The sequence below is a fragment of the Sorex fumeus genome, unplaced genomic scaffold (genome assembly GCF_029834395.1).
Source record: "Sorex fumeus unplaced genomic scaffold, SorFum_2.1 ptg000008l, whole genome shotgun sequence".
Taxonomy (NCBI): Eukaryota; Metazoa; Chordata; class Mammalia; order Eulipotyphla; family Soricidae; genus Sorex; species Sorex fumeus.
Window position 1 is genome coordinate 73,526,008 of NW_026606065.1, and position 72,089 is coordinate 73,598,096.

At 40.7% G+C, this 72,089-nt stretch overlaps 1 protein-coding gene across 1 annotated transcript; it reads right to left on the reverse strand.

Moving 5' to 3' along the window:
* Positions 1–1,735: 1,735 nt before the first annotated feature.
* On the reverse strand, positions 1,736–56,519 carry OLFM4 (olfactomedin 4). Its single transcript, XM_056108997.1, has 6 exons — positions 56,452–56,519; positions 23,954–24,059; positions 17,641–17,793; positions 11,036–11,248; positions 9,818–9,980; positions 1,736–3,251 (listed from the first exon to the last, which is right to left on the reverse strand). Exons 1-6 carry the CDS (start codon positions 56,517–56,519, stop codon positions 2,440–2,442), a joined length of 1,515 nt encoding a protein of 504 aa, XP_055964972.1. The 3' UTR covers positions 1,736–2,439.
* Positions 56,520–72,089: the final 15,570 nt, after the last annotated feature.

Sequence of the window (72,089 nt, forward strand, 5' to 3'; positions counted from 1 at the left end):
CTGGACCACAACTTCCGTTATACAACAGCATTGCAGTAAACCCTGAAACCAACCTGGATCTCACAGGTACCCCATGGGATTTTCTGCTGGCAGCTACTGTAGCTGATAACCCCCTCCTAGGGGAGGATGGCTCTCTGAAGGGAATTTTCAGGCAAAGACTTCTTCGTGGTTTAAACAAGATGCTGATTGTTAGGGTTACCTTAACTTCTTGCCTCCTTTTCTGCTTCTACAGAGGTCATTCCGTGTATTTGGTAGAAACATTCAGCTGGAAAATTGCCTACAGCCAGATTAAATATAACATCACTGTTTTTAACTTATATCTCTCATGGCATACCTGTCTTTATCTTTATATATTCTTACATTTTGAAGGCCATATTTTGTCTCTAGGTTCAGCCTCAAAATATAGATAAAAAAAACTTGTAAAATATACCTTGCTAGGCAGAAATTGCCTCAAAAACTGTGTTGTGAATTAAAAACACAGTATTTCTAAAAAACCAGTTATGCCCATCTAGTCTGTCTATCCTTCTAGTTTTCAGTCACCTGTCCTCTTACACATTCTATTTGGGGAGAACTTGCACATTTCTCTCCCCAATGCAGCTAATTTGCTTTGTTTGCTGTCCAAGACTTCCTGTTTAGGGAGAGTTGGAGACTCGTGACCCATGTTAATACCTCAATTGGAAAAGGAACATAAGTCACACAAATATAGTCTAACATTGGTAATAATCAGATCACTAATGCAAATTAATAAGTACATAAGGTCATATCCCAAAAGAAGAGAGTGCAGTCTCATACAGCAAAAGCTGGCAGAAAGGAAGGATTGAAAAGGGAAATGAAAACTAAGGAGCCATCCTTGACATAAAAAGCTGTCAATATTAACCACTATTAAGTTTAGGAAGCCTGTACATTTTTGTTTGGAAGTGAGTCATTCTCTTTACCTCACAGCAAGACGTAGACTACCCTATTAAGAGATTTTTTTTTTAAAGAATTTAAAACACCATTCCCCTTTTCTGGGGAAAAGATCCCAATATTTGTGCTTGGGATGTGTACCAACACTAGCCAATTTGTAGAAGTCCGTGGTCTCTCTTAAACATGAATTTTTGTTTTCCTCTCTCCTTCCCTCCCTTTATTAACCCAATAAATTTGTTTTACTTTTAAAAAAGAAAAGAATTAAAAACACAAATGAAACAAAATACATCAATTTCTTTCAAAACACATTTAACCATTTATTAAAAGGGGAACACAATATTTAATGAATCAATTTTAGAGATTGACTCGTGGACGTAAAGGAAAATAGAATGAGACCAAGGTGATGTCATTCAGAAGCACAGAAGCATCTACACCTGTAAAATTTCCAAACTTCACTAAGATTTACTGGGTATTTCCAATGTATTCTTTCATCAAGGAAAAAATTCACTTTCTTACACATTTCAGGCTTGAGCAAAGACAAAAATTGCATAAAACCACTGATCTGACTAATACAGGTCTCACTATGCTCCAAGGTTTTTATTATATATAATCACAAGTGTGATCATTTTATCACTGTCATCTTATTTTTCTTATGGTCTCAGATTCATATAAGTAAAAGGGAAAATAACTGCTATCCCATATCTGCCCTTATTAACTGGCTAAGATTTATAAAAAAAAAAAAGGAGGCAGCTAGGTAGATGGTTGGTAAGTATTGTTCTATTCTTCTGAGTGGCATTTGGAAAAAAATGTATGCAGTACAAGTGTTCTACTAATTCTTATATAAGTAGACAATGGGGGGAAAATAAAAAGTAAGCGCCTCATCTGTAGCTCCATCCAGAACTGATTTTCAATGTATAAAACGTATAAAAGTCAATGTATAAAAGTACCTTTCCCCGTAAACCCAGAGTTTTATAGCTATTATACAAACTTGCTAAATTTACTTATCTTCTATATACAAGCCATCATTCCAAGTGCTTGTAAAAAAAAAATACCACCAACAACAATTAAAAATGGAGATGTAGGCTCACAGGAGTTTTAGTTGTTAATCTGCCTAACTAAATCCCAAGTTTCTTTCAGGGAAGATGAGAAGAATTAAAGAAGAAATGGTCAGGTTTCATAGAGAACTGTTCTTTGAGCCCTCTCTCCTGTACAAATAATCCACAGAGCACTCTTTAACTTCCTCAATTCCCACATGCCACTTCACCAAGGACTTTTTTAATTCCTTGCATCATAGCTTACATCATAATCGCCCAACATAGAACAAATGTGTTTCAGTAGTGACATGCATTATAAGAGGTAAATGGCTTGCAAGAACACTTATCAAATTAAGGCAAATAGTCACATTTTCCAGTGTAGTAGAACTATGCTTCCAAATACTGCTATTAAATCAATATACTTCAGGATCCCTTTGAATCTATCTAATGTGTAGATCAAATTCTTCAACAAGTGTCTCATTCTTTAATCACTGTATATCTAAAAATTTTCACGAGGTTCCAGGTCAAAGGTAAGATCAAAATTTAGAAGGTAACCATCATTATAAACATAAAGTTTGCGATCAAAAGGATGATAGTTAATGCTCTGCACATTTTCCATTACCTTTTCCAGCTTAATGCTTAGTTGACCCTCTTTCCCTGTGTTTGTGTCATAGTAGTAGAAAAGTTCATCTATTCTGGTGTTCACAACACGGGTGGCATACAGAGTCCCACATACCATAAAGGCATTTGAAACAGCTGGCTTATACTGTGTGGTATGCCAAGTGTTTAGCACTTGAAGAGTAGTGTCATTGAGTTTACTAATCACTATGGAGCCACCATCATCTTCAGTGGAATAAATCACCCACAATCCAGTCTCATCCACAGCAAAGTCGAAATCTTGCCACCCAACATTAGCATATGAAAAGCGGTTATTGTAGGCCGCATTAGGAAGAGGTTGATTAAGAACAACTGTGTTGCTGGTCAGATTGATGCTAGCAATGTTTCGCGAGCTATACCAGTTGACATACATGGTATTATTGTAAACTACTGCTCCCCCACCTTGACCATAGTTAATCTCATAACTACGGTAGGTTTTGTACAGTAGTAAATCAGAGAAAGTTTCATAGAGTCTGAAATACCGTAGCTGTCTCCCATCTTTTTCCAGAGGTGCCACCCAATATCGCCCTTTATCTGGATTCTGGAGAGAATATTCTCGACCCCAGGCACCATACTTATACGAAAACCCTGCGTAGTTGAGCTTGACTATATGTGGATCGCTGATATTCACCACACCACCATGACTGCAGCTCCCTATAAAAAAGAAAATAAAAGGGAATTCTTAGAAAATCAGTGACAAACTACAAATAATTTACTATTTTTATAACCAAAGTATCTTTTAATACTTTTTTGGTCAAGAAAGATTTAAGGACACCAGTAGTGTTGGCGGAGAATAAAAAAAAAAAAAACCTTCTCAGAGGTCCAGTTGCACAGAAAACTTGCTTTCAGCTCTAGAGAAAACTAACCCTATTTCCATGCATGGGCTTTCATTCTGGGAAATAGACATAATGAAAATTACAAGTCATTTTTAAAAGGTTTAACATCCCAAAAATATTAAAAAGACTTGGTAAAAATTTAAATTCATGTTCTTCAATTTGAAGGCATTTTACAGTATGGTTTTAGTTTTTCTTATAGAGGAATCATGAATGCAAGCTCATCCCATTGCAGAATCATACCCTATTTTTATAAAATCAGGCAATTCACAAGGTTCAGGTAGAATTGTGATGCTGAAAACTCTCCTGGGAAAGTCCTTAAGTCCTTTATCCTTTGATCTTCCATATCAAGACCCCAAAGAAACAGCCACAGCTGGTATCAATGAGGCCTCAGACTAATTTCAGAAGAGTAATTTTTAAATATGTATTTTCAAATTACAAATGATGATCCTAAGAAGATGACATTTCAACTTTGATAAATGATGGAAGTTATTTTAGGGCAATATTTCTTGCTCTGTGCCAAAGCATGACTCATCAAACATCACTTGGTGATCATCATATGACAGTTAGAAGGTGAGTGCTATTGTCCATCGTCTCCTGAACCACTGAACAATATCCAGGTGCTTCATCTTACCCATTATTACACTGTCATTGTCACAATGTGCACTAAAAGGTGGGACCAAATTTACTGGTCCACTGAATCAATGCCGCTTGTAACGTTTGGACATTTGGCTGGGAAATCAGTCCTTCACATTGTGCACCCACCTGAAATGCCTGCCAGTCCAAACCATTTGTGAGCTATAAAGAATAAAATAAAATTCCTCCAGCATTTTTATAACTGTCCAAGAGTTGAATACACATTTTCTGAGATCTTAATAATGGCTTAAAAAAAACCTGGTAAGATCGTTTATTGGGTAACAAAGAAAATTCAACTTCAAGTACATTGAGGTCATTTCCCTTCCTCCTGCAGCCTGCGGCAGAGCAGGTAGGTGATGGAGAGAGGGACAGAATATGACTGCTGGATCCAGCTTTTAAAATGCTTGGAGGGAATCAGGGACCCACGCAGAGCACATGAGTTGAGGTGAGCTGAAGCCAAAATAAAGGTCCAAAGAATTGCCTGAGATTAGCAGCAGGACACAGGACATGTGGAAAGAGGGTAAAAAGCATTTGCCTCTAAGTTTCTAACTATGGCCAACATGGAAAAACCCTTCCTTTCCTGGCTAAATTCCTCCTCTCCCTTCCCCTTCATGCAAGGACTGCTCAGAGGTGAAACCATTACTGAAAATCCTGCCTTTATTTTTCCATTCTGCTGTGGCTTTTTGATTCGAGAATTAAATATGTGCTTCTTAAATGCTTTCATAAATCCACAGTTGGTGGGAAAGTCAGCCAACCATACAACAGGTAGAGAAATGAAACCACTCTGTACCCAACCTCAAATAATTTTGCATATCATTAAGAGAACACAGTTGCGGGTTTATTTTAATAATGCATGCACCATTTCATAAATAAGAAAGCAACGTGTGTTCAGTCAAGAGACTGTTCTCCACTAAAGAAATAATAAATAAAATTATAAATTATTATTTCTTCTCCTAAAAGTGATCTCTCAGATGAATGCTTGTTTGCTTTTGTTTATGAAACAATGCATGAATTATTAAAATAAAGTTAGTGGTGTGTTCTGTTTAATGATAACAAAAATGTATGAGTTTCCATATGCTACAACTGGATTTTCTAGTTAAAATATCTTTCTGTGAATCTATTTATTCAACTACATTTCACTCTCAGGATATAAATGTAAGTCAGGTTTTTTTCTTGCAAGTTAGAAGATGTAAGAACCATTTGCTTAATTGACTGTTGGCCTCCTGGAAGAAAATATTCCAAATCCGAAGAAATAAAACATTTAAGGAAAATTTATGATGAATATAACTAATTAAAGCATAAAATGGGGTTAAAGATAGTAAACTTTTCTCTCTCTTCAATATAAAAATCTTTAGATATGAAGTGAAGTTATCTCTTAAAAATTACTACAACCACTACTACTAAATAATAATGGTTCATCTTTTCATAAGTTGACCAGGAAATTAAGAATTGTATGTTATAGATATTAAAATTTCATGAAATTGTAAGTTGCTTCACCTCCCCAAAACTCCTAAACACTTTCCTGTCCTATTGGTTATCCACTCTTTATCCTCTATCTCTTTGGGATCACTTTTAGGTCCTGGCAATGTTAAAGGAAGTGGAAATAAGGAAAAGAACTAAAAGTCATAAATACTATAGATATGGCTACAGCAGTGACAATCCAATAAAAATGATTATGATGGGATTCTGTGACTCCTGCTGCAAAGCAACAAACATTGACCTCCAGCCTGGTGCCTGCTGCTCATCTAGACCAGCTTAAGTCTCCATCACCCACAACCCATCTACAGTGAGCTTCTCCTCTCCTTCCCTAATCTCTTCTTTGCAGCCTTCAGTTCAAGGTTTCAGAGATACTTCATTTCCTTCCTTACCCATCCCATCCAAACTTTGCTTGACCACGGGGACATCAACTCATTGCCCAGACATGTACCAAAAATTATAAAAAACCAACGAACCCTTTTCCATTTTCTGATTTTAAAAAATGCATATCACAGAACTGAGAGCGAAGGTAAGCTTTTAGCCACTCCACCAACAAGAAAGAATAGATAATTTGGTGTTAATCAGGTTGTGAGTTGTTGGCACTGCCTTGTCATGCCAGGAATCACAGGTGCACCTCTCTATTAGAGCATCAACAGAACACAGCTGCTCTATAAAATAGCGCCAGATTCCAATTCAAATCCTGACTGCAATTCTATGTAAGTTTGTAAGTTACCTAGCATGTTACTGAGTCATTGAATAAATTCTTTAGCCTTCTATGCCTCAGTTTCTTCATGTAAAAGTACTATCTACTTTTCAGGATTATTGGAATAGAAATCAAGTGAATGTAACTCAAAATAGGGTAAATCTGAACATTACAATTACACATTTTATGACATTAGGTGACTTATGTGATTGGCTTATTTCCATACAATGATTTTGGTGCCTCCTGGTAACCCCAGTCATCATGTAGGGCCAGCCACATATTACTACCAAATTATGCTTGTGGAATATAGGAATGAAAGACTAATACTTATTTATAAAACATTAGCCCACTACCTTGCTACATATCTGAATTTTTCAGAGCCACAGAACATAAAGAACCATCCCTGAAAATGTACCACTGATTGGCAGTCTCTTCAACATGCATTTCATTAGATATTGCCATGGTTTTTTGAAAACATCCTGGGAAGTCATGTGGTGAGACTTTAAGAATAATCTAATTTGACTTTTCAAGAATGTCATGGTTATTTTTTAAAGCCAAACATCCTGTGCCTGCAGAGATAAAGTTCTGGGATGAAAATGCACTCTAACCTGGGCAACTACTTTGAGCTTAGAGGAGGATACAATGGACTAGTGAGAATTCAACAATTAAAATGGTTATAATCCCAAAATGAGACTAAATGGAGTCTGAATGAGACACCTCCAACACTGCATTTCTCTAGATGTCAGATCTGTCAGCTCATCCCTTTAGCGTTCCTGTCCTAGCCATTTGCCGAGCACATATTATATGTGAATATAGAGTTGAGCACCTCCAAGTACTATGGTGACTGACCCCTGAGCACTGACTTTTGCCATCAACTTTTGCCTAAATCTAAGTGACTACATAGAAGTACTGGAAATCACTTCTCTCAGGGGAAATTGGGGAGAGGGTTAAGTCACTATTTTTCTAAAGGGAAAACAGCCAGTGATCTCAAGGCCAATTATTTTAGATTAGCAAGCTCTATGAAATGGAGCAGAAAAGGAAGCTATTTGCAGCATAAACCAAATATAAAGCATATTTTATTGAATCCTATCTACACACATTGGTTCTAAGAGCAAGCTGACCACAAGGCTAGCAAGCTGCAGCTGCAAGAGAGGGGCCAAAGAGTTCAGAATTACTTTAGAGCTGAGATTTACACATGGTCATTTTTGTTCTGCAGCGGAAAAAAAAAGCAGACAGGCCAAATTTTAAAGTCCCATAATAGTGAGTAACTTTAATTAAGGCCTCCACAGGCTCACAACTTTGTGGTGCCTGGGGATTTTTCCAATTCTGCATTACCAACCAATCCAAACAGAAAGAGAGCAAGTGAAAGAAATTGATTTAAAAACATGACAAAAAGTCAGTTTAATATAAACATCATAAATATAATATGAACAAAGCTGGAGGAGAGCCAAGTGGTTTGGCAGAGAGCCATATGCAGCCAAGGTTGTGAGAAAGTGAGAGGAAATCTGGGTCCAATTTGCTTAAACAACACAGCTGAGCTAGAAGAGTTCACAAAAGTCTAAGTGTAAAGACCTATGGGAAGGTTCTAGAAAAAAAAATGTCGAACAAAAATAATCCCACAGTCTCTCCTGTTTTCCACCTAAACATTAAGCAGTGAACTTTCTCCCCTTGCTACCCTCCTTGGGTTACTATCACCTGACACATTAAGTCCTGAGAGGACTAGGGAGGAAGGGGCCTGTCACTCGCTTCTTGGGTGACCTCAAAGCAAGCTGCAAGCTCACTGATCAAATCCCCTTTTCTGAAACATGATGGCCCTCAGTGCAGTGACCTGGAATGTTCTTTCCTGTTCTAAACTGTCCTCATTCTTAGGGATGCACAGAAAATGGTGCCAGAAAAATATGTTCCATGAGGCAGATTTACTAAGGGTAAGAAAGAGAAGAAAGTGCTCCAATATTATCCAAGGTTGGCATTGCATCAACTTCCTGCTCTCAAGGGGCCCTCTGCGGCCCAACAGCAAGAATGCTTTGTTCCCAGGAATGTTCACATCTTTAATCCCTGACTGGGTTTAACCTTCACTGGCGACAGAGGACAGAGCATAGCCTTTGCCCTAAGCTGCCTCTGTATGTCACACTACGACAGATCCTCAAGTGCAGAAGCAGGTTAGAGAGTACCCTATACCCCACCAAGAACTATGGTAAGGACTAATTAAAGTCTTAAGATACCAGCCTCCTTGACAAAGATTCAGAAATGCATACATAAAAGAAAATGTTGTGAACAAGAGGAATGAATGGAAATCGTGAGAAGAATGATTTGATGAAAAGGTATAGTCCCACTCAGCCTGAGATGCTCTGGCCCTGCACAGCGCACTTCTTCCTTCAGCCAAGCTGCCTCTGAAACCCCGGGCTGAGCCCTGGGAGAAAACGCTTTCATTCTCCATGAGGGAAAAGTTGCAGGCACTGGTTCTGTTTGCAGCCCAGATTTCACTTTCATAAACATCACTAATACTCCTAACAACTGCTGGTGTGTAGATGAAGATCATAGAGCTCTGCCCTTCCCTGGTCTTGTTTTATTATTCCCCACAGCAACTCCAAGGTGTGGAGAGTTTTGCAGTAAGATGATGGATCTCTCTGCTGTGGTTCCATCACTGGGAAGCTCAGGTCTGCAGTGTCAAAGTCAGGCTTCACATCCCTCCTCTCCAGCGCCCCCATGCATGAGAGTCTCAAAGGGTCACATCTTTGTTATACTTAACCCTGAGTTGCGCACGGTTAGTTGAGAGCACAAAGCTGCCCCTGCCCTCCAAGAACTCCAAGTCCAGAAGGGATGACAAGGCAGACCCATAAGGAAGTTCCCATAGGGTAATCCCTTAATCCTCACTGAATCCTAGCCACTCTAGATAGCAGCTACTCAAGCCTACACTTAAGGAACACATAAGGCAAAAGAAAGTTGGGGTAGGGTGTAGATTAGGGGAGATTCCAGGCATGACCCCAACTCATCGCCAACTGGCCCTTATAATCCATAGGACATGGAAAAATCCACATGGATTCCAGAGGGCTTTTACTCAGCAGCCCCAACCCCAGAGCAACCCTACCACTATAGAGATGTTATTTGCTGGTGAATAAAGACAAAGGGAATGTGGATACTTATGTGAATTTTGTTTTAAACAAACTCATTGTTCATGCTTTTCCTCTATGATTCCCAAAATGTGATGATAGGTAGAGCTTGTGGGAGGAGGGGGAGATATTAAAAAAGCATTGACAAGTAATTCAAAACAGCAAAACTCTCATGCTTCACTTCAACACTGCAGTCACCAAATAACTTCAACACTGCAATTCCCTCAGACCATCCCACTCTGCTCCTCATAGGTCACAGTTCAAGGTATACAAGTAAGGCATGCTGGGACAGATATGGGGCTCAAGTGGTCCCGCACATGCCTTACAAGGGGAGGTCCTGGGTTTGATTTGCATCACACATGCCCTCGTGCTCTGCTGGGGAGAGCCCTGGTGATCTCTGAGTACTGACAGGATATGAGCACTTCCAGGAGCTGTCCCCAAATATATGTATGACATTCTCACCTGGAGGAGGAGGAGGGCGGGGCTGATTAGAAGCAGTTTCATTTCGAGAGGCCTCACATTCCTTTAACTTGTTCTTGAGAGCCAAGATTTCTCGACGAATGGCAAGAACATTGTTTTTGTCTAGCGTCTCAAGCTTCTCTACCAGGAGAGTCATATTCCTTATCTAAGGAAATAAAAATTCAGAGTGACTTTACATTATTGTGCAATTTCTTTCATAAACATTCCGGGGCTGAATTTGTCACTTAGTGAAACATTGCTCAAGAATACACCCGAGATTCTTTTGAATGGTTTCATTTGGAAGAATACATTTTATGGTTTAGCGTGAATGCCTGTCAGATCTCAGGCAGATGTGTGTGACAAGAAGGAAATGGCAAAGATTTTAACTGCCTTAATAATATAGCACAGGCTCGTTCTGAGCATCCACAAATGTCCATTAAAGTTCATTTCTCATAACCTTCCCCTATAAACTTGTGTTTACTCCTGTTGCATTATAATTAAGTTTCTAATGAATAGTGAGGGCTGGAGAAAATTTCAAATTTTAAAACACATAACAAGAATTCTCCATTAAAACCCATGTCATGACTGCTAGTAAAGTTTTTGTCAATATAAATTACCCAACCATGACATTAATGTGATGGTCTTTATCTATAGAGCTTAAAAGGCTTTGCTAAAACATACTCACAAGAAATGCCCTTAAAGAAGATGGCAGGAAAAGTGTTTCAAGAAGAAGCAAGAATTATATGATCATTGAAAAGCAAGTCCAGCCAGGAAAACTGTGACTTTCTAGCTCCATGAAGATAAATCCAGGAAATATCTGATCTAGCTTGGTCAGGGAGCTACTATGAATTTTTTTTTCTTTTCAAGAAAGACTGAAAGATGATTTGTTTATGAGCAAGACTGAACTTTAGAGTCATGAGAGATTACATAATTAGAAGTCAGAAGAGAAAAATTCTTGGGGCCAAAGAAAAAGTATACTGAGTATGATGCTTCTCTTATACATGGCTGACCTAGGTTTGATCCCTAGGATAGTGTATGATCCCCAGAACACCACTAGGAGTGATTCCTGGGTGCAGAGCCAGGAGTAACCCTTGAGTATTGCTAGGTCTGGTTCCCCAAAATTAATATTTTTAAAAAAGAGAGAGGAATTCATATTCTGGTTTGAGTCCTTGCTTATGGAAGATTATTATTAATATAATGAGTAGCACATTTATTCATTACCTCCACTTCGAGTTGGGCAATGATCGTTGAGCTTCCAACAAAAGTGTCCTTCAGCTGTAGGATAAGTTTCTCCATCTCCTTCACTTCTAGCTTAATTAGCTCAAAGTCCAGTTCAGTATAAGAAATCGTATTCTCTTCCATAGCCTCTACTCGTATAGTTAGATTTGAGAGTTTTTTTTCATACACGCTGATTAATTCAACATACTCCTTTACCTGAGGGTTAAAACAGTTCAGGTTAATATTCACAATAATATTTTATAGTCTTCCTCCTCTAACAAACCTTGTGGGCAGTTTGATTGTTATCAGCCTCTTTGATTTCTTTCAGGTGGGAGGTCCAAAGAACTAGATCACAGTCATATTTAACTAGATTTCAATGAATTTATCTACAAACTAAAAAGAACTTACTACTATAATGGTAGGGTAGGGATTTTTTATATCTTAACTAAAAATCATTTTGCTTCAAAAGCATCATTTGCAAATGCAGTTTAATCCCCATTTCCATTTTGAAGATAATATCTCTTTAGAATGAACTGAATTTGACTCAGAAACGTGTGCCTTCATACTGCCCACAAAGTACATGTTCTAAATTAGGTTTTCTAACTTCAGCACTACTGATGTAGTGGGCTAGATAATTCTCTCTTGTTGAGAGGTTAACTTGTGATTGTAGTAGGTTCAGCAGCATCCCTGGTCTACAGATGCCAATAGCACTGACCCACCCACTTGTCACAACCAAAAGTGTCTCCCCAAATTGTATATATTTCCCAGCACAAAATATTTACCACTACCACCATCATTCTTCTATTTAGACTACTGATACCTCTAGAAGGAAAATGGACTTAGTAGATAATCCTCTTTTGCCAGCCATATGCAATAAATTTTGAGTCCCTCTGCCTTTTGCAAAGTGGCATAAAGACCCAACTTGCCACAGCGTGTGAGTGCATGTGCAACTGAAAAGTGTACATTTCATTAAGTGCATCCACATTTATTCCAGGAACTGATTATTGCAATCAGACCTTTAAATTACACATTTATTGCATATATTTGAATGTCTGATCATTAAGTTAAAATACTTCCAAAAATTCCCTCGGTGGTTTAGTGTATAATTGGAATCTCCAAATGGATATTTCAATAAACACAGTTGGTGGTTCTTACTGTATCTGATCTCTAAAAGAAGTGCCATGGCTTTTTAAAAGACCAGCTCATTAAAAGTTGCTGGTTTTATGCTGTTTAAAAAAATTTCTTTGGACAGAAGTGATATTTTTTTCCCAAACTGTGCTAATGTCATGAGCTGATCCATAGTGCCTGATGAATTCAGAGCCAGATGTTGGCCTCTAATCCTTCTAATACCAAAGGCAGCCCTAACTTCTGTCATTTTAGCCCTTCCACTTAACCCCACTGTGAAAATCAGAGAAGACTCTTAGGCTGTAGACCTAAAGGGTTCGGGCTTCAGGCAAAGATGATTTTAATGAAAGTTGAAAATGCAGCCTTTGGCACTGTTAGTGTATCTCCTCAGGCAATTGGTACTCACTGCCATCAGATGTGCCATCACTTGGAAGCTGATAAGGATGGTGATATTTTGATGGATAAAGAAGTTAAATGTTAAATGCACACACATATGTAATTTAAAAATATGTGAAGTACATATAAGTCTTCCTCAAAAGTACAAATACAGATGTAAGGAAGCCAAGTTTCAATTTCTACCAAACCCAGGCATGAAAACTTTGCCTGTGATTAAAAACAACAATAATAAAGTTCCAATCTGCTACAGAAGTGGAAATTTGAAAAATAAAAATTCTTGCTTGTATTTGGCATTGCCAATTCTTGAACAAATAAAGCATTCTGAGTTTTCCTGGAACATTTTGGTGGCACATTGCTGAAGTTGATCTATAAAAATGAGTAATTCAACCTTCATCTCTGCTAAATGTGACTTCCCAAGATAAATGCTGAAAAACCAAGGCATGCAGTATTTGTTACCCTTGGAATAGGTGACGTGCCTGTCCTATTTTAGCCACAACAGGTAAACTCTCTAAAGATATATTTGTGGAAGAATCTGAGATTCTTTTAACTGACATTTAAAGGAAATCACAAAGATGTTCAGAACAACTGGAACAACCCATGGAAATAAGACCAGGCTGAGAGAGCACAAAAAAAGGGTGATGCTTATTCATTCAAGTGGATTGTTAGGTTTAATCTTTCACACATACAGTACTGTAGTACCAGGAATATGCTGAAGTTTTGAAAACAATCTAGCTCTCTCCCTGGAAGTTGCAATTTCAGCAAAGGCTTCAGAATGTGCCTGGAAATGTGTAGTGAGCTGTGGGACTAGAACCAGAGGGTCATACTTTGTGTCGTTGTGGTCTTCATTTCCGCATGTTGAGCTTCAAAACACTCATACATGTTTTGCTTAAAAAACATCTTAATACTCAGAGCTTGTACTCTTTTTGTTTGTTGTGTGTTTATTATGTTACTTATGGAATCGAAGAAACAAAGGGGTGTTTTTTGGGGGGATGGATTTCTGGGGTATGTGTTGTCATGTATAATAAATGTGTTCTTGATATAAATCAGAACACAGTGCAACTTACTATTGAGCTAAATAATTACTCTAGCTCATGTTTCTGCCAGTTCCTCCAAGCTGATATATATTGCCAGATAACTTAAAATAAGCAAGTGTATTTTATAACATATTTAACAACTATGACATTATTTAAACCTATCATTTAAAAATAAATGCAACCATTAATTAATTAATTAAGCTTGAATTGACCATCAAGACAAAACAAAGCTTGAGAGTAGCACCACCTAAGCTCCAATGAGGCATCAGGATTCAGGAAGGCAAATCATTTAATTTCTCTAATTCCTGTGTCCCTTCTCTAAACTTGATGCAATGGTATCAAGCTTATAAGATCATTGTAAACTGGGAATCATGTGTATTAAGGGCCTATGATAATGAATGTCTTCTAAATGACACAGTTATTAAATAAGCAGTGATTTCTGTTTTTTTCTTTTTCAATCTGACCTTTTAATTCATTATAGTTTGCTGTACAAAACATTTCTCAATCAATGTTGTTTGTTTATGGGTTACCTAAATGCCTCCTAGGCTAGCTCAACCTTCTCATGCATAAGGATCTCTTAGCAAATGTGTCATAATAAATAACTTGCCCCAAAGACCCAAAGTCCTCCAGAGGAAAAAAATCCTGAGTTGCCTTTTGTGCCAACCCCTTCCTAAATATAGTCACAAGAAGATGAACAACAGAGGAGTATAAAATATTTTCAGTATCTTATGCAGAGGCAACTCCTAATCTTCATTGTGCACTGACAAATCATGAAATAATGTAAGGTAGTCAAAACCTTTTTTCTGGTGATCTGCCCAAATGAACATTCCCCCAGGCCTCCAGGAATGGCAATAATAATTCATCTGAAATTCAAAAGCCTGGCAACTTAAGAATGGCAATAATAATACACCTGGAATTCAAAAGCCCTCTGCTGATGAGATCACTTTGGATTTGAAGGCATTATTAACCTACTCCTTCTTTTCTTGGGTCTGTACTAGAGGATGGTAACAGTATGGTGTAGAAGAAAGAGACCTGGATGATTCCCAAGACCCAACTTCCTATCCTATCTTAACTAGCCAAGAAGAGCAGTGACCTTGAAGTATATAACCCTCCATGTTATATCCTTCAGTATTCCCAATGCTAAAGAGGGAGCAAAAACACCTAGCCTGGCCTACTAACACCTGGGTTGCTATAAAAGTCATGAAATTTACCTACAAATGTATTGACATGGAGATTATCATACTGAGTGAAGTGATCAGAAGGAAAGGGACATGTATAGAATGACTGCATTCATTTGCAGTATAATATATGTGGGGGTGAAGCAATAGCACAGTGGTAGGGCGTTTGCCTTGAGTGCTGCGGCCTGACTGAGCCAGGTTGGATTCCTCTGCCCCTTTCAGGAGCCTGGCAAGCTATCGAGAGTATCTTGCCCGCACGGCAAAGCCTGGCAAGCTCCCTGTGACGTATTCGATATGCCAAACACAGTAACAAGTCTCACAATGGAGACATTACTGGGCCCGCTTGAGCAAATTGATGAACAATTGGAGGACAGTGCTACAATGCTACATATATATGTAGTAAAAGAAGAATATCTAAGGCCAGGGAAAACAGGGATTAGGAGGATTGGTCAATAGTTGGAACTAACCACAAGTGTGTGTGGGGCTGAGGGTAGGTTAGATAGAGAAGAGACCAGTAAGACAATAATAGCTGGGAATGACCCCTCTGGACAAGATCCGAGGGTTAAAGGTAGGTAAGGGATATTCTGGATAACCTGTCAGTATCAATATTACAAACCACAATGCCCAAAAGCAGAGAGAGAGAAAGAGAGAGAGAGAGAGAGAGAGAGAGAGAGAGAGAGAAGAGAGAGGAGGGGGAGAGAAGAAAGCACCTGCTAAAGAAGCAGGCAAGAGGTGGGGGGTGGAGGCTGATGGGAGGGAACCTGGGGATACTGGTGCTGGGAAATGTATACTAGTGGAGAGATGAGTGTTGGAATACTGTTTGACCAAAATGCAATCATAAATTGTTGTGTAATGCTCTAAAAAATAATTAAAATTTTTTAAAAAGAGTAGGCTAGAATCCCAAAATACTTAGAAAAGCACCAAAAGATATTGTTAATGTTATTGTTTTAACTCACCTGTTACACTGGACCTATTATGCAAATCTCAGTCCAAGTCAATCCTGTTCTGAGGCTTAAGTCACAAATTTTGGTTGGCCTAATTCCTGGACACTTTCAGAACTAAGGTTTCCCACTTACCCTACACTAGTTTTCTGCCAATTTTTAGCAATACAGATGCCACCTGTCTCCACTTACAAGATTGAAATGAAATATCTAATACTGACTCACAAAGCTGGTGAGCTACATACTCTCCCCTGAGCAGTGTGGACTTTTAAACTGCCCTTACACTCCTGACAACATGCAAATCCTAACTTCCACTGTTTCTGAGCAAATGACTCAAACTGAAAAGATCTTTACCTAGGATTTTCCTCCACTTGTTATGTTTTTATGCATAACTCCTTATCTGTACTTGATTATGCTGGAATAAGGCTATGAATATTAATGGCTGGAATTTATAATTTACTGCTGTGCCTTTTCTACTGATTAATTCAAGGACATTTTATTTCTTAAGAAGCTAAGTTCCCAGAGTAGTCAAACACATCTTCCTGGACACTCATTTAAACTTAGAATATTTATCTATCAATTCAGGTTGAAAGCAGTGTCTTCAGTCTCACAATCATTTTTGTCTTAAAGAACAACTAGGCTGGATGTTGAAGTAGCTACATGCAAATTTCTCTAAAAAAAACTTATTTCAAATTGTGTGGTGAAGCCTGAGCTCCTTGTAAATTAATAGAGCTGTATTAAATAATGCATATCATAATAATGCATATATGATTATAACTTGGACTTTACCTGGACATAAAAGAAGAGCCTTTATAATTGATTTTTAACTTGACTAAAAAGGTAGAAAGGAATCAAAACTGGAAAGTGAAATCACATTGCTCCATCAGAGAAAGCAATCCCTGCAAGAAAACTTCCCCTTGTTAGAGGGAAGTTAGAGGTTCAAGTCAGGGTTTCCACCAATTTTCTATTGCCCATTAGTCTTGATTCTACTTCTATGGGAAGTTTTCAATCTTAGTCTAATGCTAAACACTTCTAATATTCATATTTAGATAATAGAGTGAAAACTACCAAGAGATAGTGAAAGAAAGGAGTTCATTGGAAAAAAAGAGAATAAAAAGAAAAGAAAGAAAGGGGGTAGAAAAGAAGGGAATCAGTTAGAAAGTAAAGATAGAAGAGGAGAGGATGAGAGAAGAGAAAAGGGAAAGAGAGAGCAGAAGAGGGGAGAGGGAAGGGGAAGAGTGGGGAGGTAGTGGGGGGAATAGGCAAAAAAAAGAGCTTTCCAAAAATAAGAGATGAGAAGAGAAGAAAAGATGAAGAGGAGGGGTGGGGAAGGAGAGGGATAGTACAGCGGGTAGGGTGTTTGCCTTGCACGTGGCTGACCCAGGTTCGCTTCCCAGCATCACATATGGTCCCCCAAGTACCGCCAAGAGTAATTCCTGAGTCCAGAGCCAGGAGTAACCCCTGTGCAACCCTGAGTGTGACCCAAAAAGCCAAAAAAAAAAAAGAAGAAGACATAAAGAGAAGGAAAATAGATTATAGAGGTGAAGAGAGGATAAAAAAAACCTGGAAGGCGAAGAACATACAAAATGGAAGAAGAAACAGCAAACCAAAATAAAAATGGCAAGATTGGGGTTCACAAGCAGAGAGCTCACGGTTTCTTTTCAGCCTCATAAATCACAATATTGAAATGAGCTTATCCAAGGCATGCTTAATCTCCTTCCATTTTCTTCTTGGATTTTATTTTTTCTGCTATAAAGAGCTCTCTAGGTATACTGTACAATAAATGCCAAAGCCTCTATAGGATGCAGACATGCTGTTTTTGACACAGTGGAGAACGGCTGCTAACAAAAATCCTGAATAAAGTCTTTTGTTTTGTTCTTATCAAGTATTGCTTGAAAAGGGGGTGGGGTGGGGAAGCAAAATAAAATGCTTACTTTAGAAAGCTCCTTCTCGAACTTCACGGTGAGATTGTGAGCTATGATTTCCAAGTATTCCACTCGCTCCACGGGAAATGTACCATCTGGCAGGATAACAGAGCACTGGCAGGTCCCATGCTCATCCAAAGAGCCAGTAAAATTCGAAGACCACTGCAAAGAAAAATAAGTTCTATGTCAGTATTAAATTGGAAAATAATCTTTTGGGCAACTGGAGTGGCAGAGACTGACTTGTCGAAAGAGTTTTCCAAGATGTTCTATTCATTTAAATATAAATACATATAATCTTATTTTAAAAAAAAAAGAAAAAGAAGCTGGAAGCACTATTTTTCATAGACAGTCATTGCATTGAATGTTTACCCATGCCTTCTCCCACCTGTTAGGTGAATTCTTTTATTCCTAAAGGAAGATTCTCCTTTTCTTGAGGGATCTTAAGGACATTGGCACTGCCTTGACATAAAGAGAAGGAAATCCAGAAGTGATGAGCTCTAAACTTGAATTTCAATTCTACCACCTATTGGACATGAACCCTCTTTAAGTCTTTTTCCTCTTCCAGAGTACTTGCAAGGTTGTCCTCAAGACTGAGTAATGGGGCAGGAGAGATAGTACAGATAAGGGGTAAGGCATTTGTCTTGCACGTGTCCCACCTGGCTTCAATCCTTGGAACTCCATACGGTTCCCCAGACACAACCAGGAGTGATTCCTGAGTGCAGAACCAGGAGTAAACCCTGAGAACATCCAGGTATGCCTTCCCTGTTTGCCCCCCCCCACTCCCAAAAAAGATTAATGAGTGGCCAGAAAGAAAACTCAAAAGGCTTTACATATGGGAGCTCTGGTTTGATCCCAACACCACATGGTTCCTCAAGTCTTCCCCTAAGTATCCCCAACAACCAGTGAGTGTGCCCCCCAGAAAAAGATTACTAGTAATATAAACCAAGTCCCTGACCTATGGTAGGTGATGATAAATTCTATTTTCACTTTTTTTCTACTTATTTTCTTTTCCTCATCTGTGCCCTAACCTCAACCCAATAGGAATGAGGAAAACATTAAGGATAAGGATCACAGTGAAAAAATATATAATGCAAACTCACATCCTCTCTTCAACCAGGAAATTATATAATAAACATCCTTCAACATAGAAACAAAGCTCCATTCATTAAAAGCTGAACAGTGTATGAATTTGAAGGTCTTGTGCAAATTTTTTAAAAAGTTTTCCAGCTTAACACTTGCAGAAGAGTCATGTTAAAATGTTTGATGTTTCCTTAAGATATTCAGGCTCACACTTTGATACCACTGCATATTTTAAAATGACAGGATTGAAAGATCCTGTTTTCCTTTCGTCCTTTTTGAACTTCCCCAAGGGGATCTTGGCAAAATTAGCTTTATTAATACCATCATTGTTAATTATTATTATTATTATTATTGCACTTTTGCCTTACAGAGGAACTCTTGGTAGTCGACCAGCTATACCTTTTGATGACCTCATCTGATAAAAAGCCCAAAGTTCACCCACTGAATATCAAACTGAAGGGACATATTTTTGAAAATTCCTAGGAAGAACAATGGCTTACAGAGTCTGAAGAAACAAATGATACTCCACTTAAAGTTCGGGAGAGAGCTGACCGTGGCTGAGGTTGTGTGCTCTGAGCATTACTCTCTGCTAGCCTCCAGACTCCAAACAAGCTAACTCAACATGCTTAGATGATTCCGATCTATTCTGTCAACCAACTCTGAACAATGCAGGCATTTGCAATTAAGTTGCTGGCTAATTTAATCTACATTTCTTTAAAATGAGCATAGACAAACATGTATTTTCCCAAACTCTCTCTTCCAGGTATGCTCTCTTTTTGTTTGTTTTTTTGAAACCACACCTGACAGTGCTCGGGGCTTATCAGAGTTCTGCACTCAGGGGTCACTGCTGGTGAACTTGGGTTACTATGTAGGGTACTGGGGGTAGAACCTGTGCTAAAAAAACACCTTACCCACTGTACTATCTATCTAGCCCCAGTGGAATACCAGATAAATTCTTGACACTGACCTTGATTTTCTTTCCCAACCGCACCCCATACTTATAGAAACTGGGCAGTAAGGAGAAGAAACAAACAGGTTAATATGTTGAACTTGTAGACAACAAAGTGAAAGGGAAGGGTCTTTGCCAGCCATTAATAAGGACTAGACAAGCTATGATGGGAGCCTACTGGAACGGCTGGCTTCCCTTGGAATCAGCTTTATCACTTTCTCTGAAGATAGAGAGAAGCCACGGCTGTACAGGAAAGACCAAAATGTCATAGACTTTTGAGGAAATAGCTTATTATAATAACTAACCAAAAAATCTTGCACTTCATTTTGACAAGAAGAGGTTCGTTATTTGCACAAGACAGGATTGGACCATTCTTAGGGTTCTTAGAAAGGCTTTGTCAACTCAAAAATCAGTGGTGATCAGCAAATAGTATCTAGACAATCAAGTTAAAACCAGAGCTAACAACTTTTAGTCTTGAAGTTCACCTGAAAGGCAGGCAAATAATTATGAGCCCTGTGACAGTCATTCCACCAAATACTATTGAATAGCTGTCCCAGAACTGTGGACTCCCCAGCTTCCCTCCTGCTTATCATCAGTCCAGTGTGCTTGGCTGACATCAAAATGGCCCATAAGTTTGATCAGTGTTTCCCATTAGAGATATTTCTGCTCCTCGCGTTCAAAGACAATGAAGCTAATGGTGATGGGTCTCTCTCCGCACTGACTGCTTAAACTCAATGTGAGCGTAACGGGGGATGAGAGTCAAAGACAAGCGCTTGTTCCCTTAGCTGCTACAAAGATCTGTGATTCCCCCTGGTGGAGAGCAAATTTTTTTTCCCTCCCGTTGATCATCAATTTGCTCGAGCGGGCCCAGTAACGTCTCCATTGGAGACTTTGTTGTTACTGTGTCTGGCATATCAAATACTCTCGGTAGCTTGCAATAAAGCCCCAGATACATGGTCCTGTACCCTACAAGTTGCCCTTCACAGGAGGATTCTCACTCACTCATCACACGATCAATTAACATTTATTGATGTCCGCAATACAGTGTAAACTAAAGGAATGAAAGGAATGGTTCCCAGATCCTGATCAGTTCATCGGGTCTATTGTAATAATAGAAGGCTTGGTGTCCTACATTTTTTTTAAAAAAAAGTTTTAATCTTTAAAAGTTTTTAAAATTGAATCACTGTGAGATACACAGTTACAAATACAAAGTTGTTCGTGATTGAGTTTTAGTCATGCAATGTTCCAAAACCCTTCCCTTCACCAGTGTGTACATTTCCTACATTTCTCACTACCAATGGCCCCCCCCCCCCCCCGTTTCCCTCCTCTGTGGCAGGCCTCTCTCTCTCTCTCAATCTCTCTCTCTCAATCTTTCTCTCTGTCTCTCTCAATCTCTCTCTCAATCTCTCTCTCTCTCTTTCCTCACTCCCCAATTTCCCTACTCTATGGCAGGATCCTCTCTCTCTCTCTCTCTCTCTCTCTCTCATCCCCCCTCTCATTCCAACCTCCCTACATTAAAAGCACATGATTCATGGCTCGGACTTTGCCAGTATCGGGTGGAGCAAAGCATGACACCTTTTCTGCCTATGCAGTGAGGACAGTGAGGGCAGCCTCATCTTTGGAGGGTGACATCCGAGGCCGCAGAGAGCTCTGAGAGCTACAGCAGAAGGTGCGACTCACATTTGTGATTTAAGTTTGTAATTGGCTCTAATTATCAGCCAAGTCTAAGTGCCTGTAAAGATTCAGAGCATAAAATAATGGTACTCAACATTTTCAAAGCACAGAAAATGATACGTTTGGAACTTGCTCAATGACAGTTATAAAGGGGTTTTCCACCACTTTCCAAAGAGCTCATCAAGCTGACAGGCAGCCTTAGAAAATTAGGTTTATAGTGGAAGTGACACCTAGTCTGCTATAAAAATGAAGTTGGAGTTGTGATATTGGCTCACCAGAGGGAGATAAGAAAACCAGGAAGGAAATTAAAACCCCTAAGTACAATTTAACTACCATTCCTTATCTACTTTTAAATATTTATCTTCTTACAAGACAATAGGCATTTTGAATGTCTCTATGTCTTGACCTAAATTTTCTTTTTATATACATAAGGACCACATCAACAGAGCTCAGGGGCCAGTCCTGATAGATCTGAAAGCCGGCGGCCAATGTCCCCAGTTTCCCTCCTTCTATCCCATCTATCTGTATAGTAGGCACCTCCCTCCCTCTCTCTCTCTCTCTCTCTCTCTCTCTCTCTCTCTCTCTCTCTCTCTCTCTCTCTCCTCTACATTAAATAACCCTCTTAGCCAGATTCGGAAAGCCATACTTAGCAGTGCTGGGAAGGAGAGGCACAGTGCTATACCTGGAGATGCTAAAGTGAGGGGCCCCCAGTGGTACCAGGGAGCAAACTCATGGCATTGCCACATGCTAAGCATGTGCTCTACAATTTGAGTCATGTCCCCAGTCCATATATATAAAATAGTATCTTTCTACTTCTCTATCTCTATATGATTGTGTGTATATGTATATGCATATATATATACACAAGCATATCGATTATATGATCTTGTCTGGTTTCTGATTGGTAATGATACTTCAAAATAAATTATTGCTATAAGCCTCATTTGAAAAAAAAAGAAGCTAACAAGTCCTAATTGTTTCCCAGAAATCACTTATTATCATAGTATAAAATAATGCATCTGGCTTCTGACTACAGAGAATGTTTGTGAAGATTCATACCTTCAAAACCACTCTGTTCTTTAAACAAACTATTTTTACCCAACTTCCTGAAAATAAACAGAATGGCAGAGATGGTTAGTACATTTGATGACTGAATTTGAGCTCTATAACTTTCTAGCTTAATGACTTTAAGTCAATGATTCCACTTCTCTAAGCTTGAAAACTGATAATAATATATTATGTACTTAACCTAAACCTGGCATTTATTAGATACTCAATGAGCATCGTTGCTGCTGTTTCTAGCTGGGTTCTAGCCAAACCATTTGTTAATCAACCAACTTTCATTTGCCTCTACAGTCCTGATGGCAAAAAACACCAAGGACTAACCAAAACCTTTTCCTCCTTCCTTCCAGCTGACCCTGTCACTCAGACACATCAAGGTGGCAGCAACCTGACCTGGTCAGTGAAGGTCACAGAAGAACCATTAAAGCCTTTCAGGAGGTGGGATACCCCACCCCCAAGTTACAACTTAGTAGAGAAAGCTGTAGTTCAGGGCTCCTCCAGAAAGGCCCAGAGTTGATGTATTCAATATGAGAAACTGTGTCTAGCCCCTTTTACATCATATTCTGAAGCACTTCTTACCTATTTCCTCAGAATCCAGGTAGACTTATTCCCACCACCGAGGGCACCAGACTCATCCCTAAGGCTAGTGATGGAGACTTGCTGGTCCAGCCTCTTCCAGCCTAGGGATGCTCATTTGTTTCTGTTGTTGTTGTTGGGGGTAAGGTCAGGGGGCTGACAGGGTGATGAAGATGGGTTCAGGTGACAGGGCTATTCCTGTCTCCATTCAGGGATCAGTCCTAGTGGTGGATGGGGACCATATGCAGGAAATGACCTTAATGTATGTGGGGATATAAGGGGAGATAGATTGGGGAGTTTAACCCATACAAGGCAAGTTTCTTACCTCCTCTAGTCTCTGGTCCCTCTGCTGTCATTAATTTTCATTGAAAATTACTCTAAAGACTTCCTTCAAAGAAGACTGAAAGATTCCGCACTCCTCCAGGGGTTACACATTTATCTGTGTATAAACGCACTTTCCTGAAGTCATAGACTCCTGAACATCTGTGACTCACCTCCCTCACAGACAGTGCTCAGAAATCCAGGATCTCACCGGAGCGCTGGGGTCACATCTGATCTGAATAGGCACAAATCAACTGGACAAACTCCCCAGGATCTGCTGCTGGAGAAGTCCTGTCCCTCAAAGTCTCCATGGAGGACTAGAACCCTGACAGCGCTACTTTGTAAACTCCACACAGACCCCTAGAGTCCAGAGTGCAGACCACTTTCAGAACCTCTTTAAAGCCCACCCCCACCCCAACCCCACATACACACTTCAACCCTCAGAGACTGGATGTTTTCTCTCTTGCTAACTATTTGATTATTTCAACAGGGGTTTTAATTCATTTCCTACAGTTAACAAAGAGAGTCATAAATCTTGTAGAGTGCCCATGCCCAGCCACCCATGAAATTATATTCCAGTATGGAAAAGAGCAAGAGGAAGGGATGGAAACCAGCTCTCAGACTCCTCTTAGGTGGAGGGGGAGGGGGGTCCTTCCTTACCTGGGACTCGGAGATGGAGTCAGCCTTAAAGCTGCTTTTTTCAGAAGTGGAGTAGGGGGTGAAGTTGGGCTCAGGGAAGGGAGTGGTGGGAGAAAAGGAGTTGGCACTACGGGTAGAAACCAGGGGTTTCGAATGCCCTGATTTCCCCCTGGCCAGGCCAAGGAGGAATAGAAAGGTCAGCGGGTAGAGGAGGCCTGTCCCCATCTTGTCCTCTGAGCTGGAGCCGCTGACTACAACACAGAGCCCAAGGGCTTCTTATAGGGCCTCACAGGAATTTCCTCAGGGCCAATTTGGGGAAAGCAGGTGACCAACCCAGGAGTGTCACGACCCTCAGGAACCTCCCTCCACAGCTTGTGCAACCTCCACACCTTGATACTGGTGTTGCCCTTGAACCTAGTATCTCCTGCCAAATATTAACTCAACTGTGCTTTCCCAGGTCCAGTGTCTGGTTTCCCACCTGGTACTTCCTTGAAAGAGTTGGACTCAGAGTCTTTGTAAGAGACAAATGGCAGCCGGCGAAAGATAAGTACCTTTCCCCATTTTATTCATCGCTTCCTCTAGAGAATTTCTCTAGAGATGGTGGCTCTCCTGGAGGCGATGTTCTCTTCTGCTGTTTCTTCCCAGGAGGTCCTGACCACACCCTTGCAGGGTCTGATTCAGGACCAAGTTCTCTCAACAATTAGCTCTGAAGAGAGATCTCAGGTGTTTGGTCGCCATGTTCAGCACTCAGTTCAGCACTATCAAGGATACCTCCTCATGGGATTGATGGAGGAGAAAGAACCCCTGCAGGAAGTGCTACAATTCAGTCCACCACAAATATTGTCTTCCAGACAACTCTATCACACCTCCAGGGTTCGGTCCCTCTTGTTAGCTGGCCAGGCCCTCAAATGCTTGAGACTTAATTTCTTATGAAACTGAGAAAAAAAGAACATTCCTCAGGCCCCATCTGCTCTCCTCTTCCATATTGCACATCATCACACCTCTGCTTCCTTTCTGTGAATTCAAAAAGGTGTTGACCTGGATATTCAAAACCACTTACCACTCTCACACAGATGCCGACCTTAGGTAAGTCACTTAGTCCCCTAATGTAACAATTTCTAAACTGCTACAATTAAGTGTGAGATACATGGAAAATTTCTAACAAGCTCTGAAATACTATACTAGTGTTAAAATTTTTAAATGTATATTTTACTGTTTTTTTTTAATTTTCTGAAGGTTGGCATACTATAAAAAATTGTTGAGTTCAAAACATGGATAAAAGGTGAGGGGTATTATGTCTCCACTACAGCAACCTCAGCTACTTTTGAATAATGAGTGTGAAGGTTCTTTTACTTCATGGACCACAATAACTCTCAGAATAAACACTGCACTTTACAAGAAGCAGCCTTTCATCTTTGGTACACTATTCTGATTCTCAGCGGACCACCTGGGCAGGAGGTTTACAGCTGAATGGCTAGAAAGAGAAAGACAGAATGAGGAAGAAGGGAAAAGAAGAATAAAAATTCTTTGTAGTAACCCATGGCCCACTAGGTTGTACCATAGGTCAATACCCACACTGTCCTGCCCCAGAGGACTAAAGGGACCCCCCACTTAGATGGCTCTTCCCCACTTTTCTGCCCACAATGCCACAGCCATCCTGGCTGCCATAGCTGAATAGACTTGCTGAGGCAATGTGTCCTCTCAGGCCAATCTTCTTCCTATGTTCATATAGGTGTAGAAATTAGGGGCAGACACTTAGAAAGGACAGGAACATTTTCTTTCTTATTTTATTTTATTTATATTTTTTGTTTGGGGGCCACAGCTGACTGTGCTATGAGCTTCTGCTGGCTTTCAATTCAGAGATCACTCTTTGTAGACTCTGGAAACCATCAAGGATTCCAGTGTTAGAACCCAGGTTGGCCATGTGCAAGGCAAATGCCCTTTCTGCTGGACAACAGCTCTGAATCAGAACATGGGCATTTTCCCAGAAGCTTTCTAGAAATAACAGCCTCCATGAGCATTATGTTTCAAAGACAATATATGGTAATAAACAAGGTCAAATATGAGAACCCCTGTTCAGAAAAAGAAGCCCTTCCTATTCTAGCCTAGGTAAAGATGTCATCTTGGCAAATAAAAGTAGAGGACACCCATTCCAATGTGAGTTTTAGATTTTTAAAAATGTACCATTTTTAGTATATTTTCCCATAAAATATTTTCAATATATTTGTATTAAAACAAATATGCTATTTATTTACATTCAAACTGAACTAGACATCCTGTAGTTATCCGGAACCACACTTATTGAAAACTGCTGGCTTCCCCTGGGCAGGCCTTCCTGGGGCCGTAAGTAAATGATGATATTCACTGATCCCTGTGGGAAGCAATTCAGCCTTGCCCTCTTCAACTGAATGTTCTAGACATATAAACACTCAGTCCAAGACTTGAAAAGCATAGGGCATATGTGAGAATGAAAACTGGTAGGTTAAATCCATTATCCTGGCTTTAAATGCTATGAATATGGATATAGGCCAGTTTTTCTCTACCTCTCATCACAAATCCCCTCTTCTGATTCCCACCAAAGCAAAGGACAAACTCCCTTCTCATTTGCTAGCAGCCTCTGCCTGGGGCCCTAATGAGATTTCCTTGTCCCTTTTTCAAGGAGCATGTCAGTGGCCTCATCAGAAAAAAAAAATCTGATGCACAACAGGAGTCCGTAGTCATGGCTACCTCCAGGGTCTTCTCTGTCCTATTCTTAGGAGAATCCTTCCTGGGGAGGGTGCTGCATTCTTGTAAGAGTGAGGCAATGATTCTCCCCAAAATAAATGTGCCTTATCAAGAGAAGAACAACCCAGCATGCACTCTCATTCATACAAGCACACAGTGTGCCTAAGCAGTTTTGTTCCTGTGTGGCCTCCATAGTTCGAGAGTGAAACTTTGATCTATTTAGTAGTCACAAACACACAAAAACACTGGTGATGCCTCCATAATGAGATTATTAATAATAATAGTTGGAACAGCTCCTTTGCAAATACTATTGTCCTAAGAAACAAGCTTCCTGGTTCTCTGACAGCCTCAAAGACAAGAGGAAATTATCAGTGTTGAAATGCAAACAGAATATTATTTATAAAAATCTGTTCCAGCACTGGGCTCCCTGTGGAGCAAGAGGTCACTGAAATTCACTTGAGCAATACAGCTTTCCTCTCTGACAGCCTGAAGGAAAGTTACTGTGTATATACTTCATTAAGAGAAATCCCTAACGTTGTACTTCTTCAAGAGTTGCAACATACAGGAAAAATACCCATATAGAGATAGCCTCATTAAAAACCAATGTCTTCTTAATAAAAATAAAGAAAAATAAAAAAATATGCCCTGAAACTTTCAGAAGAGAATATCTGGAGAATATCTGCTGTGTAAAAGAACAACAGAGACAGTGCTTAGTCTACAAACTCGTTCTCAAGGTTGTACTGGGTAAACCGTTTAAGTCTATTGATTCCAGTCCCAACAACTCAAATCCCTAGTAGCAATCTCATTCATCATGTGCAGAAATAATAATCAACTAACATCTTTCATGAATCCTCAAGAGAAACTTAAGAATGTTTATCAGAACCCCCCTGTGCCAAGTACCAGGCCATCGGAAGAGTTAGAAAGAAAGAATAAAGCATTCTTCTTTCTAACAAAAATGTTTAGTCACTTAGGGGAGATACCTTAGAGACCAAACTAGGAATATCCACAACGAATGAAACATAAATGATAACACGTGTCTGGACAAGTTGTACCAGAGTAGAGTTCAGTGAAACAGTCAAATGCATTCATGTGGGGAGAATTTGCAAGTTGGTATGTTAAAACACGTGTTATCATTTATGAAGATAAAGACAAAGGTCCTCTAATTTCAAACCTCTGGCACTTAGTCCTGAGCTTATACACTGTAAAAGGAGTTAATAAATATATGCTCAAGTGAAAAAAGGGAGTAAATAAATAGATTGATTTAGTCAGAAATGTGAAGAAAATGTTTACTTTTATGTGGGAATTCATCCACCTAACAGTAAACCCCAAGAATGGGATATGCCTCAAGGTACAATAGATTAAAGTCTTAGAATGCAAAGGGTTTGCAAAAGTGCACCCAGGAAATAATAGAATAGATAACAGGGCAAGCAAAAATGCACCCAAAAAATAATAGTATAAACAGTTTAGGGTCTTTTAAATGTCTGGTGATTAGCTATGTGAAATACGCCAGTTTCTGATCTTCATGTATCTATTGAATATGCCTTCTAACTGTCCCTAATGTCTCTGTCAACACTGGTTACCATTTGGAAGTCCAGTGGGAGGTGTGGGAGTGATACAGGATTAAATAAATGACTGGTCTGTGAGATCACTGAGGGCTGCCCAGTGACCTAAACCTTGGACAGCCCATGCGTGTTTGCCTATATTCTTATGTCTGCAACCAATCCCCACTGGACACAGGTCAAAGGTGCCAATCTGATTGGCTTTAGACACTATTAGAGAAAATATTAATTTAAAACCTTAGTGTTGGCATAGGGGCAGTGAATTCCAAGCAAGAGAAATTGGGTAAGAAAAAACTTCAGGCAACCTGTAGCATCTCCAGAATGTAACTAAAACCAAATCCCTGCCATCCCATGTGGCCATCCGTAATAACTTATCCTAAAGATGTATTTCAGTCTGACCTCAAAACCCCCAAATAACATTCTAATTCCCTAAACATATATTGTATTAGGAACTACCTAGACTTAGCCACCCCATTAGAGTTTAGAAGATTCAAATGTCAAAATGCAGATTTTCTGAGGGCCAGAGAGAAAGTACAGTATGCAAGACACCACCTGGCAGACGCAGGTTAAATTCCTGGTCTTCTGAACTCCTCGAGGAGTGATCCCTGAGTGCAAAGCCCTGAAAAGAGCCAGGTGTGGCCCCAAGCCAAAACTAAACAAAGACAACAACAACAACAAAGAAAAACCCACCAAATTTTCAAACCAAATACCCATTTTTTTCAACTAGCAGCAAAATCATCAGTGATGACAAAAGCAGAATAAAATAAACATGCAACTAATGGTAACCAGTGTGAACTACTATGTAGACACTGAAAGAAACAACCACAACCTAACTTGAATATACTAACTTAAGAAAAAAGAGAATGTTTCCTTCTCCACAGAAATAGTCTAGATGAGCATTTCTCCACTGGGGTCCATATGGGTCCTTTCAAGCCACCAGGATATGCCAGGTAGGCCACAAGTAAAAATCATGTAAGTGGGAACCAAAACGCAAGGGGGCCAACCAGGAAGACAGCAGAGCCATGGGGTGAGGGCTGTGGTCTAAAAAAAAGGTTGAGAAAAAAAATACTGATTTAGACTATGAGCCACAAAAGGTTCAGAGTGTTCGTACGAGGGGTTATCTGTGTAGAGTCAGGAACCACTCATCACCACCAAGGTGTATGGCCAGGAAACCCCAAACCTCAGGCTTATCTCTGAACCCCAACAGCAAGAGACTCTACCCAAGCTCTCTATCCCTGCCCATACCAAGAACTGCTTGCTACTCTCCTCACACCTAGAGGCACAACCTGACTCCAGCCCTTCACAGCAACAAAACGTTCCTCCTGAGTAAGATACAACAAACCATCCAGTGATCAACCCCTCAAAGACCAGATACAATGATTCCCCCATCAATGGTGACGATGCCTCTTCCTCCTGCTATCTGCTCCAATGCAAAATCTTTGCCCATCCCACCTCCAAAGCCCCTAAGGCTTCTAGAATAGTGTAGGTGTCCCCAGCTGGACTGTTCTCCTTGTAGTTAGCTGCACATGTGTACTTTCAAACAGTCCTCACTTTGAGAAAGTGGCCAGCTCTTTCTGCACCTTTGAGAAGTTGTCACCTGGAAATTCTAGATGTGACTGCTGCTGCTACTATAGCACTCTTATATAGCATTTTCTGACGTATTGTTTTAATTTTTCTGCTTCCACTCTTTCCGCCCTAGCCTTCTTAAGCTCTGTAAAGGCCAAATCCAAGCAAGGTGTCAGAATTTTGTCATCTTAGGGACCTGTAAATGCAGTGAGAAGGGCAGAGTCCGAAACAGTGAGCAAAACTATTAGATCAACCAGCTTTACAGGTGAGTGATTTTGGCATATAAGCAAAGCAGAATTTGTGAAAATTGAGCATTCTAACATTATTGACACTAGTGGCAGTCACCAGGGTCTGCTATGCAAATTCAAACTAAGAGGTATTGTAATTATAAAATACAGAGTTGATTTCAAATTTTAGTTTGAATAAAAATAACATAAAAGATGGCATTCGTAACTTTTATTTTGATCACATTTCAAAATTGTAGTGTTCTTGTGGGCCGTCCCCCACGCCCCACCGAGGTCGCCAGCTGCCCCCCACGAGCGGCTCTCCGGCACGGCCACGGCCCCGGAGGCACAAGGACTTAGCACAGAGAACCAGCCGCTTGGAGCAGAAAAGCAAATGGACTTGTGTTAAACCGCGCGCCACCAAGCCTGCCCGGAGGGGAAAGGGCGTTGACCAGCCCGCCCGCTCCTCTCTGGAAAGAAAGATGGCAGCCGCACGGGAGCCTTGTGGAAAGCAGGTTTGAGCCGGGCTCGGGGGAGCGGCGGGGACCTCATGGGAAGGGGGGCTTTGTGGGCCGTCCCCCACGCCCCACCGAGGTCGCCAGCTGCCCCCCACGAGCGGCTCTCCGGCACGGCCACGACTCCAGGGCACACAAACCAATCTCTTAACTAGCTAACTTTTAATAGAAATTCTTCCAGGGTCAATAAGTAAAATAGCAGAAATTCAAAACCGCGCGGCCGCGACATCATTTTATTCTTAAACCAAATTGTAGAAAGCAAATCATTTCACAACGCTGTTTCAGCATGTCTGATTGTGGGGGGTGGGTCGTAAACTCTAAACAATAATTGTGCATCTTCTATCGAAATAATCTATCTAGTCAAAGTAGATAGAGTATTAACTAGAACTCATCTGCCTCACAAGAATTGGGAGGGGTGGGAGGTGGGGGTCTATTGGGGTTCGGGGTTAAAAATGAGTATTGGTAAAGGGAAATATGTTTGGTATCTACATGACTGAGACCTAAACCCGAAAGCTCTGTAACTTTTCCCACAGTGATCCAATAAATAAATAAATTATAAAAAAAAATAAATAAATAAAAAAAATAAAATAAAAAAATAAAAAGTAAAGTTTTTTTTTTGTTTATCATTTAATCTTCTTTTCTTTTTTTTTTTTATTTTTTTTTCCCCTTTATTTTATTTTATTTTTTTTAAAGTTGTAGATTTACAATTTTTTGTGCTTTGGTTTCAATTATACAATGATCAGATACCCATCCCTCCACCAGTGCCCATTTTCCACCACCATGGATAATATCCCTCCCACCCCCATCCCCCCATCCCCCCGTCTCTGTGGCAGGGCAATCCCCTGTGTTCTCTCTCTCCTTTTGGGTGTTGTGGTCTGCAAAAGAGGCATTGAGTGGCAAACATGTTCAGTCCATAGTCTACTTTCGACATGCATCTCCCCTCCTGGGAGGATCCTCCAAACATCCTTTATTTGGTGCTCCCTTCTCTATCTGAATAGCCCTTTCCTCTAGGATACCCGGCTGGCCTCTAAGTTATGGAGTAATCCTCCTGGTGCTGATCTCAGCTATTCTTGGGTATTAATCTCATACTTTGTTACTTTATATCCCCCAGATGAATGCAATCTTTCTATGTCTATCCCTCTCTTTCTGACTCATTTCGCTTAGCATGATACTTTCCATATTGTACCACTTGTATGTAAATTTCATGACTTCATCTTTTCTAAGAGCTACATAGTACTCCATTGTGTAGATGTACCAAAGTTTCTTTAACCAGTCATCTGTTCTTGGGCATTCAGGTTTCTTCCAGTTTCTGGCTATTGTAAAGAGGGCTGCAATGAACAAACAAGTGCAGATGTCACTTCGACTATACATTTTTGCCTCTCTGGGATATATTCCCAGGAGTGGTATTGCTGGGTCGAATGGGAGCTCAATTTCTAATTTTTTGAGAATCGTCCATACTGTTTTCCAGAAGGGCTGAACCAGTCGGCATTCCCACCAACAGTGAAGGAGTGTCCCTTTCTCGCCACAGCCACGCCAGCATCGGTTGCTTTTGTTCTTTTGAATGTGGGCCAGTCTCTGAGGTGTGAGATGGTATCTCATTGTGGTTTTGATCTGCATCTCCCTGATGATTAATGATGTAGAGCATTTTCTCATGTGCTTTTTTGCCATTCGGATTTCTTCTTTGAGAAAGTTTCTGTTCATTTCATTGCCCCATTTTTGGATGGGGTTGGATGTTTTCTTCTTGTGGAGTTTAACCAGTATTTTGTATATCCTGGATATCAACCCCTTGTCAGATGTGTATTCGGTGAATATCCTTTCCCATTCTGTAGACTGTCTTTGTATTTTGGTCACTGTTTCTTTGGAGGTGCAGAAGCTTCTTAGTTTAAGATAGTCCCATTTGTCTATCTCTGTTTTCACTTGCTTGGCCAGTGGCGTGGCATCTTTGAAGATACCATTAGCTTCAATGTCATGGAGGGTTTTGCCAACTTAAAAAAAAAAAACAAAATTGTAGTGTTCTAGGTATAATGAATTAAATAAAATATTTTATTAAAATTAAGTTCATCCTTCTTATTTTTTAATGTGACTTTCATCAGGGAGAAGTTTACTTTTGGGACATACTTTGCAATATTTAGGGATTACTCCTGGCTCTGTGCTCAGGGATCACTTGCAGTAGTGCTTGGGAGAATTGAACCCAGGTCGAATGCATGCCAAGGCAAGCAACTTAAACCCTCTTCTACCCTCTAGACAGAAAACTTTTAATTATATATATGACTCACATTTCATTTTTATGGCAGGGCACACAGCATTATTAGCTATGATGGAGAAGTTTCTGGAGTGGACAGAACTATGAAAAGTTGTACAAAATGGCTCTTTCCATTGACAGGAGGTTAGGTAACCAAGTGCATTGCTGTCATTGGATTTCAAATTTAACATTTCTTTATAAATGTTAAGTGTCACAAAAAATCTTTCTAAGGAACCTCAAAATGAAATTACATATTTTCTCCCTTATATCTTATAGGAGAGAATGGAAAAATAATTCAGAGTTATTTGGAATAAAGTGAAGAAGTCATGTTAAAAATTGACTCCCCAAGAGTGGTCATTGGCTATTTTATGAGTCCAGATTTTTAAACTCAAAGGATTTTTTAAAATTTCTGTTTGGAGTTCTTTGGAAGGCAAAAGGAAGCGCTGCTAATAGATCACCTTCCCCAAAACAGTGAACAAGAGTCCAGAGCAGCTTCCTCTTAAAATCACACAACTATTCCCCAGTGGTCACAGTCCCTTCACTTATACCTAGCCTCCTTCCTTCAGATGAGTGACTAATTTAGCCCTTCTATGCCTCTCAGATAAAATTACTATTCTTAAGGCTTCCAATTTAGAAAACCAGCTCTCCAGAAGGGAAAAAAATTCTTAAAAAAAAAAAAAGACTGCCAAATTGGATATTGTGTTTTCCCGATTTCATCAGCAGAAGCACATAATGTGAAAATGTATTACCAAAGATTACATGCCATACCACTAAACTTAGACTTATGAGTTTTGGGAAACAATCAGAGCACAATGAAACAAATTCCGAAACTGCTATTTAAATAGAACAAAACTTAATGAATCATAAAATGAAGCAATAGCCAAACATGTGCGGGAAATTTATGCAACTATGACTGCAAACCTATCAAATAGCACAACCTCATCTATAATGATTTAAACATAATTGAACTTGGCTATTTGTTGAGATCCCAGATTCCACCTTGAGGTCTCACTTAGCATTCCTTTCCTAGAACAATTCTGATTTATCAATGAGACCTGCTCCATGCAGGATCCATCGCAAAAAAAAAGATGTGGGTGTCTTATTAAAATATGAATTAAAATTCTAAGAGAGTGATAACAAACCTTAAACCAAGGTCAAAACCCTTCCAAGTGTGGGGCTCTTGGGACAGTTTGCAGAACCGTAGAGCTGGTTCTGACTACAGCCGGAGATAGATAATCAATTCTGGGGAGTTAATGAAGTCTTCAAACAGGAGGTAAGATCCCAAAATGAAACCTGAAATGTTATTTTCTAAACCATATCTACTAGGCAACTAATTAGGCAACTAATTGGCAATTGGTAACCAAACAATATAGATACATCGTGATGAGAGGAAGTAAGATTGCTTGGATTTAATCTAACTTTTAAGAATTTTGCACTTCAGTTGCCATATAATAATTTATAATTTCAACTATGCCTTAATGGATATACAGTTTGCTACTATACTTAAAGTTAAAATAATAACTATTTTCATCTTAAAGAGAAATATTCAGTAAAATGTTTGAAATATTATTTTTTATTTTTATTATTTATTTTTGATTTTAGCCCCACACCAGAAGGGGCTCAGAGCTTTTTTTCCTGGCTCTGAACTCAGAGATCATTACTGGAAGGGTTCAGGGGAACATATGTGGCACAAAAAATTGAACCCACATTGGCCATGTATAAAGCAAGCGCCCTATCGGTTGTACTATAGCTCAGGCCCTATCAAGATTACTTTTTAAACAAGTAACATTTATAAAACATTAACCTGAATTTTTAAAAGTTTATAGCTTAGTTACAACCCTTTGGTGACTAGATCAATCCAAATATAAGTAGTCTATATCTAATCTTAACCAGGGGCCCTTTATTATTTTTATTATACTAGTAGTTCTATACCTGTGCTTTAGTTAGCATTATTTCATATGTGTATGTAACTATGTGTGTGTGTGTGAATGTTTATTTGCATAGTTCTTTTTTGCGGTCTTTTTTTTAAGTTCCAAATTAATTTTGTAGAAAAGAGGAAATAATCATAGAAATGCTTATGTGATATAATTATTTATTTGCAATATCTAATGAACACAACCTATGTGTTAGGTATTATTTCAAGTACTATGTGATATAGCAATGGGCATAAAAAAATCCTTACCCTAGTGAATCTAGAATGAGGCAGATAATAAACTATGCAGGTAAGCAAAATATGTATTAGATAGCAATAAGTGCTATGGGGGAAAAGTATAGTAGGAAAGGAAAGACAAGGAGGGAGAAAGACAAGAGGCTGTCTGGTAGGGGAAGCCTTCCAGGAAAATGTAAACGCAAAATCCCAGGGCAGGCACATCACTTGCACTCCAAGGACACAGCACAAAGGCCAGGATGGCTCACCTGGGAGATAAAGAGAGTTGCTGTTGTCGTCAGAAGCAGCACCATGTTTCACTGGGTCTTCAGGATCATTAGAAAATGTTGACCTTTGGTCAGGACAAAAGGGAGCCATTTGAGTAGTGAAGTGACATGACTTCTGTTTTAGCAGAATCTCTGCCTGTTCTGTAGGGATCATGCTGTGCTGAGCAAGTTGTAGAGACATCTGAAATGATCCAGACAGAGAAGACAGTCATTCAGACCAGAAAAACAACAGTAGAGATCGTGAGACCTGGTTACATTCTGGATGAAGCTTGATAGTATAGATGAAACTATGTGTTGTGAGCTATCGTGTAAAACAGAAGTGTCTAGTTTGAGAGATAGTCCAAAAGGTTGAGAAATTATATTTTGTGCATGCTAGAATCAATCCCTAGCACCATATGCTTTTCTGAGTACTGCTAGGAGTGACCTCTGAGTACTATGCTTGGAGGCATTCGTGAGACCCACCACCTGTGATCACCCATTCAAAAAATACCCCCATCACCCAAACAGAAAAGGAAACAGAACTGAAGTGTCAAGGTTGATTCTAACTTTTCTGGTCTTAGCAACTGGAAGGATGGTATTAGCATTCACTGAAATCAAGGAAATGACAGAGGGAGCATGTTTAGAGAGCAAATTTGGTTCGGGAATGTGAAGTTGGAATAGATATTTTAGATGTTGCCATGCAGATACTTGGATATAAGATTCTGGAATGAGGGTTCCCTAAATTAAATATTTAAGCCTTGTTAGTGTGTAAATAATATTTAAAGCCATGCAAGTTGGTAAAATTAAGAAGTGATTACATAGTTTTTAGAAAAGGAAAGAAATCATCTTAGATCTAAGACTCGGAAGATACCAAGATTAAGCAGGAGGCTGTGAAGATAGTATCTAGTAGATCCCACCCATCCCGGCGCCATCTTCCAGCTCCACTCCCAGTTTTCTCCCTCTCCCAGGTAAGTGAATTGGATTGAGCCACCATTTCCCCCGGCCTGCGACCCAGGCGTCCTCTCGGACCCTAAGTCGCCCAACCTCCCCAAGCACCATCCGGCCCACCCCGTGCTGTCCTCCAGCTCCGCTCTGTTTTTCTCCCTCTCCCAGGTTTCTGCCCCGCCCCCACCTGGCACCCCACCCACATAGAGGTAGGGGTGTGGCCTTCACAGCAGTGGGCGTGGCCTCTTTGGGGGCTGCCACAGTTATCTTCCCCTTTGCTGGCACTCTGCACTCACATCTTCATTTCCATCACATAATTCTGTGGGAAATATCCTGGCCATCTCAAACACATTAGGTCAATAGTCTAGTAGCGTATTCCAATTGCACCATAATACTGGCATCACAAGAAGGTCTACAAACCCAATATAAAAGAACACATTCTCTGAAGCTTCACTAGACACCTCACCTAAGCCACTGAGGAGCACCTATGAGGAAGGTAAAACTCTAGAGAGGGAAAAGGTGAGCACCATTGACCAAGCTCCTCTAGAATCCTTTCTCGCAACTAGGGGGGAATACTGATAGTATTCCACCACCATATTACTACAAAAACATGAAGAAACAATGAAAATCCCCACCACGAGAAGATGATGAAAAAGGTCCAGACTCCTCAACAAGCATTACCCACAAATACGATCTCTCCGATAAAGAATTCAGAGATGAAATGTTGAAGATGTACAATGTACTCAAAGAAATGGTTCAACAGACATCCAGTAAATTAAAGGAAGACACGAAAGAAATAATGGAACGGACAGCTGAGAAAATACAGAAAGAAATGAGAGCAGAAATAAAAAAGCTACAAAAAGAAGTGTCACGAATAAAGGATTCTGTAGATGAAATTAAAAACTCAGTGGGTGCCCTCAATAGTAGAATGACTACAGCTGAAGACAGAATCAGCAAGCTTGAAGATGAGCTGCAGAAAGCTTATAGGCAACAAGAAGCAATGGGAAAAGACCTCAAAATAGCTCTTAAGCAAATCAGAGACCTAGTGGATGATTTAAAAAGAAACAACATTAGAATCATCAGAGTACCAGAAGGACAGGGAAACAACCCCAGTGAAAAAGTCACAGTTGAAAATATTGCTGAAAAGTTCCCAGGGCTGGAGAATGCAGGCATCCAGATCCAAGGAGTCTGAAGAGCGCCAGCTAAATGAGACCCTAGTAAAAAAATTCCAATACATATCATAGTCAGAATGATAGATGCCATGGATAGAGACACAATACTGTAAGCAGCAAGGTCAAAGAAGGAAATCACATACAAAGGGGCACCCCTTAGATTTACAGCAGATCTATCAGAGAAAACCCTCCAAGCCCAAAGACAATGGTGAAATATAGTGAAAAAACTCAATGAAATGAACGCCTCACCAAGAATACTTTATCTGGCTAGACTCTCACTCAAACTCAAAGGAACGACACACTATTTCATGGATAAACAACAGCTCAGGAACTTCATATTCTTCAAAACCAAACTTAAAAGAAGAACCAAATGGGCTATTGTAAGACAAGAAAAAACCCTACAAGCACAACAAATCCCTGCAGAAAGATGGCACAAAACCCCATGACAATAATCTCCCTCAATATTAGTGGTCTAAATTCACCAATTAAGAGACACAGAGTGGCAAAATGGATTCGGAAACCAAACCCAACTTTCTGCTGCCTACAAGAAACATATCTGAACAGTCAGAGCAAACAGAGACTCAAAGTCAAAGGATGGAAAACAATCCCGCAAGCAAACAACTCCCTCAGAAAAGCCAGGGTGGCCATACTAGTATCCAACAACATAGATTTCAGGTTGAAAAAGATTAGAAGAGACAGTGAAGGCCATTTTTTACTAATCAAGGGATATGTACAGCAGAAATAAATCACACTCCTAAATGTGTACACACCTAATGAGGGACCAGCTAAGTACTTAAAACAACTGCTAATAGATTTTAACAAGGACCCTGCTAGCAACACAATAGTAGTTGGAGACTTCAACACTGCCCTATCACCTCTAGATAGATCAAGGAGATTAAAACTCAGCAAAGAAACACTGGATTTGAAGGAAAAGATCGAAGAGAAAGGGCTAATAGATCTATATAAGGCTTTTCACACCAAAAAGAAATAATACACTTTCCAGAGCACAGGGACTATTTTCCAAAATAGACCACGTGCTGAGTCACAGAACATACCTCAATAGAAAAGTATTATGTTAAGTGAAGTGAGTCAGAAAGAGAGAAACAGACATAGAAAGATTGCACTCATTTGTGGAATATAAAGTAACAGAATGGGAGGCTAACACCCAAGAACAATAGAGATAAGTACCAGGAGGATTACTCCACAGCCTCGCATGCTGGGGGAAAAGGCAGCACAGATAGAGAAGGGACCACCAAGTAAAGGATGCTAGGAGGATCCACTCAGAATGGGAGATGCAGGCTGAAAGTAGACTATAGACCAAACATGATGGCCACTTAATACCTCTACTGCAAACCACAACATCCAAAAGGAGAGAGAGAGCAAAAGGGAATGCCCTGCCACAGAGGCGGGGTGGGTTGGAGGGGATGCGGTAGGGGTGGTGGGAGGGATGCTGGGACCATTGGTGGTGGAAAATGGGCACTAGTAGAGGGATGGGTACTCGACCATTGTATGACTGAAATGCAAGCATGAAAGTTTATAAGTCTGTAACTGTACCCCATGGTAATTCACTAATAAAAAAATTTTTTTAAAAAAGATAGAATCTAGGAGATGGAGAAGGAATGCCCTAGAAAACCAGAAGAAAGCCAGGCAAGTGGGGCATCATGAAAGCCAAATGAAGAATTTCAAGAGGAAGAGAACTATCTACTGTGTCACATAATTCAATGGGTCAAGAAAAACAAGAAGACTGACAATTAATGGCTGGATTTAGTGAGATGTGTGACAAGCAAGCCCTTCATGAGAGCACGTTTTCAGATGGGCCTGAAAGCATGTTTGAAGAGGTTTCATTGAGAATAAGAAAAAAGAAATTGATAAGAGTAAGTACAGAAAACTCTACTGAAGAGTTTGTTTAAAGGAGAAGCCAAATGAGTCTAAAAACCAAAAGGAATGTTGTGTATAAACTGTCACGGTCCTCCTGTTGTTTATCGATTTGCTCGAGCGGGCCCAGTAACATCTCCAATTTGAGACTTGTTGTTACTGTGTTTGGCATATTCAATACGTCATGGGTAGCTTGCCAGGCTCTGCCATGCGGGGAGATACAAAAGCACTTTGAAAATCTATAATACACTCTGCATATGCAAATGCCAATGAAAGGAACTAAAATTCGTTCTAGAGTATGTTCTTTCCAATGTCAACTAAGCCCAAGAATTTTTTGTGTTTAGTTAAAGCTTTCGCTCCTCAGAAACTTATGCCCACACTATTACGATGGTTAGTCTAAGTTACCACTAAATTTAATTAAATACATAAATAAATAAAAGTTTGGTGCAGGAAAAATAGCTCAACAAGAAGCGCATATGCTTTGTATGAAGGAGGCCCAGGTTTGATCCCCAAGAAAGAAGACACCCCACTCCCAGAACCTACAGAAGTGACCCCTGAGCATCAAGCCAGATGTAGGCCCTGAGCACTACTCAAGGTGTGGCCCAAAAGAAACAAACCCCAAAAACCAAAGTTCAAAACCAAAGTAGGTATTTATCACAGTGATAAATACCAAACTCTCCTTCCCACCCCAGTTTTATAGTCATTTCACAAAATACATTATAAGGAACAAGTCAAAGTTCTGTATACAAGGAAAGCTACAAGAAAGGGGTTTTCAAAAAAGTTTTACAGAGCCTTGTAAAATTTCCAATCAATAATCATATCGTATTTAATTACAGTGCCAAGATAGCATGCAATGAGGAATAGCTAATAAGAGTCCTCACCCATTGTTACTGAGAAGGAAGGAGGAGATTTACCACTATTTAAATGAGCATCTGCCAATCCCCAATTCAATGTCAAGGTTATCTTTTATTCCTGGAGATATGGACAAGGCATGAAACTTGCCTGAAGGAATGAACCCTGAGGGTAGGGTGCTCCTTCTCCTGGGACCCAATCCGTAGGCCTTGGAGAGCCAGGCTTCCCAGGCCAGAGTAGGAGCATAATGACTGAAGCATAACCAACACTTAGCACAACGTGTGCAGAGGCTGAAGTGGGACAACAGTCACCCACCCCTTCCAGTAGACCCATCTATACTCATTCATTCAATAGGTATGCCGTGCAGCCCAGACCAGGGCTGACAAACCACAAATGCAAGCCATCTATTTTAAATTTTTTATTTTCTTATGGTTGTCACATTTTTTAAAAAGCAGGCAAAATTAATATTAATTCTATTTATTAACCCAGTGTATCCTAAATTGTATCATTCCAACAAGGAATCAAAAATTCAAAACAGATATTTTTATATTCTTTTTCCCCCCATTAAACCTTCCAGCCTAGTATGTATTTTATACTTTTAGCGCATCTCAAATCAAAATTGCCACAATTTAAGTACACTCAGAAACTACCTGTGACTAGAGGCTGTCAAATAAGCTAGTAGATTTCTAGACACTGAAGAGTGCACAGTTAACAAATCACATGTCTTGCCCTGAAGAAACATATAGACTATTAGGGTAAAGAGGATTCAGGTGAGTAAGCAGGCCGTTCACATCATGTCAAAACAGAGATAAAAGCTGCACATTAGTGGCCTGTATAAAAGTATCAACTAATCAGATCTGAGGCAGCAGCATCTGAAAGACCTGTCTACCTCAGGAAGTGAAGTCCCAAAAGCAAGATTCAATGGAAGAAAGAGGCAGCAATGAGCATGAGAAGTGTGATGAAGATGGAAAAGCAACACCTGAAGGACCTAGGAATTCGAGAATGTGGCAGACTCTGGGAACATCGTTATTCATTGTTGCCGCAGCCTAGAATCTGAGAGAGATTGTGAGGATGAGGTCCTCAAGGTAAATTAGACCTTAAGGTTTAGGAGCCTTAAGAAGGAGACTGAATTTCCTCCTGGGTGTGACAGGTAGTCCTGAGAGAATTCTGATGGGGAATCTATGTTGTCCCATTGTCAAGGTTCACCTACTTCAAACCCCTCCTTTTGTTTGTTTAGCTTTGGTTGTTTTCTTGTATTTTTTGTTTTGTTTTGTTTTGGGGGAGCAACACCCAGAGGTACTCAGGGATTATTCCTGGTAGATTCAGGAGATCATCTGGGGTGCCAGAGTTCAAACCCAGGTCAACTACATGCAAGGCAAGTCTTATCTGCTGTACTAACTCTCTGACCCCAAATCTCTTTTTTTCACTGAAGAATGAATCAAGAAGGTGAGGTAAATTCTACTCCCACTTAACTCTTACACTGGCTCTTCTCTTTGCTCTTTATCTACTTTTGAGGAGTTCTGAATATATCAGTTCCACATGGATCATCCATGATCATTTTCTCATCTCTACACTAGATGTTTAGAAACTTAATTCTTCTTTGCAGGTAACAAACTAATCAGGGGGCTCCAAGGATTGGAATGTGGCATCTTTGAGGCAGATGGGCATTATTCTAAGAATCACAAGGAAATTAAAACTTCACGTATAAAATGAACATCAAGATAGCTAAAGACCATAGAATCATACATGCTGTGGAGTTCTAGAAACAAAAGATCATTTTCTGCCTGAACTTCAGGAAATGTTTCCCAAGTCAATTGGCTCTTTGGCATGTGAGACATTCCAGGACATCCCATAAAATGAGAAGCTTGAGCTCTGTGATCCCTCTCATCTTCTCAGCACTAAAATATTACATCCTGCAGAAGTAGCAGCATTAAAAGAAGCAAGAGTGGGAAATACTGATCTATGTGTGAGGGCACCTGGGGAAATTATGGGCTTTCCACTGAGATGAGTTTCTGTGGCTGGGTCAACAGAGGGCTTGGATGTCCAGTCAATGAATGAGACTATCTCACATGCACTGAGCACCTTTATAGTGACTTTTTAAAATGTCTCTGATGATGCAGGGAATAAGAGGATGGAGAGAGATGAGGCCAGATGGACAGCCTATCACCAACAGACAGATGTCAAAAAGGAAAGGATGGATGGTAATGGTGAAAGAACAGGGGAAACATCACAAGTCTAGGTGCATTTTGTAGGTAGAATGAAGATGATTGGTGGGCTGTGTGGATTGATGAACAAGGAGATGGCACCATGCTGGTTGGGCAGAGAACAGGGAGACTTTTTAGTTGCTGGAGACTGAAGCATAGATAAGATCCTCATGAGGAAAAGATTCTCCAGCAGTGGAAACGCAGACTCACTCAAAAGCATCTGATATGCACTTATGAGAGAGGCAAAGGAAAAATAATAATATCTGTGATGGAAAGCAATGTAATAAAGAGAGGTACCTTGAGGATTCAGCCTTGGGTAATAGCATATTTAGGGTTTAGAGAGGAAGAGAAGCCACCATTGGAGAAAGCAGCAAATAAGCCCCAGGCTGGTCCCACTAGAGCAGAGCTAGTGTTTGTTGGCTTATTACATTGTGATATACTGCACCTGGGCTGAAGAGGCAGCTCAATGGGTAGAGCACATGCTCTGCATGCAGAAGCCCTGGGTTTGATCACAGGGGCCTGTGGCTCCCCAAAGAAGAGATCCCTGAGCACAGACCAGGGAGTAGTTCTTGCTCAGGTGTGGAAAAAAAATAGTATCTTATCAGAGAGATAATACAGGGGCTGTTATCAACTACAATGTTTATCAGCAGACACTTTAAAAAAAGCAGCAGTTCATGGACAACCTAGAGGCCCCTGTGAGGCTAGACTAGGTGTGTCACGGGTGGCAGAACATCCGGGATTGAGCCTGGGCCAGGAAGGGAAAGTTCAAGCAAATATCTTGTACCATTTCTTCATAGGGATCTGCTTTCACTTAGAGGGGACCTATTAGGTACCGGAGCCAGTTGCAAGATTGCTGAGGTAGGGCCCCTTCTAAGTATCCCCACTTAGTTTCTTTTCCTGTTAATGACTCTTGGGCAACCATGTGCAGCCCAGGTAAGCAAACAGCTATGTCTGCTGTTCAAAAGGAGAGATGGAAGGAAGGAACAGAGCCTTCTGAAGTGATCTTCCTTCAGATAATTTCCTGTCACCTACGTCTCCATACAGAACTATGCTGTGGTGAATGAACAACTGTACTTCCCATCATGTAAAACTCAAAATAAAGGCAAAACTAACCTGATGCTAAAAATCAAGTCAGAGAAACCCTGAGGGCAGGTGTGGTCAGGCTCTGAGGAGTGCGCAGGCTCTGTGCTTGCTCAGGGACTGATTACTCGGGGAAGCATGCTGTGCGAAAATTCTTCATGCTGTGTTCCTGTGGTTTTGTACATTTTCCTCTATCAATATTCTATGTCTATAGAACAGTTTGCTTTTTTAAGACTATTGAGGTGTCAGAGAGTTGTCTTGAAGTTCAGAATGCTTGGGTTCAATTCCCAGCTCTATGCTTGTTCCTCTGAGCACTGACACTAGAGTATCTTCTGAGCACCACCAAGTACAGTCCAAAACTAAACTTTATGAGAAATAGTTTTTATACAAAAGACTATATCTATTAAAGAGAGCAAGTCATTGACTTGTCAGTTGTATACATCCAAGAATACTACCACATGATTAAGGCATAGAATTCATATCTCCAAAAGATTTTTCACATCAAAAGAAATGTATAATTTAGTGTTCTGTTTCGAGTTCCTCTAGATGTGGGCTTTGATTAAATATTTGAGACTTTTATGTTGCCTGATGCAAACCTGTATAGCTATAAACTTCCCCCTTAGTATTACTTTTGCTGTGTCCCATATAGTTTGAGAGCTTGTGTCTTTTTTTTTTTATTTATTTTTATTAGTGAAGCACCATGAGGTACAGTTGTAGATTTACAAATCTTTGTGCCTGAGTTTCGGTCATACAATGATCAAATACCCATCCCTCCACCAGTGTCCATTTCCCCCCACCCCCCCTCCCACCCTGCCTCTGTGGCAGGGCATTCCCCTTTGTTCTCTCTCTCCTTTTGGATGTTGTGGTCTGCAAAAGAGGCATTGAGTGGCAATCATGTTCAGTCCATAGTCTACTTTCAACATGCATTTCCCCTCCTGGGAGGATCCTCCAAACACCTTTCATTTGGTGTTCCCTTCTCTATCTGAACTGCCCTTTCCCCTAGAATATCCGGCTGGCCTCTAAGTTATGGAGTAATCCTCCTGGTGTTGATCTCAGCTATTCTTAGGTACTGATCTCATATTTTGTTGCTTTATATCCCCCAGATGAATGCAATTTTTCTATGTCTATCCCTCTCTTTCTGACTCATTTCGCTTAGCATGATACTTTCCATATTGTACCACTTGTATGTAAATTTCATGACTTCATCTTTTCTAAGAGCTACGTAGTACTCCATTGTGTAGATGTACCAGAGTTTCTTTAACCAGTCATCTGTTCTTGGGCACTCAGGTTTCTTCCAGTTTCTGGCTATTGTAAAGAGTGCTGCAATGAACAAACAAGTGCAGATGTCACTTCGACTACACATTTTTGCCTCTCTGGGGTATATTCCCAGGAGTGGTATTGCTGGGTCAAATGGGAGCTCAATTTCTAATTTTTTGAGAATCGTCCATACTGTTTTCCAAAAGGGCTGAACTAGTCGACATTCCCACCAACAGTGAAGGAGTGTCCCTTTCTCGCCACATCCGCGCCAGCATCGGTTGCTTTTGTTCTTTTGAATGTGCGCCAGTCTCTGAGGTGTGAGATGGTATCTCATTGTGGTTTTGATCAGCATCTCCCTGATGATTAATGATGTAGAGCATTTTCTCATGTGCTTTTTTGCCATTCAGATTTCTTCTTTGAGAAAGTTTCTGTTCATTTCATTGCCCCATTTTTTGATGGGGTTGGATGTTTTCTTCTTGTAGAGTTCCACCAGTATTTTGTATATCCTTGTTATCAACCCCTTGTCAGATGTGTATTCGGTGAATATCCTTTCCCATTCTGTAGACTGTCTTTGTATTTTGGTCACTGTTTCTTTGGAGGTGCAGAAGCTTCTTAGTTTAAGATAGTCCCATTTATCTATCTCTGTTTTTACTTGCTTGGCCAGTGGCGTGGCATCTTTGAAAGTACCATTAGCCTCAATGTCATGGAGGGTTTTGCCAACTTTGTCTTCAATGTACCTTATGGTGTCTGGTCTGATGTTGAGGTCTTTAATCCATTTTGATCTTATTTTTGTACATGGTGTTAGGCAGAGTTCTGAGCCCATTTTTTTGCATGTAGCCGTCCAGTGATGCCAGCACAATTTGTTAAAGAGGCTTTCCTTACTCCACTTCACATTTCTTGCACCTTTATCAAAGATTAGATGATCATATGATTGAGGGGAGATGTCAGTGTATTCAACCCTGTTCCATTGGTTTGCAGTTCTGCTTTTGTTCCAGTACCACGCTGTTTTAATTATTACTGCTTTGTAGTACAGTTTGAAGTTCGGGAGGTTGATTCCTCCCATTTTCTTTTTCCCAAGAATTGCTTTAGCTATTCGTGGGGGCTTATTGTTCCATATAAATTTCAGGAGTGTTTGCTCCATTTCTTTGAAGAATGTCATGGGTATCCTTATAGGGATTGCATTGAATTTATACAATGCTTTCGGTAGTATTGCCATTTTGACAATGTTAAGTCTCCCGACCCATGAGCAGGGGATATCTTTCCATTTCCTCATGTCCTCTTTTATTTCCTGAAGTAGCGTTTTGTAGTTTTCTTTGTACAGGTCCTTTACTTCCTTAGTTAAGCTGATTCCTAGGTACTTGATTTTCTGGGGCACAATTGTGAACGGGATTGTTTTTTTCATGTTGCTTTCTTCTCTCTCACTGTTTGCGTATAGGAAAGCCATGGACTTTTGGGTATTGATTTTATAGCCTGCAACTTTACTATACGAGTCTATTGTTTCTAGGAGTTTTTTGGTGGAGGTTATTGGGTTCTCTAAGTATAGTAACATATCATCTGCGAATAGTGAGAGCTTGATTTCTTCCTTTCCTACCTGAATGCCCTTAATATCTTTTTCTTGCCTAATCGCTATTGCAAGTACTTCCAGTACTATATTGAACAGCAGTGGAGAGAGTGGGCATCCTTGTCTCGTCCCTGATCTTAGAGGGAAGGCTCTCAGTTTTTCCCCATTGAGGATGATGCTTGCTGTAGGCTTGTGGTAGATGGCTTTAACTATGTTGAGGAAAGTCCCCTCTATACCCATTTTGGCTAGGGTTTTCATCATAAAGGGGTGCTGGACCTTGTCAAATGCTTTCTCTGCATCTATTGATATGATCATATGCTTTTTATCTTTTCTTTTGTTGATATGGTGGATTATGTTGATTGATTTCCGAATGTTGAACCGTCCTTGCATCCCTGGGATGAATCCTACTTGGTCATGGTGTATGATCTTTTTGATGAGTAGTTGGATTCTATTTGCTAGTAGTTTGTTGAGGATCTTTGCATCTGTGTTCATCAGGGATATGGGCCTGTAATTCTCTTTCTTTGTGGTATCTCTGTCTGCTTTTGGTATCAGTGTGATATTTGCTTCGTAGAAACTATTCGGAAGTGTTTTTGATATTTCAATTTCGTGGAAAAGCTTAAAGAGGATTGGGAGTAAGTCTTCTTTAAAGATTTGGAAGAATTCACTAGTGAATCCATCCGGGCCAGGGCTTTTGTGCTTGGGGAGACTTTTTATTACCATTTCAATTTCCTTGATGGTGATAGGTCTGTTCAGGTATTCCAGGTCTTCTTGGTTCAGCCTTGGGAGTCTGTAGGAGTCTAGGAATTTATCCATTTCCTCGAGGTTTTGATGTTCCGTGGCATAAAGCTTCTCAAAGTACTCCCTGAGGATCCTTTGAATTTCTGTAGTTTCTGTTGTGATGACCCCCTTTTCATTTCTGATTCGGTTTATTAGGGTTTTCTCTCTCCCCTTCTTTGTGAGTTTTGCTAGAGGCTTATCGATCTTGTTAATTTTCTCAAAGAACCAGCTCTTGGTTTCATTGATCTTTCGGATTGTTTTTTGGGTTTCCATCTCGTTAATCTCTGCTCTGAGTTTTATTATTTCCTTCCTCCTGTTCGGGTTGTGCTCCTTTTGTTGGTCCTTCTCCAAGCTCTTAAGCTGTGAGGTTAGTTTATTTATGTGGGCTCGAGCTTGTGTCTTTATTCTTTTTTGTTTCCAGGAATTCATTCCTTTTGTCTTTGATTTTTATCTTTAGTCCAAGTTTGTTCAATCTTCATGTGTCTGAGTTTTTCCTACATTTCATTTTATGGCCAGTTTCTACCTTCATAGCATTTTGAACTGAAAAGATACTTGATGCGATATCAATCATCATGACATTATGGATATTTGTTTGCATGTGGTCTATCTTGTAGAATGCTACATGTGCCCTGGAAAAGATGGAAGTGGAGAACCATTATGAAAATCTAATTATGTGCAGCTCTTCCAACATTTCATTTTAGGGTGCTGTTTCTTTGCTGATTTTTTTTGCTAGATTTATCTGTCCAGTGATAAGAGAAAGGTGGTAGAGTGTCCGAAAATTATTGTGTAATTGCTAATGTTTCTTTTCAACTAAGTTAGTTGCTTTTTTCTTCTTCTGGTTTTCAGAGTACTCATTGATACTCAGATCAGACTTACTCTTGACTCTGAGCTCAGGGATTACTCCTGGTGTTGCTCAGGGAGTAACTCAGCAACATGCTATGCTGGGTATCAAACCAGGGTCAGCTACATGTAAAGCAAGTGCCTTCACCTCTGTGCTATCTCGACAACCTCAATTGGTTGCTTTGTAAATTTTGAAGCCCCTTCATTTGATGCAATATATTAATAAATATTACATCCACTTGATCTACTACTTTCCCAATAATTAAATAATGTACATCACTGTCTCATAAAAGTAGATTTTCAGTCTAAAATCTACTTTTTCTTATATAAGTATGTCTATTCCTGCTTTTTAAAAGCTATCATTGGCCATGAAAAGATTATTTGATAATTTCCCAAGCTTTTACTTTGATCCCATGTTTATCATTGAAATTAAATTAGATTTCTTATAATTAGCAGAAGATTGAGTTTTATTTCCTGATCCATCAGGCCATTTTATGCCTTCTGGTCAGTAAGTTTATTAATACTTAAAGAAATGACTGATGTAAAGAAATGTATTTCTATTTTTTGTGATTTATTGGTTTTTGGCATTTGTTCTTATTTGGCTTTCTCTTATTTTACCCCCTGTTCTTTGATATCTGCCTACTGTATAGTGATCAGGTTCCATTTTCCTCTTATTTTTCTATATATTTTTCTCTAATTATTACAATGAAATTTACAGTGTGTTTTAAGCTTATATTTCCTTTTAAGTTTAAAGGAAACTCAACCCACTCCCCTCTAAGGGGCCCTGGCGAGGACAGCCAGGTGCGGGGGCAGGAGACTCTGAGCTGTTCTCTTCTGGGAGCTGGGTTTTATAGTCTCTGAGTCTTGGCCATTGATGGGATTACACAGTGCCAGGGGGCCACTTGGTGGGTGTGACCCCTGCCTACTGGAAGATGGAGGATCTGAGTGGAGGATGCTCAGCCCCGATCCGAGCAGGCTTGGAGATCTCAGTCCCGGGACCCGCATGCCTTTGTTCCTCTGCCGGTACCTTCATGCGTGTGGAGAGTGGTCTCAGCATGGTGGTGGCTGGTCCTGGAGGTCTTCGGCTGCTGGAGCCCTGGTTGGGGCGGGGAGGGAAACTCAACCCGCTCCCCTCCAAGGGGCCCCAGTGAGGACAGCCAGGCATTGGGGCAGGAGACTCCCCGCCCCAACATATTATAAGACAAGATGTTGTGGCCGCACGACATCTCATCTCATTCTTACTTTGGACAAACTGGCAGGCTACCGAATGTAATCTGCCCACACGGCAGAGTCTGGCAAACTCCCCGTGGCGTACCCAATATGCCAAATACCAGTAACAATGATTGGTCTCATTCTCCTAACCAAGAAAGAGCCTTGAATATGGCACTTTTAAAAAAATCTCAGGGCTAGGACGAAGGAGACGTTACTGGGGCCTGCTTGAGGCAAATGATGAACAACAGGATGGTCATGATTGTGAAGTTTAAAGGAAGCAAGTCTCTCATTCTAAGAGACTCTTTAATTACTCACCTCCTTTCCCACATTTTGTGTCTTAAGTATCTTGCTGCTTCTAAGTGAGATTTCTGTCTTTTAAAGACGATCCTTTAGTATTTATTGAATATCTGGTTTAATGACTAAGAATTCCTGGGGCCAGAGAGATAGCTTAGCAGTTAAGGTGCTCGCCTTGCATGCAACTGACCATGGTTGGATGCCTGGCATCACACATGGGTCCCCTGAACACCATCAGAAGTGATCCCTGAGCACAGAGTCAAGAGCAAACCTTAAGCATCATTGGATATGGCCCAAAACAAAACAAAAAAGACTCTGTATTCCTTTAGCTGTTATTTATCTGAAATTTTTTCTTGTCACTCTTTCAACTCTAAGTGATAATCTAGTGGGATAAAATATTCTTGGTTAGAGGCTGAAGAGTTAGTGCAGTGGGTAAAGAGCTTGCTTTGCACACAGAAACCTTCAGTTTGATCCCTGGCACCATATATAATACTCTGAGTACAGTCAGGAGTGACCCCTAATCATAGAGACAGGATTAAAGCCTGAACACCACAAAGAATGGCCCCAGTCCCCCTCCCCCCAAATAAAACAGTATAAAATATTCTTGGTTGGTTGTTTTTGTTTTTGGGTCACTCCCAGCGATGCTCAGGAGTAATTCCTGACTCTGCACTCAGGAATTACTCCTGGCAGTGCTCAGGGGACCATATGGGATCCTGGGATTCGAACCCGGGTTGGCCGCATACAAGGCAAACGCCTTACCTTCTGTGCTATCGCTCCAGTCCTGGTTGGTTGTTTTTTACCTTTAGTACTTTAGTTATACAGCACCCCAGTCTGGTCTGTATAATTTCAATTGAATAATCAGAATCTTAAGGGAGTTTCCTTATAAGTGAACTGTTGTTTTACTGCTTGCTTTTAGGATTCTATCTTCAGCTCTTGCCATTTTAATTAAAATGTGCCTCTGTGTTTATCATTTTGAGTTTATTCTGTTGGGAACTTTTTGAGTAATTGGGTATCTGTCATGTTCCTGATATTGGGGAGTTTCTTGGCTGTTTCTTCTACTGATAATTTTTCCCCTCTCTTTCATCACCTTCTGGATCTCCTCTAATCCAAGCACTGTTCCTCTTGATATTGTCCCATAAATTGCTTATGTTTTATTTATCTTTTAATTTATTTTCTTGCTCTCTGATTTGATATTTGACTTCTGTCATTCTGCTATTGAGCCCTTTTTCTATTATTTTCAGTTCTCCTACCATATTTGGTAGTTCAATAATTTCTGTTGGGATTTTTTTATGTTTTCTGTCCTCATCAATATTCTTTCCCATTTATTTCCTCATTTCTGTGCAAATGATTAAAATTTTTGCTTTAAGGATCAGAAAGTAAATTCAATGGGCTAAATGAAAACTTTGCATAGAGAGGGTACAGTTTCTATACAGTTCCCTGGGTACTGCCAGAGGCCTCCCTCAAACACAGAGCCAGAAGTAGTCCTCAAGTACCATCCAGGCATGGCAAAAAAATGTTGGGGCCTGAAGAGAAAGCATAGCATTTACCTAGTATCCCATATGGTCCCCAAGTCCTGCCAGGAATAATGACTGAGTGAAGAGTCAGTAGCAAGCCCTGAGCACTGACAGGTGTATCCTCTGAGCAAAAGCAAACAAACAAAAATTGTTGCTTTCTGTCTGTATGAGGGAGAATTTAAAGCTCTGATATGTTTGGAGGTCCTTCCCATGCTTTTGTCTTCATCCATTAATGTGAGTGAATTTCTCCGTTCCTTCACTGTGCCTGGTGGTATGTGAGAGCTAGGCATGAGTTCTGTGTCTGAGCAGGTATGGATGGTGACTGGGAAGGTTCTCGTTCACAAATCCAATGATTATGGCTAAGACTGTGTGGGTATAAATGAACCCCAGGAATTTGTGTTTGAGTGTCTTGCAATAGCTACAGCACTAAGTTCCAGCCAGTCTGAGTAGCAACTCTGGGTAACAGTCATCGTCATGAGTACCCAACAGCATCTGTAGCACCAATCTGACCTTGGGGGGGGGGGGGGGTTGTGTTTTCCAGTGAGTAATGACAACTATAATGCCAAGTAAAGGAAACCTTGGGTTACTTCCTGTGAAACAATATTGAAAGTGTTTGGCAAGGGCCGTGGCATTAAATTTGAGTGGTTTCCTAAGAAACCACTAAACATTCAAAGCCATGCGTTCCCTGGTGCACAGAGCAGGCCTAATCAGTGACCAGAGGTGCACAGAAACAATTTCCTTTGGTAGGTCTGTGCCAACTAGCACTGGCATATACAGTAAGCTGAAGTATAAGATTATGAAAATGTGGGAGCTCCTGTCCATCAAGCTCCAAGGGATTAGGCAAGCAGAGACCAAGATCCAGGTTCTGAATGCCTAAAGATATCTACATACCATATTTGTACAGCCTGGGGCAGTAAAGAGGAGGTCTAAGTTTCAAATTTTGTTTATAATGAAATAGAATGCTTCATAATAAGACACAATGAGGGATATAATGAGAGAAATCTGCAAAATTCTCATTTCTCTTGCAAGGATTACTTACATGAATTTTTAAGAAGGTCCCCAAAAATTCCACCTGAATGGCCACATTACTGAATGTATACCCAAACTCACCTAAACTCTGACCCAATTAGATGCATCAGAGAGACTGGGAGAAACAAACATGAATTTTTTTGCAAGGTTTTAATCTTCTCCAAACACTGAAATATTGTTGAGATGTTTTATCTTCCATTGCACACAGAGGAGATTAAAAAGCCATGATAAATGGCATACTCTCCAGGAGGGAATGCCATATATAGGGCAATACATAATTTCTTGCTTCTGGTACCATTCGGGATAATTGTCCTGATAACGTGAAAACAGGAGGGATATTAATTTAAGATTAAAGCACAATTATAAGCTCTGTCATACTGTTAATTTCTTTTAAATGTTCCTCTGAATAATTCTACCTTTGCAAGATGGAATAAGCACACAATTAAAAACTGCATTAAATAAATGAATAACTAATTAATGAATAAAAAGAACTCTGAAAATAAAATGGGTCATGCAAATTCTAAACAATAATTTTAACAGCAGGCCAGATCTTAATCCTTCAGCTCTTTGAAGGAATAGTGTCTAACTGTGGATAGATAGCATCTTTCTCTCAATTTAGCTCTCAGATGGCTATGTTCTTCATTTACACACTGTCCAGTAAAAGCTGTAGGTGAAATCTGTAGTCAGGAGCTGCATAATTACCCTTGCTCAATGCAATTCTAACTCTCCAAACGTAACACCATCTCCTCCTCCATACAGCCTGTAGTTCTACACTTTCCTTTGTCCTCCAGCCAGAAATTCTACCAGGTTGATTATGACAATGATTAGGAACTCCATTAAAAAATGCAAATATACCTCTGAAGCTTAAAGGTAGATCATTCATTAGCACCTTGATATGCATCAATTTAATCAGATTTTTTTCCTCCCAACACCAAATGGAGGCTAGACTTTTCGGGGAGTGCAATGTATGAAAGAGAAAGGGTAATTTTGCAGCAAAGGGCTGAGAAAGTACAATCTCCTAGTGCAGGAACCTTCTGTGAAATGATAGAAATGTTAAGACTATCTGACTCCATAATAAGTCCCCTGACCACAAGCAAGCTAAGACTTTGGGGATGAGCCATATAGATAAGGGGGAAAGAGAGGGTGTTAGAATCAAAGATTTCCTCCTATGTACCAAATGAAGGCCTGTATTTTTGCCAGTAAGTAAATAGGGAACCACATAGATGGAGGAGGCTGCCACACTAGCTTCTATCTTCTAGTGCTTCTATCTTCCTGCCTGAGCCAGCACAATACTACTGTGGAAGCCCTCAAGGAAATAAAAATAAGAGTCTACACAAGCTTTCACTCTCCATAGTCTGGGATGAGCTTCACCCATGAAGGAACCGACAGAGGAACCCAGGTATGCGGGATGCGGGACCCAGGGCTGAGATCTCCAAGCCTGCTTTGTTTGGGACTGCGCCTCCTCCACCCAGGTCCCCCATTTCCCAGTAGCTTGGCAGTCACACCCAAAACCGCCCCCCACCCACCGCCCCTAGCACCATGTAATCTCATCAACAGCCAAGGTCCAGAGACTATAAACAAAGTTTCCTGGAAGAGAACAACACAGAATTTTCTGTCCCTCTCAGAGAGCCCAGCAAACTACTGAGAATATCCAGCCCACATGGCAGAGCCTGGCAAGCTACCCATGGCATATTCGATATGCCATAAATAGTAAGAATAACGAGCCTCATTCCCCTGACCCTGAAAGAGCCTCCAATCGTTGGGAAAGACGAGTAAGGAGAGGCTGCTAAAATCTCAGGGCTGGGATGAATGGAGACATTACTGGTGCCTGCTCAAGTAAATTGATGAAAAACGGGACAACGGTGATACAGTGATACACAAGCTTCCACATGGTATGAACATTGAATTCCTGGCCTCCAACCCAGAATCCAAAGTTACTTGTCTAAAGGGTGGAAGGAAGGTGACTGTGGTGGTGAAATTGATGTTGGAATATTGAATGCCTGTAACAAAGCATGATGAACAGCTTTGTAAACCACAGTGTTTAAATAAAGTTTGGGGGGGTTGAGGGGGGAAAATTAGTCATTCTTATAGGGGGAAAAATCCCTCAATAAACCCATTAAAAAAAAGAAACAAAGTTCCTTGTCTATCTGTAGGGTGTGAGGAGACACAGTTTATGGTGCTCGGGGCTTATTCCTGGCTCTGCTCAGCGGTCATTCCAGAGTGATGCTCAGGATCAAATTGGTATGAGTGGTGTGCAAGGCAATTTCCTAACCCCTATATTCGCCACCTCTCTGCCCTGCCCCCTTGTCTATTCCTGTAGAAAGGAATTTTAGGGGAAGACAGTAAAGCAGTTTTAGAAAATGTGAGAGGAAGAGAGAGGAGGGAAGATTTGGGCTGTACAGATGACTCCAAAGTGAATAATACAAACTAAAAAAAAAAAAAACTATGTGCCCCAAATTGGGAAGGAAGCAATCTCTGAATGGAGATGTCAGGGGTTATTTTTGCAAAGATGGTTTTATAGACCTTTCCTAAACTACCTTAATTTGGGGCTTTTGTAGATACGAATTCTGCACTAGGACTTTGTCAAGGAAGAACACTGAATGGAAGGGATTATTGAAGGATGTGGAAGAGGGGTTTGGGCCACAGTCTGGTTCTCAGGTACTTTTCCTGGCTCATCCTCAAGAGTGACTGCTGACACTGCTCAGGAGATCATACATGGTGTCAAGTATTACAACCAGGAACATAACCACTGCAACCACATGCAAGGCAAGTGGTCCTTCATTCAGGTTTGTTAATGGTGGTTGTTTGTTTGGGTTTGGGGGCTGTGCTCAAAGCTAATTCTCGGTAGTGACAAAGACAGCTGCATGCAAAGTGCCTTAACCCTGTACTATCTCTCAGGATCCTTAAGACTCAGTCTTTGTAAAACTTTTGACTCTATATTTTATTTATTTAAAACAATATTTTTCTTGAGGCACTGTGATTTGCAAAGTTATTTATTACTGAGCTTCAGGCTAACACCAACCCTTCACCAGAAACCACTTCTCTCCACTGTTCTTATCAGTCTATATTTCTGCTGAATAGTCCCTTGATGGGTTCCATAGGTCCTCATCTTAGGGTCCCAATCTGGACCTAGGGGCTGACAAAAGTTTGAAATTTACTGCCTTGGACCTATTTTTGGACCTATTTTTGAACACCTATTTTTGGTATCATTGATTATATGTAAGTTATCAGTTGAAGAAACTGACTTATGGAATGTTGTTAATAACAACAAGGACCTCACAGTAAATTTGCAAATATGAGAGATGAAATCAAATGTTTGTCCATCTGAGTCCATGTTCTTTTAATCCTATTACGCTTTCTCATGGAAATTCACACTTTAGGATTGGTCCCATTTTCAAGATGAACAAAGCAAAGCTTTCAAAATTGAAAATGAACTTACCCAATAGTTCTAGGTATACGAACATTATTTAGTTTTTTTGTTTCATATTGCATGTTGGAATGGCAGGAAGTATAGCAGAAATAATTCAGGTGAAATGGGAACCAGGAAAACGCGAATGTATGATAATGCGTGAGTATGTATTAGGCAAAAATCCTCACCTTCCAAGCTCTATCAGGACGGTCTGACATTGAACTAAGTCAAGTTGCCAAACCTAGGAAAGAGTCCAAGTGATTTCTGATAGCTGTATTTGCCTTTCAAACAAGCATGCCCTAACGGCCATTGATAAGAGATGCAATTAACAGCTCTGTTATTATGAGCGAATTACCAACATAAAACCTTGCACTTATTTATATTATCACTTAATTCTGGGAAAGGCTTCTGATAACCCTTTCTTCAGATATGGGGGGGGGGGGAGAATTAGTACACTGGGGAAAAGGTCTATGAATCTACTCAAGGAACATTTCTATGAAGTCCACTTCAGACTTCATGAAGTCCAAGCCTCTGGCTCTCACTTGCCCAGTGAGACCCTAGAGGAAGCTTTCCACGGTCAGGAGCACACCAACACCCTGGCCTGACTGCCCAAGTTCTCCCCCACACATATCCCTTCAACCTGCTCCCCACCCCGCTGCCAGTCCCTTCAAGTTCTAAGAGCTATCTAGCACCATACTGTTTCAACTAGTCCCCCAGGTCCAGCTCAGTGCTCTCTGCTCCCTGACACCCCCCTCTCCTGGGGACTCCCCAACCCAGTTATCCCAACTACCCTGCACTGACCTGCCCTCCCCTATGTCCATCAAAACTCACTCAAAACCTTATATATGTTGTAAACGTGGGAGTCCTGGTTTCCAGGTTCTTATCCTTTCACAGGAATGTAATATCCGAGGAACAGAGGCACCACCATACACAAACCCACCACTCCAGGAATCTTTTGTCTCCCAAAGAAAGGACTTTATGAAAAACACAACATAATGAAAGCAAGCATTTTTTTGAGGTAGAGGAGGCAAGTGAAGGATGCTAGAACCCAGTTGGGATAAAGTTTTTATTTAAGGAAAAGAGAATAGCAAAGACCCTCCAAGTGCATAGGAGGTGGGGGGTCCACAGTGGTGGTCGGGGGTGCGGTGAGGTGTCGGTACCAACATTTTGTTTCCCTTCATTGTACAATTTATGGTTCCCACCTTTCCCATTCCCTCCCACTCTCCCCCTTAATATCTGGAGGCTGAGGTCCTTACCGTAGCTGGTCATGATTATGGGTTGCCATGGTAACTGCAAACTGTCCAGGGTGCCTGCTGATGGGCATGGTTTTTAATATGCTAAAGTATCATGATGATTGTGTAATGAGCTAGGACTCTCTCAGTGGTCACTAAGGGCTCACCTACAATTTCTCCCTCAGGTTGGAGCAAAGGGAAAGACCTTGCAGTGTGCCATAAAACTCCTGTGAAGTTTCTTTACTACCAAAAGTTATGGTTGGTTCCTAGTTTGGAGCCTTGCTGCCAGCAGCCTTTTAACATCACTAGCCCTTCTCCAGGCTCACCTGACCTCACACATACCATTTGCTCTCTACCTCCCTAACTAATATACCTCACTTTCATTATTTGGGGTGCACTGCCAGAGGCTGCAAGGGTGCCTTGCTCCCATCCATTTATGTGAGGTACCTGGTATCTAACGGAGAACAAAAAGGCACCACTTTGACCCTGAGGTCACAAGGTGTATTTTATCTATGCAGCCCTAGTCTCTAGCAAGACACTTCCTACACAGTAGTCAAACAGCAATATTAAAACTAAAGGGCATAATTACAGTTTACAGAGGGTTTTTTTATTATTATTATTACTGTCTTAGCATGCCTAGATGTTAATGGCCAAAGGAGAATCAATAGATTTTTGTATTATGGAAAACTTATTTACATCTTAATGAGAAACATTAATCTCTTACATCACTACCCCCATCCCCCAACTCACACCACCCCCCAAAGCCTAATGGCTAACTAAGACTTTAGTTCATGAAAGGTCTAAGAAGGAGATATTGGAAAGAGAAGCCCCTCTAAGTCATTAAATTATTAGGTTTCCACTTCTCCGGGCACATAAAAAAATAAGGTTTTTGTTAGCTCATCTAAACTCCCCACGTAAGCGCTAATAAAATTCTTCTTTGCCTCTTTCAGGGATTTAAAACTTGTGAACCAAAGCCAAATTCAGCTCAGAGATGTTTTATAAAACTCTGTATTGTTTTTCAAAATTCAAATTTTACAGAATGTCTCACATCTCATCCTGCCAGGGACCTCTCTCACCTTCGCCATCAAGTATATAGGACCTTAAACCACAGGTCCATTACTTGCCTGATCCCACCTTCATCGCCACCAGCATGTGGATTTTTTTATCCTTGAGTTAAATTGCGGTAGTTTAAAAATCATTTGATGTTCACAATAACCCTCAGAGCTGAATAGGGAGCTCCTCTTTTCACCCCTTTGAGGTTAAGAAAACTAGAGTTCAGAGAAGGAAGAGTTACTTTTTCTCATTTTCAATCTTTTTTTTCTTATTTTTTGGTCAGAGTGAGTCTAGCTTTTGGTTTTTGATATGACAGATGTGATAGCCACCAGTGACTGACTCCAAAGCAATGATGACCCCTAAAGTCCAGCTTCCTTAAGGAACTCTTTTAAAAATAATTCTCTTCTTCTTACTAAATTTTACATTGGTAGGTTTTCCTATCTCACGGAAACTCTAAAATATATTAGAACAGAATTATTTTACTGAAAATAAGTAGTATACTATATTGTATTAAATGATTTGAATTTCTTTATCTGCATATGTTAAAATCATATCTGTAGCAACCAATCATCTCAAATTGACTTTTATTGATTCATTGTCTGATAATTCCATTTGCCACTTCTTTAAAGCTTTTTTGGAGAAAATAATATAAAATAGTTTGTATTATGCCTGCTGAAGAGGCAGGCTGAGGGTAGGAGAGAACCTGGGGACATTGGTGGAAGGAAGGTGACACTGGTGGTGAGATTGGTGTTGCTATAAACAACTCTATAATGAACGACTTTGTAAGACACAGTGTCTTAATAAAAAAAAAGCTTTCTAAAGGAAAAAATATAGCAAAGTTCTTCTGCAAAAGAAAAAAATATTTTTGGAAAAGAAAATTTAAAAAAATAAAATTTAAATGATTAGTATATGCACATGTGCATTACATTGCCAGGAAGGGAGCACCAGACCTTGTACAAGAAAAGTGTACACTTGACCCTCTGCTACATTTCTAACTTCTTAAAGGACTGACTCTTAGCCTGGCCTCTAGGTATTTCTTGAGAATCTAGACAAAGGGTTCACTGCCCCTTGAAAATAGCACACAATGTTGGTGGGTATTTGTATGCTGAGGGGAAATATCTATAGTTTTCACCAGTCTCGGGGAAGGTATAACAACAGTATGAAGTGATTGCTTGAATCTCAGTCATTTCTTGAAAATATCTCTCACCACATGGCAGGGCTTTGGAGACTCCCTGTGGTATTACGGTTAATCCAGTAAAAGAACAATTATTCCTCTTGCAGGTAGTTCCCTGGGCTATTTCTGGAGCATGAAAAGGTAGCATTTACCATAGTGGGCTCTAGATGGTTCTTATGTCTGGGTTACATACAGGGAGGTCCATGACTGTCTCAATTTTCTGCCAACAACAACAGTAGCTCAGGAACAAAGGGAGAGGAATACAGCATCCTAGCAACACTTACTACCCCACCCCCAAAAATAATTTTTCTTAAAATATCCTGAAGATGGTGCTTGGAGAAGACAAATATCACACATGGAAATTGAAAGGCTTCAATCACTCAGAGCTCCATCCTCCTTGCTTTGTTAGAGCATCTCCTAGATTTTACCCATTCACCGAACTTAACAATCTGTATGATTGAAAGAAAAGGAATCATCTTTTCTCCATTTATCAAAAATACTCAGTTCCAAAGATAGAACCTAAAGTCTGTTTCACTAAAGCCTGAAGGTCTACTGGTGGAGTTTAATAATGGCCTACTACTATGCTTTTCCCCCCAAAAGTTCTGAGTTTTATGGATAATAAAATATTGAATCAAAGAAGTGACACGTTACCTGAAATTTTCCTATCCCATTGCAACAGTGGATAAAAATAAGACATATTTGTTGCTTTTGTGAGCACATATGGGCAGCCACAATGAAGGACAGGCAAATATAGATGTGCTAGTCTAATAGAGAATGGTAAAATTTTTTTACCAACGAAGAAGAAAGAGGGGGAGGAAGAGAAGGAGGAGTAGGAGAAGGAGGAAGAGAAGAAGAAGGAAGAGGAGGAGAAGAGGAGGAGAGGAGGAGCAGGAAGGGGAGAAAGGAGAGGAGGGGTGCTGGAGCAATATCACAGTGGGTAGGGCTTTTGCCTTGCACACGGCAGACTCGGGATTGATTCCCAGCATCGCATATGGTTCCCTGAACACTGCCAGGATAATTCCTGAGTACCCCTGTGCATCGTTGGATGTGACCCAAAAAGAAAAATATTTTCAAAAATAAAAGATGAGGAGAGGAGTAACAGGAGGAGGAGAAAGAGGAGAAGAAGGAGGAAGAGGAGGAAAAGGAGGAGGAGGAGAAAAATGAGGAGGAGAAAGAGGAGGAGGAGGAAGAGGAGGTGGAAGAGGAAAAGAGGAAAAGGAAAAAGGACAAGGATAAAAAGGAAGGAGAACTAGTTTTTTATAAAATATTAGCAAATTAAACTTTTAGTTAGTCCTATCAAGAAAATGGAGGACCCAAATAAATAAAATATAAATGAAAGAAGTGACATTGTAATTAAGAACTACATAATTATAGATTATAAGTGACTACTATAAAATTTGTATGCCAATGAATTAGATAACCAACAATAAATAAACTTAAAACATACAACGCATCAAGAGTGAATCATTAAGAAGCAGAAAATCTAAAGAAACCAGTTACCAGTTACCAAAATAGGATTTAATAATAAAAAATATTCCAACAACAAAAGAAAATATCCCAACCAGCAAAAGTTCAAGATAAGATGACTTCTTGTAGGAATAATACCAAACACTGAGAGAAGAATTAATATTAATGCTTCTCAAACTCTTCCAAAAATAGAAGAGAGAACATTCCAAACTCATTTTGTAAGGCCAGCATTATCCTAATACCAAAATAAATAAGGACACTGGAATAGAAGAAATTTAGAAACAAATGCACCTACGGAACACAGATGCAAATATTCTCCATATGATATCAACAACCATTAAAAGAAATTGACCTATAGGGATTTATTCCAGAGTTGCAAGAATGGTTCAAAATATGCAAATTAATACCACATTGAGAGGATTATACTAAACAAAAAGACAAATACTGCTTGGAATAACATATGTAGCATCTAAATAAAAAGTCAAAACATAGTACTGAAAGCAGAAAAGTGATTGCCAGGAGCTGGGGGATGGGAGAAATATGAAAAGGTTAGAAAAAGGGTACAAATTATGAGCTGTAAGATGCATAATGTCTGAGGAACTGGTGTAAACATGGTGACTATACTGTTAATCACTCTGAATAATTGAAAATTGCTTAGAGTAAAACTTCGGTGTTCTCACCAAAATAGAGTGACAGATGCATTAGTTAACTAGCTATCTTTGACTCTTTTCTTTGCTAGCACCTCACATTTAGCCTATAAGCAAATCCCACTGCTATCTCCAAACACAGAAGGAACCTGACTGCCCACAGTGTTCAGGTGCTATCGCTAGTGCAGTGCAGTGCTCAGGGGATTAAACCCTGTCCTCCCATATGCAAAAGTCACTTCAGCCCTGCCTGGACATCAATGTATCTTTTTTTCACTCATTTATCCAACAAATAGATTTTGAACACCAACTTTCTAGCTATCGGGTCCTATTCTAGGGGCTGGAAATAGGACAATGAACAAAACAGATTGAAACAAATTAATTCAGGGCTGGAGCGATAGTACAGTGGGTAGGGCATTTGCCTTGCACGTGGCCAACCCAAGTTCAATCCCCAGCATCCCTTATGGTCCCCCAAGCACCACCAGGAGTAATTTCTGAGAGCAGAGCCAGAAGTAATCCCTGAGCATTGCTGGGTGTGACCAAAAAAAAAATTAATTCTCCCCTTGCAAAATTTGTGCTAGTGTTGACCAGTAGAGAAATTTTCATTTATTTGTTGGCTGTCTTTTCTACTTGACTATGAGCGCCTTGAAAACATAGATTAAGAATATCTTGATCACAGCTATGTACTCCGTATTAAAAACTGAAACCCATGGTAGATGCCCAATAAATATTTATTAAATGAAAAAAACATGAAAGACTGTTCTTGATTCAAGGCCTTGCCATCTGTTCAGAACACGTACATGGTTGTATTTCCCTCCGGGAATGTAGAAGACAGTCTTAGGAAGAACTTGTCAAAAAACCCAGGTCACCACACAAGGAAATATCATGTAGTACAGTTGTTCTCTCATCCTAATATCTGGTTTCACTCATGATGTCTTCCTCCCTTTTCACCAATCCTGGAGACAAGAAATCTTAGAAAAGCACAGCCTGTTTCTATCTGCATCTGTCCTCTCAGGTGTGTTCAACCAGCACTTATAATTCAAAACAGGTTGCTTTTGAAGCAAGTTGTTCAAACTGAACACTATTTCCATCATCAGACTCCTATAATCAACACAGGCCATTTTTCCTAGAGAACAGGCAACATCAACCCAAATTCTGAGTGGCAATCTTTCATGGAATGGGTTAAGGAAGCTAACTTTAGAAATAATGCTTAGCACCTTCCTCTGCCAGAGCCTAAAACACTTCACAGACAGCATCTAATTAATCTTCACCAAGTCCCCAAGAGGGAAAAAAAAAGTTTTATTATTCTCTCTTAGCCATAGAGAAAATCTGGAGAATCAGCATTTTTCCCTGCACCGTGGATCTGAGGCCAAACTACAGGGCTGCTAGCTCCACAAGCCAAGCGCTGACCATCACATGGACCTTGTTTGCCCTTAGAGGCAGAAGAGGATGGAACATGAAAGAGAAATCAAACACCCCTCCAGCTGTGAGGGGAGAAGGTGTCAAAGGAATCCATGCTGATGTTCTTGTGACTATGTTCTCACTGTCCTTGGGAAGGAAGCACTGCCATGCATTCTCCGAGATGTAACAGACTTTCATATTGAAAGATTCTTTTTCATCTCCCTGGGAACTTGGGATACCTGGAGACTGGGTTTTGAAATACATATATTGACATCCAATTATCCAGCTCGGCTTCTGGGGTGTATCTCCCTTTGTTAGATCGCAATCCAGTCCCTGCTATGATCTGCTCATACCTTCCTTTTCACTGAGGATTCTCTCCTCCTCTTGGGGCTTCTTAGCAGCTGGCTGCCCCCAAGGAGAAATGATTGAGGATGGGAGGAAGAAGGGGAAAGTGCCAGACGTATACTGCTTAGCTGAAAGATGGCAAGGAGAGGTGCCCCAGAGGAAGATTCTCCTAGAAAAGCTGGTCTCTGGAAATAAACCCATACCATTGTCTGTCTTTTCTATCATTTTCAAGTTGTTCTTCACATATCCCAGAGGGAAATCCAGAATCTCCTAGAGTCACCCCTTCCTGTTTTCTATGTACTTTATGCAACAGGTCAGTAGAACAAATCTACGTGGCCACAGGTATCTGTGACTTGGCTTAGTGTGATGGCCCAGCTATGGATATGGACCTCAGAAACACAAAACTAGAAGCCAGAGTTTCTTTGATTTGGCCCCCAGGGATTTGTAAATTCCAGGAAATTATAGTAGACTGTCCATACACGTGACTAAGTCCATTGTTCTGAGAAAGAATTTGTGTTTTCCATCTGATCCTCATTAGCTTATCCTCCTTAACAATGTGAAAATATATGTGCGGCAGGATATTTCCACTTGAATCGATCAGCTTTCTGCTTTCTTCACTGTTGACCACATTTTACACTCACCAGCCACTCCTCGCAAAGTGAATTTAAATGCCTGAAATCTGGCAGCCCTGTCTAGAAGCACTGGAAGCATAAAACTCCCACAACTAGAACATCTGGCCTCTCAGAAGCACAGATGTGTGAACTACACAGTTAATGGGATTTTTCCAGGGCTATGCACCCAGTGGGCGCTCAAATATTTTATCAGTGTCAGTGATATTTTAAGAGAGTGTGCTTTTCCTAGTGCTCCTCTATTGTTTCCAAACTTCAAAATTTCTTATAGGATCCAGTAAGATGATATTTAATAGTAATCGATGAAATAAAAAAAAAATCATCAGCTATTGAAGATCTCCAAAGTTTATAGGTACAGACAACTGCAATTCTGCATATCTAATTTTTCAAAATTAAAAACATATAGCACAAATCATATTATGAAAATAATCAAATTATGAAAACGGTTGAATCAGCCCTGATGTTTTATCCTGGTATTAAATCAGCCTTAGAAGGCCTTCAGCAACCTTCTCATTCATTATATTCGGGATCATACAGGGTGCCGAGGATCAAACCTGGATCAGTCACATGCGATGCAAATACCCTATGGGCTGCGCTATCACTGAAGCCTCCCTTATTCAACAAATATTAACTGGACACTCTTCATGTGCCTAGATTTATGAGCTGTAGAGGTAAACAAAGCAGGTAAATTTCACCCCTTGTCAAGTTTATACTCAAATAAAGGAGTCAGAAAATAAACAAAAATTAGTAAGTGCATAAGCATGTTAAAAAATAATAAACTCTCTGGTTAAAGCAGACAAAACACAGGAAATGAGAAGCACTTGAGGGCTGGGAGGGTGGGTGATAGGCCAGTCAAAAGGAACTTACAATGAGCAGATAAGAGTGGGCAAAATGAGCGGTGGTTTGGCCAGGGAATGAGCCACAAGGCTCTCTGGAGAGAAGAGATGCTAGTAGAAGCGTTAAGGCAGAAGCATACCTGCCACAACCTAAAATCAGAAGTTTTCTCCTTCCAGTAGCAATGAGTTCAGCAAGGCTGCAGAGAAAGAATCAGGTGTGATGCGAAGAGAGCAGAAGTGGAAGGGGGTCTGACTGTGTAAGTTTTGTAGGCCAGTTTAATGACTTACTCTTTTCTCTGTTAATGGTGACCACTGGCATGTTGGTGCTGAGAGAAAGCAGGACCTGAATTATATTCTTAAAACACAGAGAGAGGCAGTGGCTGAACTTGATAGGTGGCAGTGAAGATCATGACAAGGGGCCACAGTCTGGAATGATTCTGATAGCAGTCAGAAAAATGAAATGAAAAAGAGTCAAGATAAATTTTAGGTCTGGGGTCTGAGAGTGTTATCATCAAAGAAATTCCCTTAGCTCTTTCGATCAAGAAGCAAAGAGCATTGCAGGAAGGAATCTGATTGGCTCAGCAAGGGCACATTTGGACTATGGGATATGGACAAACAACAGGCAGTGGTGTCTACCACCACCAGCCCAGCCCAGAGAAGAAAGTGTGGGATTCATTCTCCATGCTCCCCTCTTCCCACTCCTTCTTATTGATTCAGAACATTAACTCCTGAAACTTAAAGGATATCATGTGCTTCTAAATTCAATATTTCTTTCTTTCTTTTTTTTAGTAATATCTGACCTAGTCTTTCTTCCTTCCTGCTGATCTTGTGGGAGTCAGGAACAAGCACCTTATGGTTCATGGTTTTAGAGATGCTGATTCAATTTCCCGTCAACTTTCAACTCTGTACAGAGAATGGGCTAAGCACAAATTTCACGGATTAAGGAAATGTCATGGATTTTTCTGACCGGACCTGAAAAACTGGTTTAGTAGGTGGTATATTAGTTACAATCCAACCCAGACCCAGAAGTTCATATTTGCTCTTTTTACAGAAAGCACCTCATTAAATCATTGTCTAGTCCGTAACTGGCTTTATTGGGACATAAATTCATTTCACTAAACCAATAAATGTTAATTCTTCACCCTGGAGATTCTAGTCGGTCTGGTTTTATCCTGCTCAAGCTCCTGAGGCTGCCATCAATTACTCATGTTTGGGTTTATATGTCATTATGGAATCACTTTAGCTAGAACTAACGGGAAGTGAAAGGACAATAAAGCTCAGCCTCATTCCAAAGAGAATATACAGAAGAGGGCATTCACCTGAACCCCATTATTCTTTTCTATAAATTAAAATATCCTGGCATTCTGCAGCAGCAATCCATTATATTTAGATTCTCTGCAAACACCGGGGCAGGCGAGTGGTGAGTACTAATGAAGGCAGCTGGAGGGTCCAGGGAGGCGTCTAAGCCTGTACTCGAAGCTTTAGGATGGAGACGCTCTACGACAAAGAAGGGCATGACTTTCAACCAATGGTGAATGTCACAGACACTCAGCCTCCTCTCTGGAAACTGAGCACAACACTGGTCTCAAACAAACAGGGAACATGACGCGAGTGCGCCAGGGAGGTGGGGTGGGTGAGGATGCACTTGTGACACAGAGGTGGGTGCTTGCTTTCTGTTTGCCCATTATTAGCCAGGTTGCTGGAGCAAGCAGTTTCCCAGCAGCCTTTCACTGTGGCCTGAAACAAGTGATTTAACCTCTTTGAGCTTCAATTTTCCCACTTGAAAAATGGGGCTGATCATATCTCTCCTCTATTTTCACCTCACCTCATGAGATACCTTGATATGGATCATCTCTGTAAAGTTCTTAGCATCAGACCCGGAAATCAGGTCAATTGGAGAAGAATGTAATGCCACAGAAGCAGGATCCCATTTTTAAAAACAAAGGCATTATCTTTCCGACCAAACATGCTTTCCTATGATGGAAGGTTTCTCTTTAAAGCCGTCAGCTCTTTTCTCCCCCACTCACATAGAAAATGGCTTCCTTTCTCAGAACCATATATAACTTCAGAAGCAAGAGGGGGGTGGCGAAAAGCAGAGTTGGCAAAAAAGTAGAGGTGAATTGAATGCCTGTACAGCCCATTCAGGATAAACTGCCCTTGGTGTAAAACAGTCAGTAACATTTTACAAGGAAAAAGTGTGGATAAATGACTGTGGTCCCAGGACAGTGCTCCTGATGGCTTTTTATAAACCATGCACGCTGCCCAGACGCCTCTGCGCCTTGCTCCCTGCAGCCCTGCTTCTTCTCCTCGGAGGGAGAACGTGAGCAGGGCTTCAAGCCAGCCCCGCCAACAGTGCCAGCAGGCTCTGGCCAGTCCTGGCTCCGGAGAGCCCCCCCTTAGCACCGTCTCCTTCCCAAGGTTGGAACAAGTCCTCCAGCCAGATTTAGACCTGCAAAGGTGGAGAGAGCCTTGGTGTCAGGCCCCTGCTGGGCATCGAACAAAAGAGAAACAGCAGGGTGACGCAGGACAGGCCTGGGCTTTGGAGCCAGTGCTGCCATTTACTAACAACGTGACCTTGATCCATTTCCTACTTCAATAAAACAGTGATTTCTAAAGCCTAGAGCTTGTTGGATGAAGGGCTGTGTTTGACATTAGCAGTGTACCCCGCACAGAATGAACGTTCACTGTATTTTCATCTTCTCTCCTAGTTATCAAACTGCCCAGGAGAAATCTGTAAATAAACTGAGGCATGATGTGACTTGCTCTAGCGTGGTCTGTCTCTAAACTCTTCTATGGCAGAGGTCAATCTTCTTTTATTAAAAAATAAATATATTAGAGACCAAGGGAGTGCTCAGTGTAGAGCCTTGAAAGCTTCAATCTGTGCATTCAGAGCCAGAGAGATAGTACTTGGGTTATGGCCCTTACTTTTGCACACAGCTGACTCTAGTTCGATCCCCAGCACTGCATATGGTCCCCTAAACACTGCCAGGAATCCTTGAGCACGGAGCCAGGAGTAAGCTCTGAGCCCTGCTGAGTATAACCCAAAAATACATAATAAATTAATATATATGGGACTGGAGAGACAGGACAGCAGGCTAGTAGCTGGCCTTATACTAGCTGACCTGGGTTCGATCCCTGACAATATGGTCCCCTGAGCACAGAGCCAGAAGTAAGCCCTGAGCACAGTTGGGTGTGGCCCTAGAGCTAAAACAAAATGACAATTAAAAAAAAAGTGACTTGGGTTATGTGATCCAGAGATTACAAAGAACGCTAAACTGTGAGTACTGCCCCATATGCCAAGTGGGTACTGCCCCATATGCCAAGTGCAATCATGTGACACTGCCTTGGGGTTTCACAGTGCTGCAGCAAGAGTGTGATCTTTGCTGCACTACAACCAATTGTATGCCAAAACCACAACTAAAGTATGCAAGTCCTCATTAGCACCACAACTCAAAAAATTGTTAGCAAGCACAGTAACCATGCACGAAACCTCTGGTTAATCCCACAAACAGTGCGTAACCTCCAGCTGTCACAATAAGAATAACAACAAGAAAGCAAGAGGAGGAGAAAGTAAATTAATGATAATAATAATTTAGACACATAGCATTTTTAGTCTCAGGTATACAACATAATTATTTAATATCTATATGTATGACAAAATGATCATAAGTCTAGTGAACATCACCATACTAGTAATTTTTCCCTTTGGATGAAAATGTTAAGGTCTTTCTTCATAACTTTCAGATATGCAATAAAATCATGGGCTACAATCATCATTCTGCACATTACAGCACCATGAATTTATTTAACCAGGGAGATTGGGGGGTGCAGTAACCAGGGGTGACTCCAGAGGTGAATGTCTGCAATGTGTCTTCAGTCTGGCTGTGCATTAATGGAAGGGTCTGAGGATGCAGTGCACTTGGCCCTGCAGTGTCAAGAATTACCCAGACCACCTTGACAGTGCTCAGGGGCTTCAAGAACTGCATCCAGTGATGCCTAGGGGAAATTATGGAGCCAGAAATTGAACCAGGATTGGCAACATGCAAGACTTTAACCTCTATACTATCTCTCCAGCACCAGACATTTATTTTATAGATGGAAATTATATATTTTAACCTGTTTCACTCACTTTACTCATTCCCCACTCTCACCTCTTAGTACAACCAATCTGTTCTCTCCATCTCTGAGCTGGGGCTGTGGTGGAGGGGTTTGTTACGTAATTTCATTTTCAAAATTTCACATGTAAATGAGCTTTTGTGGATATTTGTCTTTCACTTAGGTGGCACATACTGCCCTCAGATTTCATCCAGGTCACAAGTAACAAAAATTTCAGTATTTTTGAAATCATGTCATTTATTACTTTGTAAATGGATCTGGAAAGTATCAAGCTAAGTGAAGTCAATCAGAAGGACAGACAGAACAATCTCTCTCTTACATGGGATTTAAAGAAACAAAGTAGGGGAATGACAAACGTCCAAAAGTAACAGAAACAGGAAACTGGGCTTCAGTAGGAATATTATCATGTGGGGGGAGGGAGTATAGCTTGGGAGGAGGGAGGGATGAAGGACACTGGGACAATGGTGGAGAGAAGTAGACACTCCGAGGGAGTGAGCTTTGCTGGATGGTGCTATGCATGAAACCCTACCTTTAATAAACTAGGGTGCCCAATTTTTTTAAATTTTTTATATTTTTGGTAATGGGTAATATTTCACTGTGAGTCTGTATCTATGTCTCATATTCTTTAGCCATTCATTTACTGATGAGCTTAGGTTGCTTCCACATCTTGGCTATTGTATAAATAATGCTGCAATAAAATGGGGCCCCATATCACTTTCCTGGTTGGTGTTTTGATTTTTTTGGGGGGTGAGGGTGGGAGGCACAACTAAGGCACATCAGAGTTGACTCTTAGCTCTGGTCACAGTCCTGGAAGGGGGGGGGGGGCAGGAGAACATATGAGGTGCCAAGAATCAAACCCAGGTATTAGACAAGTATCCTAACCACTGTATTGTTGCTCTGGCCCCAGTGTTTTGGTTTTATCTAGAAACGTATCTAGAAATAGAATAGAGGGATCATATTAAATCATATGAGAGTTCTATTGTCCATTATTGGAGGAATCTCAATGTGGTTCTCCATAACAGTTGCACCAATTTGTATTCCCACCAACAGGGCACAGGGGTTCCCCTTTTGCACATCCTTAACAACTCTTGTTATTTCTCATCTTTTTGTAATAGCAATTCTGACAGGAGTGAGGTGATATCTCACTGTGGCTTGATTTGCATTTCCTTGATGATTAATGATGTTGAGCACCTATTCATGTACCTGTTGGCTATCTATATGCATTCTTTGGGAAAATAGCTGTTATGCCCTCTGGCCATTTTTTTAATTGAATTGTTTGATTTTTGCTACTGAGTGGTACAGTTCTGCATATATTTTAAATATTAACCCCTCATGAGATATCTGATTTACATGTTTTCTCCCATTTAGGTTGTTTATTTCATTGCAGTTGTTTTTTTTTAATTATAGCATTGTGATTTACAAAGCTGTTAATAATAAAGTTTCAAGCATACAATATTATAACACCAATCCCACCATCAGTGTCAACTTCCATCTGCCAATGCCCCTGGTTCTCTCTCTGTCTCTGTCTCTGTCTCTGTCTCTCTCTCTCTCACACACACACACACACACATACCTGGCCTCCCTCCATCTCCTTAACATGCACATTTTATTTTATTTTTTTAATTTATGGATGATATGTCTGACTTTTCCTGGAGTGAGCAGATGCCATTGGGCTACACTAGTACGTGACAGTGATGAATGGAGACTTTACTGGTGCCCACTCGAGCAAATGGATGAGTAACGGGATGTCAAGTGATGAAGTGATGAAGTGATGTCTGACTTTTATTTATTTATTTATTTTTGCTTTTGAGGTCACACCTGGCGATGCACAGGGGTTACTCCTGGCTCATACACTCAGGAATTACTCCTGGCAGTGCTCAGGGGACCATATGAAATGCTGGGAATTGAACCCGGGTTGGCTGCATGCAAGGCAAATGCCCTACCTGCTGTGTTATCACTCCAGCCCCGACATGCATATTTTAAACTTTGATATTGTAGTTTGGTGCCATGCTTACATTGCTGGGGGCTCTATGGTTCAGAAACCACCAATGTGCTCAAGTCCCCTGACCACTGCCCCTGTTACCTCCAGTCCATCTTTTTTTACTACCTGCCTTGTTTTCTTTCCTTCCCAGTCATTCTCATTTTCATAATCCAGGCTCAAGGGTAAAGGAGATATCCACCTCTTTGAATTTACATTTGTGCTTTCCTTGTGTTGATAGTTTCCTTGCTGTGCAGAGTTCTGAATAAAGAAATCTAAACTCGCAAAAGTGAAAGAGTTAAATGCCTTTCCCAGTCTCAAATCCAGGTCAGAACTATTCTTTCCAATTGAATGCTCTTCGCATTAGTCTACAGCCTCTGGAGAGAAGCTTCATTTCACAGATAAAAAAGTTGAAGCTCCAAAACACAATAACTTACTCCAAACATTGACAAAAGAACCTTGAGATCTATCATAATTCACTAATGTGTCATAGTACCCTAAAAGCACACAGTTTATGGCTTTTATTTTTATCTTTTATAGGGGCCTTCCAAGAAATGCAGGGGGTCTGGAGTCACTCCCGGTGACACTCAGCCTGGAATTTGAGCCTTCCAGTTTAGAGATTCTGGGGGCCACCAGAGCCTGTGCTCTATCCTTTTGTGCAATATCCACAGTCCCCAAATCTATAGCTTCTTTTTTTTCTTGGGTCACACCCGGCGATACTCAGGGGTTACTCCTGACTCTGCACTCAGGCATTACTCCTGGCGGTGCTCGGGGGACCATATGGAATGCTGGGAATCGAACCTGGGTCGGCCACGTTCAAGGCAAATGCCCTACCCGCTGTGCTATCTCTCTAGCCCAAAAATCTATAGTTTCTTAATGAGAGTCTACTACTACCTGGCACGGTTCCTGTTCTGAAGGAGTTCATTGACAAATGGGAGGAAAAGTTCAGAGGCAAGGACAATTAAGTGTTATCACAGCATTGGGAGGAACTCTAAATTTTTTATGTTTGAATACAACTTTCTTTTTAATTTACTTTTTATTGAATCATTGTGAAACACACAGTTACAAACCTGTTGATGATCGGGTTTCAATCCTACACTGTTCCAACACAATGGGAGGAACTCTTAATCCAGTCTTGGGAGACCAAAGTTGGCTTTCTCAAAGATGTCAGATTTAAAATAAAGGGGAAAGAAAGATGGCGGCTGCACGGGAGCCTTGTGGACAGCAGGTCTGAGCCGGGCTCGGCGGGAGCGGAGGGGACCTCATGGGAAGCGGGGCTTCGTGGGCCGTCCCCCACGCCCCACCGAGGTCGCCAGCTGCCCCCCACGAGCGGCTCTCCGGCACGGCCACGGCCCCGGAGGCACAAGGACTTAGCACAGAGAACCAGCCGCTTGGAGCAGAAAAGCAAATGGACTATGTGTTAAACCGCGCCACCAAGCCTGCCCGGAGGGGAAAGGGTGTTGACCGGCCCGCCCGCTCCTCTCTGGAAAGAAAGATGGCGGCCGCACGGGAGCCTTGTGGACAGCAGGTTTGAGCCGGGCTCGGCGGGAGCGGAGGGGACCTCATGGGAAGGGGGGCTTTGTGGGCCGTCCCCCACGCCCCACCGAGGTCGCCAGCTGCCCCCCACGAGCGGCTCTCTGGCACGGCCATGACTCCAAGGCACAGAAACCAATCTCTTAACTATCTAACTTTTAATAGAAATTCTTCCAGGGTCAATAAGTAAAATAGCAGAAATTCAAAACCGCATGGCCGCTATCGCGGCCGCGCGACATCATTTTATTCTTAAACCAAGTTGTAGAAAGCAAATCATTTCACAACGCTGTTTCAGCATATCTGATTGTGGGGGGTGGGTCGTAAACTCTAAACAATAATTGTGCATCTTCTATCGAAACAATCTATCTAGTCAAAGTAGATAGAGTATTAACTAGAACTCATCTGTCTCACAAGAATTGGGAGGGGTGGGAGGTGGGGGTCTATTGGGGTTCGGGGTTAAAAATAAGTATTGGTAAAGGGAAATGT

Bases quoted from the DNA above. Each gene is read 5' to 3' on its own strand.
- OLFM4 (XM_056108997.1), bottom strand. From the start codon at position 56,519: ATGCCCATCAGCAGGCACCCTGGACAGTTTGCAGTTACCATGGCAACC. The intron at 11,249-17,640 runs GTAAGCATTTTA...TTTAACCCTCAG, and splicing joins TCGAGAAGGAGCTTTCTAAA to GTAAAGGAGTATGTTGAATT. The intron at 9,981-11,035 runs GTAATGAATAAA...TTATTTCCTTAG, and splicing joins TTGCCCAACTCGAAGTGGAG to ATAAGGAATATGACTCTCCT.